Source organism: Hemiscyllium ocellatum, chromosome 14, assembly GCF_020745735.1.
Source record: "Hemiscyllium ocellatum isolate sHemOce1 chromosome 14, sHemOce1.pat.X.cur, whole genome shotgun sequence".
Classification (NCBI taxonomy): Eukaryota; Metazoa; Chordata; class Chondrichthyes; order Orectolobiformes; family Hemiscylliidae; genus Hemiscyllium; species Hemiscyllium ocellatum.
In genome coordinates this window covers 25,345,440-25,417,528 of record NC_083414.1, presented here as the reverse complement: position 1 = coordinate 25,417,528, position 72,089 = coordinate 25,345,440, and the positions used below count along the sequence as shown (strand labels likewise).

General features: G+C 40.4%; 1 protein-coding gene across 1 annotated transcript; it reads right to left on the bottom strand.

The window, feature by feature from the left end:
- Positions 1-18,931: 18,931 nt before the first annotated feature.
- On the bottom strand, positions 18,932-54,589 carry slc6a1b (solute carrier family 6 member 1b). The gene is made up of 15 exons (XM_060835514.1): positions 54,492-54,589; positions 53,074-53,532; positions 52,555-52,686; positions 51,944-52,044; positions 51,236-51,345; positions 50,975-51,107; positions 49,953-50,087; positions 49,751-49,854; positions 47,047-47,171; positions 44,917-45,029; positions 41,581-41,712; positions 38,337-38,439; positions 23,659-23,759; positions 22,485-22,652; positions 18,932-21,048 (listed from the first exon to the last, which is right to left on the bottom strand). Exons 2-15 carry the CDS (start codon positions 53,306-53,308, stop codon positions 20,944-20,946), a joined length of 1,797 nt encoding a protein of 598 aa, XP_060691497.1. The 5' UTR covers positions 53,309-53,532; positions 54,492-54,589; the 3' UTR covers positions 18,932-20,943.
- Positions 54,590-72,089: the final 17,500 nt, after the last annotated feature.

The following is a 72,089-nucleotide window of genomic DNA, read 5'->3' as shown; positions in this document are numbered from 1 at the left end:
AAAGATTACAACACACAATCACAGTATATTGACATTGTGTTGTCGAATTAATTTATTAGGTGATGTGTGTGAAATTCTCGAAATATCTTTCTTCCTAGCAGAGATTTTCAGAATCAGATCAAATTCCAAAGACTGTATGTACCATCCATAAAGCTTATCAATGCAGAAACATTCTTCCCTATTAAGATTTATGAAACTGGATTTGAAACGCCTCTTTTTTACTTCTCAACTCAATATTATTTGTAAATAACTGGTTGTACAAAACCATTCATAAATAAACAAATAAAGAAAAGTCACATTGATTTGTGTGATTACATTGAACTATCTGCTTCATAATAGGTACACTACAATGTACTGGAATAATCACAGGACCATCACATTTAAATCAAAGCTATAATACGCATTTAACTTGAAAGTACCATATAAGGTCATAATTTAGACCCATTAACAACTCAGGTTATGTGCAACATACTACAAGCTAATGTTAACAGCAGTTAATAGGAATTATGTTCATGGTAAAAAGTCTATTTGAGGTAAAGGGGGTAAAGGTTGGAATATAAGAAATACATCTGTAAAATGAGATAAAGTAAATTTGTCATTCATGTGATAAGAATGTAATTATAATCAATAACAATCCACAAAACAAAAAGTATTTCTCCATTAACTAATTAACACAATCAGAGTATGTTTTTTTTTGTACAGGCTTTGCCTTGGATTTTTCATTGGGAGTTTGGCATTAGGCATATTGGAGATTGTCAATTCCAGCATGTCCCAGGATGAGTTTGCTCAGGTGATCAATCACCTTTTAGCTCGTTATGTATGTGTGCAAGTTGATGCATGAGGACAACAGTGAACCATATGGGATAGGGATGAGGGTTTTGAAGAGGTTCCCATCCCTGCTAGGATTTTCTGGGATTGAAGATTCTGAAACTATATTAAGGTCACCTGGACAGGCCTACATTTATTGCAAGCACCAGATGAACTTACAGTGATCACCTCAACCTTGGGATTGTCTCCAACAAGAAAAAGATTGGCATTGAGGTTCAACAGTGCCTTGCTAGAGGTTGTGCTGTAAGCCATTCAAGAAATATCAGAAGAGATCCTCCCCACAGATGGTATAGTTTGATGGAGAATTGGAAATTAGTGAGGATCTGGATGAATTCTTTTAATTTTGCTTCTCTATGAGTTCAAATAGCAACAAAGCTGAAAACGTGTTGCTGGAAAGATGGAGCAGGTCAGGCAGCAGGAGAATTGACGTTTCGGGCATGAGCCCTTCTTCAGGAATGAGGAACGTGTGCCAAGCAGGCTAAGATAAAAGGTAGGGCGGAGGAACTTGGGGGAGGGGCATTGGAAATGCGATAGGTGGAGGGAGGTTAAGGTGAGGGTGATAGGCCAGAGTGGGTGTGGGGGCGGAGAGGTCAGGAAGAGGATTGCAGGTTAGGAAGGTGATGCTCAGTTCGAGGGTTGGGACTGAGACAAGGTGGGGGGAGGGGAAATGAGGAAACTGGAGAAATTTGAGTTCGTCCCTTGTGGTTGGAGGGTTCCTAGGCGGAAGATAAGGCGCTCTTCCTCCAGCCATCGTGTTGCTATGGTCTGGCGATGGAGGAGTCCAAGGACCTCCATGTCCTTGGTGGAGTGGGAGAGGGAGTTGAAGTGTTGAGCCACGGGGTGGTTGGGTTGGTTGGTCCAGGTGTCCCAGAGGTGTTCTCTGAAACGTTCCACAAGTAGGTGGCCTGTCTCCCCAATATAGAGGAGGCCATGTCAGGTGCAGCGGATGCAGTAAATGATGTGTGTGGAGGTGCAGGTGAATTTGTGGCGGATATGGAAGGATCCCTTGGGGCCTTGGAGAGAAGGGGCTGCACCTGCACCTCCACACACATCATTTACTGCATCTGTTGCACCCGATGTGGCCTCCTCTATACTGGGGAGACAGGCCACCTACTTGCGGAACGTTTCAGAGAACACCTCTGGGACACCCGGACCAACCAACCCAACCACCCCGTGGCTCAACACTTCAACTCCCCCTCCCACTCCACCAAGGACATGCAGGTCCTTGGATTCTTCCATCGCCAGACCATAGCAACACGATGGCTGGAGGAAGAGCGCCTCATCTTCCGCCTAAGAACCCTCCAACCACAAGGGATGAACTCAGATTTCTCCAGTTTCCTCATTTCCCCTCCCCCCACCTTGTTTTAGTCCCAACCCTCGAACTCAACATCACCTTCCTAACCTGCAATCTTCTTCCTGACCTCTCCGCCCCCACCCCCACTCCGGCCTATCACCCTCACTTTATCACCCTCACCTTAACCTCCTTCCACCTATCACATTTCCAACGCCCCTCCCCCAAGTTCCTCCTCCCTACCTTTTATCTTAGCCTGCTTGGCACACCCTCCTCATTCCTGAAGAAGGGCTTATGCCTGAAACATCGAGTCTCCTGCTCCTTGGATGCTGCCTGGCCTGCTGCGCTTTTCCAGCAACACATTTTCAGCTCTGATCTCCATCATCTGCAGTCCTCACTTTCTCCTTCCAAATAGCACAAAGGCCAACACAAGTGCAGAAGCTTGGCTATGACATGACTAAATTAATTAGTAATAGTGAAACAGTAACCACCCAAAACTGAAAAATAGCCACTGATCATCAAAAGGTAGCTCTTAAGCAGGTTTCCTATTACTCAAATGTTAAAATTACTATCTTTTTTTCCTCAGACTTGTGGTGATAAATATGTTTGATATTGTCAGGAAGTTCGAATCTCAAAAGAAACCCTAAAAAATACTATGGATGTATGACAGGTAGCCTCCAAAACCTAGTTAGATATTTTCAAAGCTTTCCCTGAAATCATACCATTATTATCCAATATTTTAAGAATATTTTAGCTTTACAGTGGGCAAATTTGAATACATAACTCAGCAACCATAAGGAACTCCAAAAACTGTGAATTATTCAACTTCCTTATGCTTTTTTTCAAATAATAGACGTCCATATTCATCTTCATTCACTGGATTGACAACATCCTCTGGAATATGAAATACCCATGGAGCTACCTCGAACTCTTGTTTGGTGAGAAGGTCATTACCTAGGAGGGAAAAGGAGTAAGTCACCCAAAATTGTTTTTGTTGACAGAAATTTCATACTTGCTTTACTATAAACAGGAAGAGTCTGCATGCAGCACCAATGTCAATGCGAGATTGGGTTCAGTATTTTTTTTCTGGAATTGCAAGGGAACATAAATGTGATTAGCTACTTTGTGAGCTGAGCTGCTGGAACCATGGGAAATAAACAACTGAAAATGGATTATCTAAGCACTAAGGTTGTGCGAAATAATAATTTTTTTTCTAATCTGGGAAATATTAAAATATATTGGCATATTCAATGGTATCATATATTGGTTGGTCATAAAGACTGGATGGAGTCCATAGAAGGCAAATTACAGAATATTTGGAAGAAGTTTGTCATTTTTATGCTTTTATAATTTTTAATTCAAAATATGGTCAACACACGTACAGTTCACTAAATGACAATATATAAATTACTTTTCATGCTGAAGAATGCAAATAACATTGAGAGAAAATCATATCTGTTTCTGAACATGGCAGTTTGGAACCTGATATTGTCATTACTTTAGCAACAGGTCTCATTTCAAATGGCTATTACCTTAAAGTTTGATACGACCACTAAATTACAAGCATTTAGTTGCTAGATATTTCTTGTGTGAAAATGTCAACTTAATCACTACCTTCAAAATTTTCCTCAGCTTAGTGATTGCAAATGTGTGTTTCCTCAACATTGTTAGGAAGCTCAGATGCAGTGAGATATCTGCATGAAATTTTAAAAGGTAATTTTGTATCTATATTTTTGGATCGAAGCTGCCTACTTTCAAATTTCATGCTCATTATCCTAGGAGAATCCATTTCAGAGAAATAGGATGGTGTGTATTTGAGAAGACCTTTCTTTCATTACATCTCAAATTTGAATTCCACTATGATGGTAAACCACATAAGGTTATGTGCTGAAATTCTCCAGTACTGGCAGGCAATGAGCTACACTTTTTGAAAAACAGTGCAAATGGGCAAAGTAAATCAGGAGTCACTGTGGAAAACAAAGAGATCTCCCCCAGCATGTCAGTGTCACAATGTTTATTTTTCAACAGCTCAAATTACATGTATACTTAAAAACAACTGAACAGAATACTCCCTCTGGATACATCACCTTCAAGTTGCTTGTAGATATCTATCTAATGAAAATAAAATCCTATGGATTGTTTCACAAACATTGGATCTGCATTGAGTCATCCAGTTTACAAGTAGTCACAATGCAGTGACACAAACTATTTTCTCACTGGTATGAGTTTTTGTAAAATATATTTTAAATGGGTTATTGTCCATGTTGATTATTTCTACAACATTAAAGATTTTCACTTGTAGTTTTGTGGGGCACATCACAATGTATGATTTTGACTATGATTGCTCAAATAATTAAAAATGAAACATTTGTTTACCATCAATATCAGCAGTGTGGAATGGTTGGATGGCATCGTTTTCATTTGTTTCTGTGATGTTTGATAGTTCATTGAGGCTGATTGATCCATCTTTGTTCACATCATATGTTACAAATTCACTTGGTATCTCTGTGGGATACATATAAAGTATGGACTTGTAAAACAACAGTGTTTTTACTCAAACCACTAGTGTGGACAATTACAGTTGACTGTAAAGAAACTGATACATTTCTTTCTTTAAAGGATGACATTGTGCAATAAGAAACACCACAAGAATGAAAGTTACAGAAAGCGAAACTGAAGTCCATTGGCCCTCTCAAATGGATGTAAAATATCCTCTGGCAGTATGTGAAGAACAAGGGACTTCCCTGCCTAATATCTATTCTTGACCAATGCCACTAAAATTGGATAATCTGGTCATTTAGCTCATGGTCATTTGTGCAAGCTCATGGTGTGAAATACGGCTACTGTGTTCTGCTCTACTTTCAAGGTATTTTGTTGGCTACGAAACCTTGTGGGACACCCTGAAGAGGTGAAAGACTCTTAGTGAATGTAAACTGTTTCTAAATTATGCAGGTAAAATGTGCACAATAACTTAATTCAACAATTCAAGCAATACTTCAATATATGCAAGTATTTGATATGTCCAAAAATATGTTTTGATTATTTCCACATTTATGGCTTCAATTTCTCTTGTACTCTTTCTATAAACTAATCTGAAAGTTGACATTCTCCCAGATGCAGAGAAGTGTATCCATCAAAGAAGGTTACTATGCAGGTACAGCAAGTAATCAGGGAACATAATAGAACATTATGGTTTATTATTAGGGAAACTGAATACAATAGTGGGGAGGTTATGCTTCAGTTATACATGGTATTAGTGAGACTACATTCCAGAGTACAGTGTGCAGTAGCAGGTCACTATATTTATGGAAGGATGTTTATGTATTGTAATTAATTCAAAGTTTACTAGATTCATATTGAAATGGGTAGATTGCCTCAAGAGGAAAAGTTGGACAGGCTAGGCCTGTATCCTCTAGCATTTAGAAGAGTCAGAGGCGACTTAATTAAAAAAATAAGGTATTGTTAAGGGACCTCTAAAAGATCCTGAGGGGACTTGAGTGGGTGGATGTTGAAACGATTTTCCTTTAGTGGAAAAATCTCGAACCAGGGGTCATAGTTTAATAATAATGAGCACCCATTTAAAAAAGAGATGATGAAATTTATTTTCTGTGAGGGTTGACAGCCTTTGGAGTTCCCTTCCTCAAAAGGCAGTATATGGAAAATCTTTAAATATTTTTTAAGGCAGAGGTAGATGAATTCTTGACCACCAAGGAGATGAAAGATTATCGGGTGTTTGCAAGAATGTAGAGTTGAGAGTAAAGTTTGATCAGCCATGATTTTATTGGATGGTGGAGCAGTCTCAAAGGGCTGAATGCCCCCAATTGTTCCTTGTTCATACGTTTGTAGAATTATACAAAGTGAACACTAGACTAGACCTGCAAGAAAGTGTAAATAACTTTCTCCATCCAAACAAATCTCCTCAGATTTCAGATTAAAACATAAGGGTGACACCTGTCTCTGTAAATGTTGATCCATATTTCCTCAGTAAGCTAGTCATGTTCAGATGCAGTTGGCCATAATCAGATTTGATCTTGCACCTAGTTTAGGATGATCCTCCTTTATGGAATGGGTGAGAATTTCAGAAGCTCTACCTTAAATTGGAGATTCCATGTGAGGATAGATTGAATTATCTAACAAAAAAGAATGTTGGTCACAGAATGCTTATAACGACAACTTAAGAAAATGTCTTATTCGTCCTTTCCTATTTTTGTTATTAGTTCTCATTTATTTTTCTACTATTTTCTTCTTTTCTCTCTATTATCTTTATTTATCTATTTCATTTTAATAATAATTATTCTATACATAATACGTTATGTAATTAGAAAAGGATTGTGGAGATGGTCAATCCCTGCTGTATTCAATATGATAACACTCTGACCAGAGTCTACCTATCTGCTCTCAGTTTTTCATCTAAGATTGACCGTTAACAGTCCTCGCTGCATCTCCATACTAACCGTCCGATCAATCAGCATCTTCTTATGTTGTATTAATCAGTATTTGGTTTTCAAATTTGGTTTCTTGCACCTCAGTCCTAATGAGTGTTAGATAAAAATGTCAACTTCATGCCTCATTTTATCAGTATTCTGTACTATCAAACAATTATTCATATAATCACTTTTACACTCACTTTATTGATTCCTGCTTATTTCTAATTACCCATCTCTAACCTTCCTCATTATTGGCTCTATAATTTGTGTTTAAGAATTCTTCTTCCTCACATGATGCTGTTTTCATTTGGGTATTTAAAAAAAATTATTTCCTGTCCTCTAGTTCCTCGGTGTTGTTAATTCTATGTTGGTTTAATTACTGCTCTTGTCTATTTCCTATTGCCAATGTCGTTCAGACACAGAGAATGTTGCTGGCAATGCACTTTACAGCAGCTGTGCAAATAGGAAGCAATGGGCCAGCTGTGGAGATCAATGCCAGAACTGCACTTGGACCTACAATAAACTCAGTAGAATGAAAGGAACTGTGTGAGGCCAAGGCAAAGGTTTCCCTGTATACCAAGTAATGAGTGTCTGGGGACAGAGAATGAAGGAATTATGACTGTATCTCCAATCCACTTTTAAAGTTTTTTTTTCTGTTTCTGTCAAAATTACATGAAAGGATGCTGTTCAACTCACTGAAGTTTTAAATTAACTTTGTATTATCTCCGGTGTTCTTTCATATATTTATATTCACATTTTGTCAGAACACATTTAAGCACTTGCTCAGAAAATATGGGTTCCCATTGCTCCCTTGATCCCTTAAGAAAACACTTGCCACAATATCATCTTTTGGTTCAATTGCAGCTACTTTTTTGTTAGTGGTGCAGAATCTAACCAATACTTGGACTCACAAAATGGAGACACAGGTTTGGTGCAGTGATGGGCTGTTCCCTATAAGGTGCAAGGACTAAAGAAAACAAGTTCAGAGGTCAGCCAGCCCTTCAGTAACATCCCCCCATGACCACTTGTGTGTTAACAGGCTGTTTGTTTTGTTTGTAGAGAATAAATTCTACACTTTGCACTGGTGATTTGGGCTGCTCTCCTGAAGAAGCTTTTCATGCGTGCTCTGGATTTGATTGCATGTTTCTCTGAGCACCTCAAAATTTGGATCAGCAGACATGTCTAATGTTGTATTCCTCTCAATGGGTGCAAAATGTGTTTCATAATTGTCTAATTACAAAGTGGCCCAGATAGTAAGGAAAATTGCAGCATATATTGTGCAGAGTTTTATTGTATCACATTGGGAGGTGGAAGGTTATGAGTTCAAATCTCACCTGCTCTAGTGGTGTACCAATGACATAGCTGTACGTGTTGAAGAAACTGTTTATTTTGTGTGGAAGTTGTAATTAAAATGAGCTGGAGATACCAGGGGAGTTATACATATTATCTGTACATCGCCTGCTGTGTGATTTACTCATATCTTACTCATCTCGAATCAGAGTGACCCTTTCACAGCTTCACAGTCAAGTTAGTTTACAGCTAATTGAAGTTTTATAATTTCCTTGTCCTTAGCTTGAAATGACACTTTACAATGTCTGACCTCCATCGTATCTTTTAAATTTAAAACGAAAACCACTAAAGCTTCCAGATTTGAATTCCACTCCCCCCCATTATTGGCTTCCCTTTCCCAGGATGTGAAAATGAATGCACATTTTACCGACAATCTGAAAGACGCCAGGCTTCTGTGGGGACGGCTTAAGTTCCTCTGGTAGGGGACTGAAGGTTTCTTCCGGCTCGTTAACGGGGAGAGGGCTGCAGGAGGCGAGAGCCGCCCAGAAGACGGAAACCAGCCAGAAAGGACGGAAATTCATTGCGAAATCTGTAAACATCACACAAAAAAAAACGAAAGAGTGGACCCTGAGACGTAACTTTTCTCTTTGGTCGGCCTGGCACATACCGATAGAAGCAGTTCCTGCAATTCATTCCAGAAAGGCAGAGTTTGTTACCCAATGAAAGGGCGAAATGACTTTATTTCTCATCAACACACCGGGGCAGACAAATGAACAAGAGAGGTGAAAGTTAACGCGTTTCGGTTTTCAACTGCATTTAATGTATCTCGAAAGAGACGTTAACCCAAGTACACATTTTTATGAATCTTGCCAAACAATTCTCAAACGGGGACAACACAGAAGGAAGCAATTCGGCCCATCGTGTCTGTGTAGCCTCTCTCAAAGCATGATTAAATGATCCTTTCCCTGCCCCTTTCCCGGTGTCCCTGCATTCTATTCAAAGAATTACTGCCTCTACCACCCATTCTGGGAGGGCAATCCTGGTCGTCAAATATCTTACTTCCCTTTGGCGCCCCTTTGTCCATCAGTATTTTAAAACAACCAAGAATTCCTCTGGGAACCATGCCCTAGAAACACATGTGGTTACCCAGGGATAGAACCAAAAGGGTCGTCAGTTTACCCTTGAATGGCTTTTGCCTGAAACGTCGATTTTCCTGCTCCTCGGATGCTGCCTGACCTGCTGCGCTTTTCCAGCCCCACTCTGATCCAGACTCTGATTTCCAGCATCTGCAGACCTCACCTTTGCCTAGTTTATCCTCTAACCCCTCCCCATCCCCATTCAAAACTGCATCTGAGGGCCCAGTTCAATAATGTTGAATAGCATCTCCAGCGCGGCCAAAGTGCAATCATGCATAGGGCACCTATTAACTGAAGAAACTGTGCTTCTCCCCCAATGCTTGTACAGTATTTACTCCCTAATTGTGAAGGCAGAGTTTACATACACATATATGTGTGTGTGTGTGTTTGTGTGTGTTGGATTAGTGCTAGAATTGCTGCTGACACTATGATCTGATTTAACTTTCCACACGGCGGCTTGTTGCTCCGGCCCACAGATTTAACAGGGAGGTGGTGTGCCTCCCTGGATGTATCCAGAGTTCATGCTGAGGGTCAGGGAGATACACTCCCTCTTTCCCTGCTCATAACATGAGTATCAAAGACATCCCGAGTCGATGGCCAAACGGAGGGATATGCAAATCACAGGGATTATCGTTAAAACGGTCTTTCCAATGAGCCAACAAATACGGAAAGGGGAATTTTCCCCTGTTCTTACCAGTTGTCTCAAACTTTTTTTTTCGCGAGGTACCCAAGTCTTCCAGCTCGCTGCCAACACAGTGTCCGGCGAGAAACGGACTGTTCTAACCGCAGAGGGGGGTTACGCTGAATAAGAAAGCAACTGGAAAGATCCAGATAGGGAGACAATAGTGTGTGCACTCACAGAATGACCCAGAAGCAAAGAAATGCGAGCGGGAATTCCGCCTGGAGTGCAATCTCTGCTCTACCATCAATTCGACAGCATTCTCCGTCAGCCTCCGCTTGAACTGCTTCCAAACCGCGGGAATGGAACCAGTTTAGCTTTTGCTTTTCCTTAATGTGCGGCAGGGAACACAAATATTTCCCTAGTTCAGCTCATCTGGGGGAAAGTTACCAACTTGATGAATTTTGAGCTGCATAATTTTTCATAGCAGGAGGGAAAGAACATTTGTTGGCTGGGGGGGCGGGGGGTAGGGTGGTTAAATAGCTGCCGCCACCAGCGAGCTACATGGTCCTGAGGTCATGTTGGATTTTTTTTATCCCACAGAAGAGCCCCTAGCAGCTGCAGATTTCTGGCCTTGATTCTAATTCCAGCCCCCACCCATCATTCAGTACAGGCTGAACAAAGGCGGGGGGACAGTATTCACTCCAGGGTGAATGCACTCTTCATATGGTTCTGATTTAAAACTAAGTCTTTGTCTCTGTGGAATTAGTTCCTCTCGCAGAACGAGATTTTATGCCAATCATGCAAACAGCTGCTGGTGATAAAATATCTTAAACTTCCAAATAATTGGTAAGGTTATTACAATGCAAAGTTAAGTATATTTTATATTCCATTCCTATGACTTCAACTATTTGAGTATGATCAGTGTTTGCAGCTTTTAAAATATCAATATTTTCACGCACTAAATCCTCAATAGGTCACTTTACACAATACTTAAAAATGCGAATCAACAAATTGTTTCATAATTACGTGACACTTTGTTTTGTCATGAAAACTGGGTATCCTCTAGTCTGATTATACCATAGTCCATTCAGCGAATTGTTTGATTTTCTTGAAAGTGTATGCTCTTTCTGTTTTGTAGACAACACATTTCAACATTGTAGTCAGCCTGAACCAAAGCAACTTGTTACATTGTTGGATATTAGGAAATAAATCTATAGCTCTACTTATAGCATCAATATTTTGAGAGCTGCAGGCAAGTTAAGTGGATATCTTGATCAGAAAGGTACAGTAATTAGACTTCAGCAGTCCTCATAATATAAAATGTTACATTGGTTAGGAAATGACAGGTGAATTTTCACTTTTAAGTAACGTAAAGTTGGGGATTTAATGTTACAAACAACAGTCACGTTCAAATAGTGGAGTGTGACTATGGTGCCAGTAATGGTCCTTCGCATCTTGGCACCAAGGGATTTAAAACATGCAGATGTGCTTCTACTCTTCCCAATAAATTTCTGCCCCTCTGTGTACCCCCTTTCGCAACATCGAAGAGGGAAGTGTTGCGCAATGTATTTGGGTGATGTGGCAGTCAAAGAAGAAGTAAAGAAACAAAAGATTGAATTAGAAGAAGGGTAACTGATTATACTCCCACAATTGTTTCCTGATTAAGGGCTTTTGCCTGAAACGTCAATTTTCCTGCACCTGGGATGCTGCCTGACCTGCTGTGCTTTTCCAGCACCACTCTAATCTTGACTCTAATCTCCAGCATCTGCAGTACCCACTTCTGCCTATATTCCCACAAACTCTAATACTGAAATCCTTATCTGCTCCAAATCCTATTTTGATCACCGTTGATCAATCTGTGGAGTGGTAGAACTTAAACGCAGGTCCTTTAAACACTACCACAGTGCCACCAGACTTGCCCCAAGTCTTGTTTATACTTGTGGTCACCAAACAACTTTGATTCCAAGTTAGACAACACCTTTTTTTGAAAGTTCTCCATCTTTGTTTTCAAATCCCTTTGTCTCCTCCCCCCCACGTCCATCTCTGTAATCTCTTCCAGCCCCACAACGCACAGGTAATTGCACTCATCTAATTTTGGTTTCCTTAGCAACCTTAATTTTAATTGCTCAACAATTGATGATATGCCTTCTGTACTTAAGGTCAGAAGTCACAGGATGTCAGGTTATAGTCCAACAGGTTTGTTTGAAATCACAAGCTTTTTTGAGCGCTGCCCCTTCATCAGCTGAAGTGTGAAGGAGCAGTGCTCTAAAGCTTGTGATTTCAAATAAAGCTGTTGGACTATAATCAGGTGTCATGTGACCTCTGATCTTGTCCACCCGAGGCACTTCCACATCATGGCTAGTATAAACTCTGGAATAATCTATCTAACATCTCCATCTCCCTCTGTCTCTTTCTTCCTTCAAAATAATCCTCAAAACTTACCTTTTAATTTTAGTTTTCTGCTACTAACTTGTTTTATGTGTCTTGGTGCCTAATTTTACCTTATAATGCTCCAGTGAAGCACCACAAAATATTTTATTACAGGAAAGAAGCCATAAATTGTCATGACTGAATAGCTGAAAATGTGTTGCTGGTTAAAGCACAGCAGGTTAGGCAGCATCCAAGGAACATGAAATTCGACGTTTCGGGCCAGAGCCCTTCATCAGGAATGAGATGAAGAGCTCTGGCCCGAAATGTCGAATTTCCTGTTCCTTGGATGCTGCCTAACCTGCTGTGCTTTAACCAGCAACACATTTTCAGCTCTGATCTCCAGCATCTGCAGACCTCACTTTTTACTCTATGACTGAATAGCTGCCAGTTATGCAGCCTATGAATGTGGGTGTGAGACTTACTCCAGTGCTAAGTGTGAGGAAAATTATATGAATGTAAAGTTGGAAGTGTTTGGTACTCATCATATTGGGCTCCTTACTCATGCATGCAGCCAATGAACAGTATGGAAGCATTGATTGCCTGCAACAATCATGGAAATGCGCATGCTGCATAGGGTTGGAATCCTGTTTTCATTGCAATGAACAAGTGAGTGTTAATGACACATCCCAGACCCTCTCCATTTTTGAGGTCTATTCAAGTTAACCTCTATAGCTTTAAGACCCAACTCTTTGGGACTGTATCTGCATTAATTTATTCAATATAATGCCAACTGTATAGTTTCACTAGTAACAAAAGCAGAAAATTGAGAACATTCAGCAGGTCAGGCTACATTTGTGAGGAGAGAAATGGATCTAAAATCTAACCAGAACTGGAATTTAGAGAACAAATAATGCTGGAGATCACAGGGGGTCAGGCAGCATCCATGGAGAAAGAGAAAGCTAACGTTTCAAGTCTAGATGACTTTTCAGAACCAAAGTGAAGTGTGGAGGGGGCAGGTTGGTAGGGGGAGGTTGCTTGGAATGCTGCGGGAGAAAAGATCCTGATAGTTCAGATTAAGTGATCAGAATGTGAAAATGGCAGAACAATGGTGTGCCTAACTGCCAGACTGGAAAAATCAGGCAAGGTTAGAGTGGTGCTGGAAAAGCATAACATCTGAGGAGCAGGAAAATCGATGTTTTGGGCCAAAGCCTTTCATCAGGAATGAGGAAAAACAGACAGTCTCACTGGGTTGGGGGAAGAGAATATAACAAGCAAAACTGAAATAAAATGGCTTCACAATTTGAAGGTGTTGAACTCAATTCTGACCCCAGAAGGTTGTAAGCTGCCTAGTTTGAAGATGAGATGTTGTGCCTCCAGTTTGCGCTGTGATATGCTGGAGCATTGCAGCATACCGAGGACAGACAAGTGTTAAAATGACCGATTACTGGAAGGTCAGGGTCATGATTGCACATGGATTGGAGGTGTTCTACAAAGTGGTCACCCAGTCTGCATTTGGTTTTTCCAATGTAGATTGGTGCAGTGAAAATAATACACAAGGTTGGAGGAGGTACATGTGAAATGCTGCTTCACCTGGAAAGTCTATACAGGCCATTGAATGGTGAACAGGGAGAAGGTGAGGGGATAGGTATTGCACTTTCTGAGTTACATGGGAAGGTGCCATGGGAAGGTGGGGGCAGCTGGTGGAGGTGGTCAGGGAATGGGCTAGTGTGTCCTGTAGGGAACAGTCCCTGCAAAATACAGACGGGGGAGTGAAGGGAAGATGTGTTTGGTGGTGGGGTTCTGCTGGAGTTGTCTGAAATGGTGGAGAATGATCGCTTGAATGCAGAAGCTGTTGGGGTGAAAAGTGAGGGCAATGGGGAACCAATCACAGTAAAGACGGAAGCATGGGTGATTTGTCAGATGTGGTTGAGGGTTCTGTTAACCACAGTGGGTGGGAAACCATGGTTATGGAAGGAGCAAGCCATGTCAGTAGTGCTGTTTTGGAATGTGGCATCATCTGTACAGATGCAATGTAGGCAAAGGAATTGGGAGAATAGGATGGAGTCCTTGCAGGACGTGGGGTGTGACAAACTGCAGGGAAGGTAGCTATGGGAGTCAGTGGCTTTTTCGTGGATGGGAATAGACAGTTTATTCTGTCACAACGAATCACAGCACAAAGTGAGGAGCAACATCTCATCTTTAAACTAGGCAGTTTACAACCTTCTGGGCTCAATGTTGAGTTCAATACCTTCAAATTGTGAACCCATTATTTCCTTTTCTTTTAGCTTTGCTTGTTATTTTCTGCCTTTCTCCCCTTTCTCCACTCCAATGGGACTGTGTTTTTTCCCCCAGTCTGGCAGTCAGACACTCCATTGTTCTGCCATTCTCGCATTCTGATTTGTTACTCTGCTATCAAGATCCTTTCTCATGCAGCCCTACAACCACACCCCTCCACACTTCACGTCATCTCTGATGAAGAGTCATCTGGCCTCAAAACATTAGCTTTCTTTCTCTTCATGGTTGCTGCCTGACTTGCTGCGATTTCAGGCTTTTTTTTTGTTTCCAGTTCAGATTCCAGCATTTGCAATACTTTGCTCCTGGAAATTAGACTTAGTTTATAAGGAAATACAGAGACAAAAAAAAAGGCTTGATGTGGAAGGATGAGAGAACAAAGAGGAATGTTTGTGATAAAGTGGAATGCAGGATTTAATGAAAGGCATAATGCTCTATGGAAAAAGATGCTGATATAATAAATGAAGAAATCAAAAGATGGGTCAAGGGGAGGTGTAAATGGTTACGTTCCCACCTTTTATCCTCTGAAAATCTGATGTAATTGAAAACTCTGCTGCCTGAGTTCCTAACTCTTCAGAATCACTGAATCATTATGGCAGAGAAGGAGGTCATTCAGGCTAGCATGCCTGCTCCAGTTCTGCTACCCAATGCAAATCTCCTTCCTTCTCCCCATTTCCATGAACACCATTTCCACCCAAATTATCATCCAATGCTTTCTTGAATGCCTCAGTTGAACCTGCCTCTCTCACATTTCGAGCCAATACATTCCATGCCCTAACTATTTGCTGAGTGAAGAAAACGTTTTCTTACATCACCCTTGCTTCATTTACACATCATTTTAAAACTATGTCCTCTCATGCTTGTTCCACATCGATCCAGCCCATCCATGTATTTGAAAATCTCTAGCAAATTTCGCCTTAGGTTTCTCTCCAAAGAGGACAGTTCAAACTTCTTCAATCTATCCTCACAACTGAAGTTTCTCATTCCTATAAATCATTCTTGTGAACTGCTTCTGCATTTTTAAGCATGCATTTCCATTTTTCTTATATGGTGGTGCCCACAGCTGTGCACCTCACTTACCTTTCACCTATGTGCTCACTTTCCTGTATTGTCTCCCAGATAGACAATGCCTCTGTTTTAAAATTTGTGTTCTTCATTTCAAATCCATGATCTTCCCCTGCCCAGCTCTGAAACTCTCTCCAGCTTCGCAAATTCGGTTTTTTTTGAACAACCTCAATTTTCCTTACTCCATAATTAGTAGTCCTGCCTACAATTATTTTGGCTCTAATTCTGGAATAATCTTTCCGACTTCTTCATTTCTTCTTTCCTTTAAAATACTCATCAAAACCTAAATGTTTGATTTTGCCTTTCTGCTGTCAGATCACTTTATGTGGTTTGGTTCCTAATTTTGCTTCATTACACTTTTGGAAAATGCCACGGAGCATGTTGTGCATCAAATGGACTGTATGAATAAATATAAATTTTCCAGACAGTATAGATATAAATCATTGTTGTTGATATTGTACAAAAGAGCCATGACTAAATGTTGCTGTCCAAGAAGGGGTAGAATTAGGCTTAGGTGTAGAATTCAGTTTTGTGGCAGGATTTCTAGAAGCTGCTCATTTTCAGCGCAATGTAATTATAGATAGTGATTGGTAATGAACCAGTTTGGACCAACAAGCTCTTTCTGCTGAAAGAGAAGTGAATCAGAGGAAAGTTTATCATTGCTTATGTGAGAAATGATTACCTTTTAAATACAGTAGTATAGAATTGAAGCTTTCTATTAGAATTGAATATTTAGTTGCAGATTGTAGTTGAAAGCATCTGTACTATAAAACAAATAACATTAAGGTGCTTGAATATAAGGTGCTTGAATAACCAGGTTGAAAGTCAATGCAGTTCTGAGGAATTGATGTCTTCTTTGTGGCTTTCTCAGGTGAATGTGAAATACCTCACAGTACTACTTCAAGGAATAATAGGGAAATTATCTCCAGTGTTCTGACCAACAGTTGTCCCCTAATCAACTCACAACCAGAATATTTGGACATTATTATGATACTGCACATGGGAACTTGCTATTTGGGATTGCCACGATTCCTACTTTTCAATTATGAACACACTTTAAAAATATTAATTAGGTAGACACACTTTCAGATGCCTGGCAGTGGTGTAGATGTTGTAAAAATGCCTATATCTTTTCTTTAAAATATTTTGGATTATACTGTGGTATGAAAAATACTATGCTTTGTAAGAAATGGCCAAGTATGTGATACTAGTTCCAGAAGGCAATATCATAGTTTGGCAATAGTATACCAAGGAATCAGATTACAGACTGTCCCTGATTTACAAATGCTCGTACTTATGAACGAGATCCTATATTGATATTAAGTTTGAAGATCCAAATTCAGGTTTTCTTGTGAATGGTTATTTTATGTCATAATGTCTTCCAACTTGGATACAAATTGACTTCCAAATATACTCAAGAATGGAATCCATTCATAGCCTGGGGACTGCCTGTATCAATTTAACTCCTCAGTTTTATTCTTTCTTTCAACTCAGTGGCGATGACAGTAGTAGGAGCAATGATATTTTTAGTCAAAATAATAAAAAGCATGGACTCAACAGTGATAGTATAAACTTATTATTATTTATATAGTTTCAGTATAAGAGAGGACATTTCATATATGTGTCATGATTGTTCAAGTTGGTTGTGCACTAATCTATTTGGATAGGGAAAGAAGTTAGATCATTTGGATCCAACTTAGTGTTATATTATAGAAACCTCTGATGGACATCAATATACAGTGAAGTCAGTGCCTGTATATGCAAGACATACTGAGCATTGCAGTAGCTGCTTCTGCAAACAGTCGGCTTGGGTCACTGAATTTCAATAAGCTGCTTATCATCTATGGGTATGGTGTGATTGACTGACTTCAGACAACATTGAGACAAAACTATTTAACTGTAATAAATTGATTTGCTTTCAATTTTCTAGTGTTATAGATCTTGGATTTTGCTCTCCCTTATTTTGCCCATTCTTAATATGTGACTCTATGTAGTGTGTAGCAACAGATTAATCAACAAGGATCTTGTTATCAATCGTTATAAACCTGAGCTTTTTCAACAGGCATTAATTAGTCAAAATTAGGAGCAGATATGTTTCCTCCAGTTTGGTCTGAGTTCAGTAACTCTCATTGGATCACTGCTTCTATCAGAGCTACTACCACTGAATTGAGTGAATTTAATACAATTGAAGGACTAATCATAGATCTTTCTACACTGTATGGCTCAGCATGACACTTGGTGATACAGTGTTCCTTGATAACAAAATCATTTAGATAGGAATAAATCATTAAATGTGACTTTCAAGAAGGACTTTATCTTAATTTATGACACCAAAATAGATAATATAGTGGGCAATGAAAAAGATTATCACAGACTACAATGGGACATTGATTACATAGACCAATGGGCCAAGGAGGTGGACTTTAATTGAGGTAAATGTGAGGTGTTGCATTTGGTAAGGAAAACTATTGACTTCTACATTCAATGGTATGTCCGTGGGAAGAGCCCCAGGGGTTAAGGTGCATTGTTTCTTTAAAATGGAGTCACAGGTTGATAGGGTGGTGAAGAAGGCTTTTGGTACCATTGCCCTTCATTGTTCAGAACATTGAGTATGGGATTTGCGACATCATGTTATGGCTGTACAGGGTATTGATGAGGCCACTTTTAGAATACTGCGTACAATTCTGAATGCCCTTCCAGAGGAAGGATATTGTTAAACTTGAGAGTGTGTAGAAAATATTTACAAGGATGTTGCCAAGACTGGCAAGATGGAGTTTTGGGAGAGGCTGAATATATAAGATGCTTTTTTCCCCAAAGGATCAGAAGCTGAGGGGTGACCTTACAGTGGTTTATAAAATCATGAGGGACATGGGTAGAGTGAATAGCCAAGGTCTTTTTCCAAGGATGGAGGAGTCCAAAACTACAGGGAATTGGTGTAAGATAAGAGGGGAAAGATTTAAAAAGGACCTGAGGGGTAATGTATTCATGCAGAGGGTGATGTATGTATGGAAGACATTGCCAGAGGAAGTGATGCAGTCTGGTACAATTATAACTTTTCAGAAGGCATCTGGATGGTTATATGATTTGGTAGGATTTAGAGGGATATGAGTCAAATGCTGACAAATGGGACTAGGTCAGATTAGGATGTCTGATTGAGATGGACGAGTTGAACCATAGGGACTGTTTCCATGCTCTATGACACTGTCACTCTATTTGCAAAGATTGTGCGTCTGGTGATAATTTATTGAAAATTTAACTTAAGCTTCTCACCTTGAGTTGGTCAAAATTCTTCAGGTGAGAGGTTTCTGATGTTTTTTCTGGTTGTGACAAATAAATGAAAGTGCCAACTACAGCACAGATATGGTTTGAAGATTTGGAGATGTTGGACTGGGGTGTACAAAGTTAAAAATCACACAACACCAGGTTATAGTCTAGTGTGCTGCCAATTAAACCTGTTGGACTATAACCTGGTGTTGTGTGAAGACATTGACTACAGAAAATATTTTGCTTCATGTAAGGAAGCTAATCAGGTTTTTTAACATACATTTACTTCCATATAATTACAGTGTAAGATAAAGTTTTTATTTGCTTTCCAAAAATTGACAACATATGTATGACAATCATGCGCTGGTATCAATAACGCCATTTAGAACTTAACTACACCATTTAATATATACGTTGAAAACTGTACATTTGATCAATTTAACATTTATAAATCTACAAAACAATACTCTTTTTACTAGACTCATTATATATTGAATATATTTTATACAAATTAAATACATAGCTGACGTTTAAAGAGTAACACTTTAATAATTTGTTTGTGTTAAGAGTTATTGCAGTGTTAAGGTCTATGATGGAAGAATTATTATTTCTTTGACAAAACTACATTAAATAAGATGCAGACATTTACACTTAATTTTTACACACTTGCTATACAATAACATTTTGACAGATATAGTTGTAATAATTTCTTTAAAAGCAACCAGTGATTAATCAATGCGCATGTACTTTCTATGCTTTTACTTAGAATACATTGTACAATATACTAAATTTTCTTCCGTGGTTCTGTTTCCCTGTCACATTTGCGTAGCTGCCATAGACACAAGCTGATGTCTGTCTCAAAGTAGAAAATTGTTGAAGCACTGCCTTGATCGACTGCTACATGATATTATGAAATCAATAGTCATTGACCACTCCCTGCATTATAAAGTACACTGTTAATGCCCGCTTCTGGATCTTCAAATGTAGCAATTTCAAAACATTTGCTGCGACTACTTACTCAATACTAGCTGAAATGAAAGATAATGCTGAAATTAATACAAAGTTTATACAAATATTTAAATATATTCAAATGCTTACCTAATTGAGATATAATAGCTGCTTTTGACCATGGGTGTTTGAAAGGAAAGAAAATGAGGATTTGGTGTACTTGGGTAATTCATTAGTCAAAGCTGAGTTACAATATTAATGCCTTGGTTTTAGCACCAAGTGCTAATTTGGTTAGAGATAGTTTAGCTTGGGAAAATGAATAAATGACACAAAACTAATGTTTTCCAACATCAAATGAACAAAAATTTGGAGAAGCCAGGACAGTGATATAATGTGATACTGCATACTGCATTTCCCCCTCTATCATTCCCTCTACATGTGCAGCAACATCTTGTCCTTCTCCCAGACTACTTACATCTACCTTTACATTCCCCATTTCGACCGACCTATCCTATAAAACTTTGATACTTATGCCCATCTGTATTATCTGTGCTGTCAATTGTTATTGCAATAAATTAATGTTCTTTCTACGCATTCTTCAGCAAGAGACAGTAAATGAACATAATTAAAGGCTGGGACTACCTTGGACACTAATTTAAATTATAAAATGCTATTAACAGTATAGAGAAGAATTTATTTCCATTCCTTCTAGTATCAATATTTTGCTTTCTCTCACTGGAGAATAAAAGTGAATCCTCACATTGGCATCTGACAGTGTTACTTAGGTGGACCAGTAGGTGAAGACGAAAACATGGGGAAAGGGCTGAAAAAAGTGGATGTAAAGTGGACAGGGAATTCTGACAGTTGGTAGCATCCACTATCAAGAGTGTAAATGTTACAGGAAGAAAATCAAGTACTATTCTGGAAAATATGACAGGACCATTAAAGAGTAGATAAGAAAATTCTATAATTTTATTGCAAAACCATAATTCTGATTAATGGCCTTAATGCTATAAACTTGACAGACTGAATATGTTGACGTGTATAAAATAATCACGTCTATGTGGTCATAAAATCAAAGGGTCCTACAGCCCAGAAGGAAGCCATTAGGCCCACCATGTCTGTGCCAGCTCTTTGAAAAGAAAACTATAGCTTAAAAAAATGCTAACAGTCTGCCTCTATTGATGGTTCTCTGCCAAAATTACTTTGTTATCAAAACCTGATCTGAAACATTTTTTGTTAAGCATTTTACTGATGTCCATCAACAAAGGTTTATAGCCTGTATAACTATTGATCGTATTTGTGATAGGAGGTAGGTGCACAATAATGTAACTACAGTCCTTGGTCTCGATCAACCGGTGAAAGATTCATTTTCTGGGCAGTGTTAGTATCTTATATTTAATAAATAATCTACATATAGGCTTCATCGCTTGGAGTGTTGCCATGCTCTGGCTGGTCTGGTCCATTCTCCCGGCGTTTTGTGTCCTCAGTTGGTTGAGTCATAAGTCGAAGACGCTATGAATCAAAAAGATAAAAGTAAAACCTATTTAAAGGCTTGGTTTTGTGGACAATAATGGCTTTTCTTCAAATATTAAACACTAATCTCACGTCAAGAATAAGAGTTCTTTTGGAAAAGTCCTAGCTAACAAAAATGCAAAGCTACTGTTTGTTCTGAGCAAACAATATCAATCTTATAATTAAATGATAAGAAACATTTGAATGGGGTGTCTTCAATGTGACGAAACTCTCAACCTGTTTAACCGAAAATAAAATAAAAAACATATTTTCTAGTTGACATTTGCACTTCATCCAAGTGAAAAATGAAATGCTTAATTCACTTCAATAAACTTGATATTCTGAAGTGGTCTTAATGATCATATAAAGGCAATTGAACCCAGCGAAATGCCGTCCTGTTGAGATAACTTCAAATTCAACTTTTCCTGTCCTGGGATACCTCCTGTTTCACTTTAGCTCAGATTGAAGGATCAACTGATAGGCAAGTGAAAATGCAAGAAATACAGCAGAATTTACACCCTGTTTGCACCAACCCTTATATTTACATCAGCAAGTTATGTACAGTAAATGAATGGAGATCTAAAAGGCCAAATCTCTAAGATTGTGAAAGTGAATGACTGACTATCCTGAAAATTTCCGTACCAAGTAGGAGACTTGCTTATCATTAAAGATGTGCAACTACATTTTTTAAAAAAACTTTGATATTTTCTTCTTTCACTAAAGAGGAGGATATGGTCAATGTAGGTTACTTGGAGATTTCACAGGATTTAATGTTTAACAGATCTCTCTGGATCAAGGTTCACACAGGAATAAGGAAGCCAGCTTTATGTTTAAGTTTTATCAACAAAACAACTGCTGGAAAGATAAAATTCATAGATGTTTGCATAGGATTTATAACCCAATGGGTTTGGGTGGCACAGTGGCACAGTGGTTAGTACTGGTGCCTCATAGTGCTAGAGATCCTGGTTCAATTCCCGCCTCGGGCAACTGACTATGTGGAATTTGCACATTCTCCCCATGTCTGCATGGGTTTCCTCTGGGTGGTCTGGTTTCCTCCCACTGTCCAAAAAGATTACGTGAATTGGCCATGTTAAATTGTCCGCAGTGTTAGGTGAAGGGGTAAATGTAGGAGAATGTGTCTGGGTGGGTTGCGGGTAGGTGTGGACTTGTTGAGCCAAAGGGTCTGTTTCCACACTGTAACTAATCTAATCTAATTCTCAAAAAAAATAGTCCTATTCTGATCAGGCATTATTGTGTCTTTCTATCTCCTGTGATGCTTTGTGTTTTCAGCATTTCCTGTTTATTTCAGAATTTCAGCATTTGCAGTATTTTAATTTTGTACTTTTCAATTTGGATGCTGGAATCCTGGTTACTTTTCAGGAGTTATGTTCACAATAAAATGTATCAAATGTGGCATATTAACTGTTTTCACATACCTGTTTTAAAGAGCCCTTTGAAGTGAGGAACAAGTAACCCATATAGCCAGGAATCAACATCATGGATGATAACGCCATAAACCAGCCCACACCTTGGCCCCACTTGGGAAAAACATAACTTCCCATCGTAAGTGGTGTCATTTCAATAGCACTGAAGAGAAATACACCCTGGGAATCAAAGAATTCTAGGATTCATATAGCATCTTATTTTATCATGGAAAAACATTACAAAGCACGCAATGCATTTATTTGAATCATAGTTACTGCTATTAAATGGACACAGTTCAACAAAATCCTGAAGTAAAAATAGAGAGCATTTTCTAAATTACAACAGTGATAACATTTCTAAGGTCATTCACAGGGCATTAATGCTTTGATATATCTGAATAGTGCTATGTAAATGATAATGCACCTAACAGTAGTGTTGGGTAAATATGGAGCTGGGTGCGTTACTCTTCAGAGGGTCGAAGTGGACTTGTTAGGGCGAAGAGCCTATTTCAGTACTGTAGGGAATCTAATCTAATCTAAACTCCCACAATCACCAATGTGATAATGACCAGATAAGCTGCTTCTTGTGATTTGCACCAAGGGACAATTCACCTGCTCTCCTTGCCATGAAATCTTTAAATCCATGTGAACATGCAGGTGGGATCACGCTACCACACTGGAATATAAACGTGGGTTCAAACCCTGGACCCAACAAATTCCTTCAGATGACCATGACTGTGTATCTGCTCCTTTTAGCTGACCAGCCCCAGGTGCTGTATGCAGCCTGTGTGCCTTCATGAAAACCATACCATCCCCCTGAATAAGTGCTTGATGAGCTCATTAGTAATGTTAATTGGCCTAAATATTGGATTGGCTATGATCTCAGGCTTGCCTCCTGAATCTTGGTGAAACTGACTGATGCCAGGATATGCGTCAGGAAACCTGTATGTCACTCAATGCCCTTCTCTGTTCTTGCCCCAGCAGAATCTAACCCATTCCATTGTGTACACTGCTGTCAAACTATTCCAGCAACTGAGGCTGTCCTGAAGACATTCGCAATTTGTGGCCACTGACCTTATGACTGACTTGTGAAGTAAGTTTTGTGATGATTGTAATGGAACACATGAGCAGTTTGTATTTACTAAAAATGAATAATTTTACATTAAGATAGCAAGCTTTGCCTTACCCCCACGATAATTGGAGTGAAAAATGACCAGCAGAGTTTCCACCACAGACAGGGTTTGTGGCCAACCATCTCCCCGATGTTGTCAAAGAATCTGTTCACGCCTGAAGAAAAAAATGTTAGATATTCAGATAGTAAATAAGCAAATACAGTGATATGAAGCACATTCATGTCCTTGTAGAAACAAGCACACTCAACACTAGTTAATTTGAATGTAATAATTCAATAAGTAAATCTGTTAACTTATTGAATAAATAAAATGTTACTGCCCTCTGTGTAAAGGGTAGAATCAGTATGTGAATTAAAACACTGAAAATGTTATAACAGGTATTCTGCACCTGAATACGATATTGCTAGCATTTGTTTTCTCCAACAGTGCAGATTAATTAAGATGTGATCTGAAAACTAAGTAGGCACTCATATGCATGTTTCATAGCACACAATTTATTGCTGGGTATTTTTTAAAGCAGTGTGGACAAATCAATATAGCATAATGACATTCTGAGAACAGATGGGATTTGTAAACTGTGTAGTTTAAACAAACATATTTTGTAGAGACTGTTTATCAAACTGGATGTCAGAGGTATATCCTTCACAAGTAGAAATAGGTTAATCTTTCATAGTTAACGATTTCTGAACAAGGTGCACTTGAAATGCATGTTTATGGTTAACTTGTGAATGAAACAAACTACTTTTCAGTAACTAATAATGGACCATTTGATAATTATGGTACATTTTTAGGATTAATTATCCATTATTCTTTTCAAAGTTGCCCAAATTTATCACTCAGTTATTAATTTCAAAATTCTAGATTGACATGCTCAGCAGTTCCACTCTCTCACGTCATCAGTAAGTATCTATCTGCTGTAATTGATTATTGCTGGCTTCCTTTATATTGCCTTCCAATCTAACTGCTTCTCTCATACAAAGACAAAACATGGACTTTTGACTTATTTCACTGGTGAAAAGATAGCATGAGCATGGGTTATTTGTAACCTCCCACTGGGTCTGAATGGAATCTCAGTCTAAGTAAATCTTTTCCAGCAAATCGTGAAACAAATAGGCTGAGGTGGAAATTAGTTTGTCAGATATTCTGGTCCTGGTGACAAATTGTATATCAATATCATACCATACCTTTCCATTGCTTTTCATTCCAAATAAACATAGGAAAAGCCAAGAAAATTCCAAAGATTGACTAGAGTATTTAAAAACCAATTAGTTTCTAAGAATTTGTTCTTAGATATCCATTGAGAGTCATAGAGATGTACAGCACAGTAACTTCAGTCCAACTCATCCATGCTGACCAGATATCCTAATCTAATCTAGTCCCATTTGACAGCACTTGGCCCATATCCCTGTAAACCCTTCCAATTCATAAAACCATCCAGATGCCTTTTAAATGTTGTAATTGTAACAGCCTCCATGACTTCCTGTGGTAGCTCATTCCTTACATGCATCACCCTCTGCTTAAAGGAGCCACGAACCTGCATTCCAAGGTTTACACGGTTCTCCCCGTGTCTGCGTGGGTTTCCTCGGGGTGCTCTGGTTTCCTCCCAAAGTCCAAAGATGTGCAGGTCAGGTGACTTGGCCATGTTAAATTGCCCTTGGTTTGGAGCATTGGTCAGAGGGAAAAACAGGTCAGGATGGGTCAGTGTGAAATGGGTTTACAGAAAGAACCAAAATGGAACTGACATCTAAAACATGGAAGTTTGAAGAAACTATATAAAATAGACAACAGCATTTCAGCTGCCAATTGGACAGAAAGGCCTGTTTCCACACTGTAGGGAATCTAATCTAAAACAATTCTGTCCAATTGGCAGCTGAAATGCTGTTGTCTATTTTATATAGTTTCTTCAAACTTCCATGATTCAGATGTCAGTTCCATTTTGGTTCTTTCTGTAAACCCATTTCTCTTTTGATTTTCAGTGGAAAATAGTCCCTCACCTTTCCCTTAACAATACAAGCAATGAAAAGAAAATTGCTTAAGTTTTCCTATTAAAATAACTGAATATGTTATGCCATTAATAATGTGCAACTTGCTTTTCAACAATAAATTCTGATGAGACGTCATTGACCAGAAACACTGATTGTGTTTCTCTCTCCATAGATGCTGCAGGAAAGATTGAATATTACTGGCACGTTCTATTTCAATTTTGAAGATTGATTATCCTGATGGTTTGAATCATGCCTTGTTCTCAGAGGGAGCTGAATAATAAAAGGTGTGAAATTAGATTAGAGTCCATACAGTGTGGAAACAGGCCCATCAGCCCAACCAGTCCACACTGACCTTCCAAAGAGTAACCCACCCAGACCCATTTCCCTCTGACTAATGCACCTAACACTATAGGCAATTTAGCATGGCCAATTCACCTGACGTGCATATCTTTGGACTGTGGGAGAAAACTGGAGGAAACCCACGTAAACACGGGGAGAATGTGCGAGCTCCACACAGACAGTTGCCCGAGGCTAGAATCGAACCTGGGACTCTGTTGCTGTGAGGCAACAGTGCTAGCCACTGTGCCACCCCCAGTTAAAGTCCTGTCTAAAGTCCTGTTTAAAGTCTGCCGTGGTAAAAAGATTGTGATAAGGCTAAGTGTCCGCTGGAGTTTCCACTTCTTTTGTCATGGTTCTTACACCAAAATTAAAAGCCACCCTCTCCACAATATGTAAGCATAGCAGACAAAGCAATAAGAGCTGATTAACATTGAAATGTTCTTTGTCGCGAACAAATATCCTCAAATAAAGCATACAACTTGCCCTAAAAGATGGAATGCTTGCCTCAATTCACTTTTTGCATTTATGGCTACTACAGCTGCATAATAAAGATGGATATCACTAATAGATTTCCTCATTGACAATATAAGATAGCTGATAGCATCATACTCACAAAAGCTGTATTAATTTGATGACAGCTGCAGATAATTTAATGGAAGCATTATATATTGGTGCCATTTCTATGACTATAATCCTAGAACTGCAATTATACTGAAGCTGCCATTATTAGACTATTAGCTGCACAGTATGATGCTCTGTTAGTATCAGTTGAATCTGAATTACATTGTTTCTGGTCATATTAAGGTCAGATGCCATGCTGTGCTGCATTTTTCCTTGAACTTCTGTTCATTAAGCAATTTATTTCAATGGCCTTGAAACTATGTCACAGAATACCAGGGTACATTTTGTCTTGAATGTTTTTTCTCCATTCTTTTTGCAGTAACAACTTGTTAAGTGTAAGCATATTAATTTCTCTGCTGCTGTAAGAACACAGAAGTAGACCTTTACACCCTAGAAGTCTGCTTTCTAATACAAATAGACAATGCCTATTTTGTACCTCAACTTCATTTACCTGCCTTTGTTTCACTTCCCTGACTCTCTTTAATCAATAAATATCAAGCAAATTTAATACTGAACATCTTCATTGACTCAGCATCCATTGCTTTTTGTGAGCACCAGGTTTGTCCAACCCTTTATTGGATAAAGTGTTTCCTGATTTCATTCCTGCACCCCCAGTACCTAGAAGAGGGATTCGTGGCAATGAATGTACCCATAAAATGTTGTAAGGCCAGCCACCAACATTATAAGAATTAGTAATTAACGTAAGACTGAGCTGACTGATACTGAAGCTTAGCAACAACTCAAAGCAGCATGAGTGAACATTTACCCTCCAACTTTATCATCATTTGTCAAGTAGCTTTTCCTCATATTTGTGCTATAGTAGCAAACTACCATGAACCCAGAGTCAGAACCTGACTATCACTCTGCTGTCAGGCTACAATGTTTTTCCTGATTTACGTTAAATAAGTAAAGCAGTTCAAACTGGAAAGTGCACCTGAGACAAGCTTTGGAAATTGTCTCAGAGCTTGCTCCCATATGTTTACAGATGAGGTAGAGGTCTGATCCCTGGGCTGTTCTGACACTAGTATTGTTGCATACTTGGATCCCAATTGTATCAGTGTAAGTGATACTGCATCATGGGAAATGCTCAAAGCTGAGAATGTCTGACATACATTCAAAAAGTTCAAAGCTGACCTTATAGAGGTTTACAAAATCATGAGGGGCATTGATAGGATAAATAGACAAAGTCTTTTCCCTTGGTCGGGGAGTCCAGAACTAGAGGGCATAGGTTTAGGGTGAGAGGGGAACAATATAAAAAAGAACCAAGGGGCAACATTTTCACACAGAGGGTGGTACGTGTATGGTATGAGCTGCCAAATGAAGTGGTGGAGGCTGGTACAATTGCAACATTTAAAAGACATCTGGATGGGTATATGAATAGGAAGGGTTTGGAGGGATATGGACCAGGTGCTGGCAGGTGGGACTAGATTGAGTTGGGATATCTGGCTGGCATGGACAGGGTGGACCGAAGGGTCTTTTTCTACGCTATACATATCTACGACTCTACGACACTATCAGAATTTAAATAGTTACAAATGAAAAACATGTTTAGTTTTAGATCTGTACAGAAAACTATGCAAAATGAATGTAGATATTATCCATTGTAGATAGTTCTGTATTCTCTGGAGTTTAGAAGAAAGAAAAGTGATCTAATTGTCACAAGATTATAAAGGAGTTTAACAGGGTAGACACTCCATGTCATAGCGTCATAGAGATGCAAATGGACCCTTCGGTCCAACTCGTCCATACCTACATCCTAAATTAATCTAGTCCCATTTGTAAGTGTTTGGCCCATAACCTTCCAAACTCTTCCTATTCAAGTACCCATCCAGATATTTTTAAATGTCGTAATTGTACCAGCCTCATTCCATACATGCATCACCCTCTGCATGAAAAGATTGCCTCTAAGGTGCCTTTTAAATCTTTCCCCTCTCACTTTAAACTTATGCCCTCTAGTTTTGAACTCCCCTAACCTGGGAAAAAGTCTATTTACCCTATCCATGCCTTTCACGATTTTATAAACCTCTAGAAGGTCACCCCTCAGCCTCCAAAGGTCAAGGAGAACAGCCCCTGCCTAATCAGCCTCGCCGTATTGCTCAAACTCTCTAACCCTGGCAACATCCTTGTAAATCTTTTTTGCACCATTTCAAGTTTAACAACATCTTTCCTATGGCATGGAGAACAGAATTAAACAAAGTATTCCGAAGTGGCAACATGACCTTCCAACCCCTATACTCAATGCACTGACCAATTAAGGCAAGCGTACCAAATGCCTTCTTCATTACCCTGCCTAGCTGAAACTCCACCTTCATGGAGCTATAAATTTGCACCCCAAGGTCTCTTTGCTTAGTAACACTCCCCTGGGTCCTATCACAATTCCAGTCATAATTTGCCTTACCAAAATGTAACACCCCACACTTATCTAAACTAAACTCCACCTGCCACTCCTCGCCCATCAGCCCATTTGATCAAGGTCCCATTGTGCTCTGAGATAATTTTCCTCACTGACGGCTACACCATCAATTTTGGTGTCATCTGCAAACTTACTAATGATTCTTCCTATGTTCACATCCAACCTGTTTATACAAATAACAAAAAGCAGTACTCCAGCAAAGATCCTTGCAGCACACCACTGGTCACAGGTCTCCAGTCCGAAAAAGCAACCCTGCACCGCCATTCTTTGTCTCCTACCTTCAAGCCAATTTTGTATCTAAATGACTAGTTCTCTCTGGATTCCATGTCAGCTTAACTTGATAATTGGTCTACCATGTGGAACCTTGTTGAACGCCTTGCTGAAGTTCATATTGACCACATCCACTGCTTTGCCTTCATCAGCCCTCTTTGTCACTTCCTCAAAGCACCCAATCAAGTTAATGAGACATGACTTCTCATGCACAAAGCCATGATGACTATCCCAACCTCTCCTTACCTTTCCAAATACATGTAAATCCTATCCCTCAAAATCCCCTTCAACAACTTACCCATGAATGACGTCAGATTCTCTGGTCTGTAGTTTCCTGTCTTCTCCTTACCACCTTTCTTAATTAATGGCACCACATTGGCCACTCTCCAGTCTTCCAGCATCTTACCCAAGTCTATCTGTGATACAAGTATCGCAGTAAGGGGTCCAGCTTTCTCTTTTTGATCAGTCACAGGCCATGGTCTCTCGTGAGTCCATGGGTATGTTTGACTTCTTTGGGGATCATTTGAAGACATCCATAAAGTGTTTCCATCGCTTACTGCGAACCTTCTGCCATGGCTGAATTCCAAATAGAGCAATTGCTTTGAGAGTTGATATCCAGTATACACTTAACATGTCCTGCCTGACAGAACTACTTTTGAGTGAGAAGACATTAATGTTCGACAAGTTGGTTTGGGAAAGGATGACATTGTTGGACCATCTTTCCTGCTACTATATTTAAAGAATTTTTGCGAAGGCTGCACTGATGGTACTTCTCCTGTACTATAAGATGCCTACTGTAGATTGTTCATGTCTACGAAGAATTAAGTTGCCTTAGGTCCACTATTGCCTAGCAATCTATGAGCATAGTCATTCAGGAATTGCAGAGTTGACTCAAAAGTAGAAATGGAGTCTAAGACCCATCCTGAATGGTGAACATGCTTGATGAACTATATAATTTTCTCCTGCCCCTATCCCTTGTGTTCTTGTTTATTTGTTGTCCTGAACTATAGTGAAGCTTTCAGAGTCATATTGTAGATATGTTGGTATTTGTTTAGAATTTCTTTGAATCCTCATTTAATAATGCAGACCTGCCTCCTTGAAGAGTATGATTCACTCTGTCATCTTCTGGAAGATTACACAGAGGTGTGTCATATAGTCATAGAGGTTTACAGCTTAGTTCCAACTTGTCCATACTACCCAGTTTTCACAATTAATCTAGTCCCATTTGTCTGTTCTTGGTCCATGTCCCTCCATACCTATCCCAACCATGTACCTGTCCAAATGTTTCTTAAATGACAAAATTACACATGTCTCCATCAATCTGAGACTTAAGTTAGTACTTCCAACACTTGGCAGACTTTATGTATCTAACAATTCTTTCATCAACCAACTTTCTCATCCATTCATTGGGAGAGTTGTCCCAACTTGCTGAGGTGAGATCAGCATATCAGAAATTGTTGTAAATCTGAGGATATTATCAAATATGATTCAAGTTGTGAGGTTGAAGAACAATTAGCATTTGTTGTAAAATCCTTTGGGATACACTTTAGGGTCAGATTGTTTCTTTCTGCTGCATGTTGGTGTTAATAGAATGCAGGGCTGAGATTCAATTCCATTGAGAAAAGGGCACATATGAATGAAAAGGCATTTTATTGGGCCAAAAGTTTGAAAGCGAATCGGTCAACATTTAATTTCACATTTATCTTCTTGGTCATGCACCTACATCTTTGGAAAGAGTGGAACCGATGAATAAAAGATGAAAGATATGGGAGATCTTTCCAGCCGTTGAGCAGCATGGATCTGGCAGCAGAATTGTACTCCAGCACATTCTTCAATCCCATGGGCCCAATATTTTTCCACTCAACCACTACCATCAAGCCAGGGATCAACCCTGGTTCAATGGAGAGTACAGGAGGGCATGCCACGAGTAGCACCAGGCATGTCTAAAAATGAGGTATCAACTTGCTGAAGCCACCAAACTGGGCTACTTGCATGCCAAGCAGTACAAGCAGCAAATGGTAGACAGAGCTAAGCAATCCCACAACCAACGGTTCAGATCTAAACTCTACAGTCCTATTACAATCAGTAGTGAATGGTGATGGACAATTAAATAACTCAGTGGAGGAGAAGGTTCCCCATCTTCAACACACTATTGTGAAAAAGATAAGGCTGCAATATTCACAGCAATCTTCAACCAGAAGTGCCATGTGTTCCATCTCAGCCTCCTCCAGTGGCCCTCCAGCATCAAAGATATGTCTTGAATGATTTTGATTCATTTTATATGATATCAAGAAATAGTTGGAGGCACTAGATACTGCAAAGGTAATGGGCCCTGAAATCATTTGGCAATAGTACTGAAGACTTATGCTTTGCTGCTCCACTAGCCAAGCTCTTCCAATACATTTACAACACTGGCATCTACCCAGCAATGTGGAAAATTGCCTATTTATGTCTTGTACACAAGAAAAGCAGGACAAATTTAACCCAGCCAGTTACCACCCCATCAGTCTACTCTTGATCATCAGGAGAGTGATTGAAGATGTCATCAACAATGCTATCAAGCAGCATCTGTTCAGCAATAAACCCTTCAGTGATGCTCAGTTTGGGTTCTGCCAGGACCACTCAGCTCCTAACTTCATTACAGCCTTGGTTCAAACATGGCCAAAAGACCTGAATTCCAGAGGTGAGATGTGAGTAACAGCCTTTGACACCAAGGCCACATTTGACTGAGTGTAGCATCACGGAGCCCTAGCAAAACTGAAGTCAATGGGTATCAGGAGGAAAACTCTCCTCTGGTTGGAGTCATATCTGGCACATAGGAAGATGGTTGTGGTCAGTAATTTCAGCTCCAGAACATCTCTGCAGGAGTTCCTCAGTATAGTGTCCTAGAACCTTCAGCTTCTTCATCAATAACCTTCCCTCCATCATAAGGTCAGTAGTGGGAATGTTCATTGATGATTGCTCAGTGTTCAGCAGTAATCGTGACTTCTCAAATACTGAAGGAGTCCATGTTCATATGCAACAAGATCTGGAAAATATCTAGACTTAGGCTGACAAGTGGCAGGTATTATTAATGCCACACAAATGCCAGTCAATGACTATCGCCAATATGCGACAATCTAACCACCACCCCTTACCCTCACTGAATCCCCCACTATCAATGTCTTTGGAGTTACCATTGACCAAATACTCAACTGGATTTGCCACATAAATTTAGTGGCTACAAGAGCATGTCAGCGACTAGGAATATTGTGACTTAACTCCCCAGAGCCTATCCATCATCTACAAGGAACTAGTAAGGAATAGTCCCCAGCTGCCTAGATGGAGGCAGCTCCAATAATACTCAAGAACCTTCACACCATCCAGGACAAAGTATCCCATCTGATTTACACACATTCACAAACTTAGATTAGATTAGATTACCTACAGTGGGGAAACAGGCCATTTGGCCCAACAAGTCCCTCACTGACCCTCGGAAGAGTACCCCACCCAGACCCATTCCCCTACATTTACCCCTTCACCTAACACCATGGGCGATTTAGCATGGCCAATTCACCTGACCTGCGCATCTTTGGATTGTGAGAGAAAACCTGAGCACCCGAAGGAAACCCACACAGACACAGGGAGAATGTGCAAACTCCACACAGACAGGCACCTGAGGTGACAACTGAACTCAGGTCCCTGGCACTGTGAGGCAACAGTGCTAACCACTAAGCCACTCTACCACTCCAACTTCTACTCCTTCCATCATTAACGCTCAGTAACAACAGTGTTTACTTTCTCCAAGATGCTTTACAGAAATTCACAGCAGATTTTTAGACATTCCAACCCACGAACACTTCCATAAAGTAAGACGGGACAGCAGATAAATGGGAACACCACCACTTGCAAAGTCCCCTCCAAGCCACTCACTATCCTGACTTGAAACTATATTGCCGTTCCTTCACTGTGGCTGGGTCAAAATCAATGAATTCCTCCCTAATGAACTGTGGGTCAACCCACAGCAGGTGGACTGCAGTGGTTCAAGAAAGCAGCTCACCACCACTTCTCAAGGGCAGCTAGGGATGGGCAATAAATGCTAGGCAAAAGTGAGGATTGCAGATGCTGGAGATCAGAGTCTAGACTAGAGTGGTGCTGGAAAAGCACAGCAGGTCAGGCAGCATCCGAGGAGCAGGAAAATTGATGTTTCGGGCAAAAGCTCTTCATCAGGAATAAATGCTGACCAGCCAGCAACACATGTACGCCATAGGTAAATTTAAAAAAAAACATTTGGGGGGAATGTGGCAAGAATGAAAGATTAGATCCCTGATGTTGAGAAAATAATGTCTGATCTGCCCAATCAGGTTCCAATGGTTTGGTCTAATCTCACTGGTAATTACTGAGGACCCTAATTCATTGCATTTGCATTTCAATATTAGTTAATTTTGCCTTGTTTATTTGCAGTACAAGATTCTCGCATGAATCTAGATGATGCTAATCCCTGACTTAAAATTCTGAACGCTACCTGGAGCCTGGACTGGGGAGAAAGAAAGGACCTGGCGGTGGTGGGGGGGGGGGGGGGTGGGGGGGGGTGGTGGGGGTAGACTAGACAGGGGTAGGGGAATGCTTAAGCCCACAAGTCACAACAGGCATAGTTTGATCTCTGTCCCACATGCTTGATCTCTCTCTCTGTCAATGTCTTCCCCGTACCGAATCTTTAGAGGTGAAAACAATTAAAATCTTATATTTAAAAAATTACAACTAAAGTTCTAACCAAAAAGGTTGAAGACATGTCTCTGAAGGCAAAGACGTGCATGCAGACACTTTTCAACAAATCACAGTCTTCAGCACATGTGCAAGCACCTCCCTTGAGCATACTGCTCCATGACGTTAGCAAATGCAGCCTCATTACAATCAAAGTCCATGGATCTGTGTTTTACCATTTTAGAGATTGGATAATCCTGCAAGTTTTGACCAGTCCAGGGTTTACAGGTAAGGTTACCTTACAGGTAAGGTTGCCAGGGAGCTGTAAATAAAACAGTCAGAGCTCTGGACAATCCTCAGTTGGCGCTGTCCTCACTGGTCAGTTTGAGGGTTGGGTTATGGTCTGTCCTGGGGATTTGGATAGTAGACATCAAGGGGGATTATCAAAAGGCATACTGTGCTGGGGAAAATGGGTAACTCAAGTTTGGAGATTGGAGCAATTATGCTGGGATGCAGAAAATGTAATGACTATGAAGGGAAGAGCTCCAAGATGGGATCTGTCAGAGTATGGAATATATGGGGTACAGCATGAGGGAAGATTTTCATAAGTTACTGTCGCTGTGGCATCAATGAGGGAGTAATAGATTGCAGTATTGAGCTCGGGAATATGGGGATATTGATAATTAAATAAAATGGCTGGCTGGGAACAGGGGATGTCCCACAGCAGATGAGGATGGAAGAGATAGCAATACATAAGGTTAGGTGAAAGGTTAGGCAGAGCCTGGAACTTATTCTCATGAGTGCAACCTGAACACCATTTCAACTTCAACCAAATCTGAATGACGGAATAAGGATGAAAAATGGCTGCCAGCACACTCACAGTTGGGGGAGGGTTGTTTGTTTTGTTAGATGGTGTGTTCCTTTGAATGATGATCAGCTCTTCAAAGGTTATTGCATTAACCATGCTTCCATAAACCTAATTAGAAATCTGCCATTAAAATTGCTTTGCATGTGGGGCTCTTTCATTGACAACCTTGCTGTAATTTCCTTCACATGACCTAAGTTCAGTGCAGATGCAGGCAGAGCATACCCTGGGGCACCATTACAGAACACTGTCATCTGCTGGAGCAGCATTTATGCTTTGAAGGTTTGGGAGATCATCTCATCCCAGATCTGCACCAGGTATCCTGGCAGCTGCCATGATGCCAATATTCTTGATATCATTCAAATCCCTGACATGTGAAGGGCTAAATGCCATTTAAGGCTGTCCACAGGGATTCAAGGATTACCTTCTCCAAACATATCTGATGATGCTTTTATGGAATCCGTTGGCCAAGATCCCAGTGCAGCCCCATTTTTCATTAGGCCCATCATGGATACAGATACTCAAGGAGACTCTGATGCTTGGATTAATCTGGAGGGACCTAAAATTCACTTGAATGAGCTTAGCATGCTGTGCTCTGAACAATTAGGGCAGGCAATCAGAAGATACAAGGAGCTGGCAGTGCTGCAGTGGTCTTCCAAGTTATAAGATCAGGACGTTATTTGTGAAGGACATTACTTTCATATGATACAGCAATGCAGCATCAGGTGCATCAAGCTAAACTTAATTAATACCCACTTCCAAAAGATCTGATTTGGGTGAAGGCATTTGTTACATGTGGATTTTTTTGTTGCAAAGGCATCAAACTCTATTTATGCACAAAAGCAAATTAAACTTCTCTGTTTGTTCTTTCTTCATCTTCCCTATCGTGCAATAAAAGTTACCTTTATTGACTTTTTGAATGCATTACAGCATTGGCCGCTTTCACATTCGAGAATGACAATATTATCTGTTCTGATGGGAGGTATGAAGGGTCTGCTTTACTCTGAATTACCTGGTCTTACAGCTAAAGTTACAGTTGATCAGACCATGCTGCTTTAATGTGAATATATATTCACAGACACAAGATTCCATTTACAGTGCAATGCTAGCTATGTGCAGTCAGAAAGTTTTGTTTTTCCTTAAACTCCCCACTACATCCAGGGGCAGTTGGCTGAAAGGTATCTGCTCTGTACTGGAGCCTGTTGGACTGGAAGACTTGGCCATATGACCCCAGTGGTGTTTTAGCTACAGGGCACAGAAGTGCTGAGAGTGTTCTGCTCAGATGCAGGCTCACTCTCCTCAGCTGTAAAATTCACAGGGTTGGGGAATTCCATTTGGAGGTAAACGAGTTGGTACGTTTGTATTGTCTTTCAAGGTGCTTCTCATGGTGAGGGTAGGGGAAGTGCAGGGAGCTCTGTGTGGCCACTGCTCTGTCTGAGTACCTGCTGACACCATGCTGACTCTTTGAGAGGAAGAGCTACCTGCAACAAGGTTGAGGTCCCTTGTCCCCCTGTTGGCTTACTGCCGATGCTTAGCACCAATGACTGAAGCGATTAAGTGCAGGTCTGTTTGCATTTCCAGCAGCCACTGGGCATTCTGCTGGGCCTGGTTTTCCTATGCAGCTGCCAACATCTCTGTGGAGACAGACAAGTGCATGCACGCTCGAGCCAGCATTGTTCTGATAATGTCAATGAACTCCTCTAAACTTTGATCCAGTTTACCAAGTCTCTCTTTCAAACATTTCTGCTGATCCTGTTACTGTCTATGCATTTTATGAAGCTATTAATGACTGGGGTAATCTTCTGCTTATGGCTGATAAGGTGCCTGGTCTCCGGCAGCCCTCTGAGTGCCAGAAGTCTGGGGCATTTCTTCCTCATATGCCTGCAGAGATACATTGGTGTGCCATTCACCAGATTATGAATACATGAATTGAAAGCAGAGATGTAAAATCAGTAAAACAGCCTTGGGTCAGGCTTTTAAGATAAGCCAAGATATGGAACAATACTACATCATAGTTTGACCAAACTATAAAATGTTGATTGACTGAGGAATGTTACCATTTATAATGGTAGCAAGATAGCAGATAAAAAGCACAAGACTAATGAAGTTAAATTGCCAGGCCAACAATTGTACAGTTCATTGTATTCTGTAGTCTGTCAATCCAAGTTAAACCTGTTGGTCTGAGATTTTTGATTAGTTACAAAATGTTCTTTCTTAAAAACTCAGGATTTTACCATTAGTTTTGATCTGGGTTCAGAGGATTGTGGATAATGCAAATTGTCCATATTCTTAAACAGGGAAAATCTTGAAAATACTCTTGCAGGACAATAGGCTATAATATCAATGAGTTCAGCTTTCAGTGAAAATTCAGATTGCCAGGAGTCAGTCAGTAATCAATGTTTTGTTTTACATAACCTTTAAAATATCTGACATGTTGATTTTTTTTTCTCGTTGTCTGACATTGATAGTCTGTATTGGCATCAAGTTCATAGAGGTTATTTATGGCATCAATAGCAATGTATTGATCTGTTGATTTGTTTTAATAGATTGCAGTCAAACAACAGTTCTATTTCTAAGCCAAAAAGCATCATTGCCATGTTCCTGAAGAGAAGTCTGTTATACAGTGTTTAGAAGTTTTATTCCTATCCAAATGAAAATCCTCATGTTGACAATTTTTTTCCATTTTGTACCCTTTAACAAACCTATTTATGCAAATTATGAATGAACTTATTGAGACATGGCTCATGTATGCTAAAATGGACAAGACCAACTGTCAACTGTTAGTTAGACCAGAGATATGCAAAATTGTAGCTTTCCTGTCAATTTTTGAATTCCATTCCAAATTGATGTAATGATTGCTAATTTGGATCTCAAGTGAACGAGCAAGCATTTGTGTTAATAATTTAGGTGTAGATTACTTTTCATACTGAGCATATAAGCAAGTATGTTTGAAAAAGATGAGTAAAATGTTTCAGAAAACAGATTTAATTGAATTTGTCTGCTAAAGGTTTGAAATTATTATAATCTAAGGGATTCCATAACTCTTCAAACAAATACAATTTATTTGGAACACAATTTCTACATTGTTTCACCTAAGTAATAGAACTGTTGTAAAATTATGCAAAAATAGTACACTTTGGGAATTAAAGTCTAGGATTTTCTGACTAAATTTAATTAAATTGTACATATTCCATGTAATTCTTGCAAAACAAAGTCAGGAACCTGAATATTTAATATGTGGTTGGATGTTACTATTGATTTTGCATTGAAACAAACCCAATTACCTAGCTCAATTTTGATTCCCAAATTGTTTTAATAATCTTTTTCAGAGTATATTTGAGCAAGATCTTCAATAATGTGACCCAATATCAAGCTAACTGGTATCAAACTTTTTCCCCATTTTGCCCTATAAAGCTGCGATGTCTGGTGAAACAAATGATTATGAATTCACGATCACTAAAGGAAAAAATGCTGGTATCTTTCAGCTCAGCTCCAATACTTTCAGCACAAATGGCTCACAGTATGAAAGCATATTTAAAAAATCATAATTCTTACCATAGCACCAGGAAATTGAGATGGTTTCAAAGAAAACAAGAAAGAGCAAAGACATTCCACTAGCAGAGTAGTAGTCAAAAAGCTTAAAGACATACAGGCCACCCTAGAGGGAAAAAAAATACATTGTTTATATAACTTTAATGTTTAAGTCCTTATGATACTTCAGCATCTCTTTGTTTTGCACAGATGTTGTGGATTATATCTGGCATCCTAATTATATCATTTTATTGATCTTAGATATAAATAGTGGATTAAATTTCCTAGCAATAGGTGTTTCATGGATAATTCTGATTAAAATAAACCTGTAACATATGCAAAATTTTACAACACACAAATAACATTGCCACATTGTATTTTGTACAATATATCTGATACATTTTAAAGATGCTTTGGCAAAGTTTAGATATTTATCTCTGTGGTTGCATACATATTCTGCAGATGCCTCCCCAGTATTTAAGCATAGACACATGATTAACTCTATATGCTAACAATGATTAATAGTCGCCAGTAATCTGATTGTTTATCTGTACAGTTTTCTGTGGGACAAGCCCAAAGGAATTGTACTTCCACTAAATATTATTTTCAAACATTTTAATTTCTAAGTTAAGCAATTATGTACAGTCTTAATAATAAGTTACTCATTGAAAATGCTGTATAATAAATTTGCCAAGTCAGTTGTGATTAATTATGCATACTTCTACAAATAGTTGCCATATAGTAATATGACAATTCTATACTAAATATGTATTATATTATAATCAAAGTAACTCAATTCAAACATCAATACTAGCCTGTTTGTCCTAAATGTAAGAAATCAAACATACTATTTTCTTGATGAAATTTAGTTTAGGCATTCAAAAGTCAATTTTCTAATTGTTCTTTGCAACAATTAGAATCATAAATCAGTGTTTGGAAACAGTTAAATTGGAGTTAGAAAGAGAACACACTAGGTACATTACAATGAGCAAAAATGAGGAAATGGATTGTCCTGTCATAAGTTCTGATCTATGTGATGAATCTCAGGTTATATTACAAATTGGAGTACCATGGATGATTAGGGCAATTATGTAAAGTTTTAAAGTAAAGGTGCAAATAGTAATGTTGTTCAAGAAGAGCAACTTGAATGAGAACATTTCAAAATTAAAAGAGGATCAAAGTGAATAAAGCCACGAAAAGACAAGCAGAGCACTTGATTTTATATCCAGAGGCACATAATCCAAAAGCAAACAAGTCATGTTAAGTTAGCGTTTATTGATGAGACCCATTTGGAGTACTGGGTAGAATTTTAGCCACCATTATAGGAAGGACTTAAAAGATATTGAAGAAATTCAAGGTTATTTTATTAGGGGTGCTTGTTAAAGGTATGAATAAATCTTAAGAATTTGGGGCTTTTTACAAAACTGAGAAGGTTGAGGGACCTGAGCAGGATGTTCAAAAATGTTAAGAACTATAATACAGTAAATCTTAATAACTGTTTCCATTGATCAGTGCATGGAAACAATGTGGGATAGATCATTTATGTTCTGTACATTCTAAAATGAAGCCTAAAGTATTTATTCACTGTTGGTTTCAAAATCTGGCTTATGCTTTTGAATGCTTTTTGTACAGATTTTTTTTAATGTGAGGTGTTGCTTAAAGCTTTCACTACACTACCTTTGGTTCTGAAATCTGAACACCATATCAAATTTTTACATATTATAACTAAATAATGTCTCTACATTGTCCAAGTCTGAATGCTAGCCTCAGAAGAAGAAATGCTATTCCACAAATACAGTGTGACTACATCTGTATAAATGGTATTGTTAATCACTGAATAGCTAAACACAGCCAATTTATGTGGTCTCAACTTATACCCATTAAGGACTGGATTGAGAAAACATAAACACATTTTGTTTGGCATCCTCTGGGGAAGGAAACTCTCATTGCTCATTCTGAACCAGGTAAAAGACAGTCTAATAATTCTCAAAACAATCCAGTTGCACAATTAAAATTAACCTAAATCTAAATTAACAAAAGTAACATTTATTAATCTTGACAATTAATTAATCTTTTATTAATATCACAATATTTAAATAAATGGCAATGACCATCTTATGATGTTTTTAATTTATATTATTACTGGGTAATTTCATAGGTTGTGTCTCAGCTCTTCACTTTATAGTAGTTAGAAATTTTTGAGACCCCTCATCTTGTACATTTACCGACAGAAGAATTGCAGCAAGTCTCCCTGCTGTTTTGCAGGTCAATGGAACAGAACTCTAAGAATGTTATGCTATTTGATTAATTCATCAAGTGAAACTATTACTGTAGAAAGAGTAAAGTAGTATAGATTTGGCAAAACAATTAGATCTACTTTCAGGATTTGTATATTCCTATATTGTTTAAATTTGAAATGATCCATGCAAGACTTGCGGCAATATTGTTCATTGGAAATAAGATGATATACTATTTTATAATGATATCAGGTAAAGTATTGCTACACTTAACCAGAACTGCCTATTTAAAGTTGAACTATAGTCACTAAGAGACATTAATTCAGTTAGAGATTAATTCTTATTTGTGAGGGAGGTGTGAAGATTGCCCTGATATTCATGGGTTGCTGGTAGCATGCTAGATTGTTTTAATGGGGTTTTAAGTTCCACTAATTATACTGCATCATTGCAATATAAAGGATACAATTATGTATACTCTATTTCTCCATCAAATTTTCTGGTGGAGTCTTGCGTATTTAATAGGAATCCAACTTTAAAGTAAAATTGACAAGAGTGGGCACTCATTGTCAAGTCAAAGGTATTCACAGAATATTAGTTTTAACCAACCCATGATACACTTCCATGACAGGTGGGATTTGAACCCAGACTTTTGACCTAGATATAGGAGCACTATCACTACAACATAAGAACCCCTTGGCTTCTACTAAGATTTTACCATCACCATATGGAGTACAGCAATAAACAAGGACACATAACCCAGTTACATTTTGAAGCTGCTATCCTATTTTCATTGAATGGTTGAAATTAAAATTCACTTTGTGATATAGAATAGATCAGAAATCTGTGAAAATATAAATTTCATACAAGAATGTTGCAAACTTGCTTTTTTTCAATTTCAGCTGAGCCACCATCGTAGTTGAAATCCACAGCAGCAAACACCATTACACTACTTGCTGTTCTTTCAGATGAAAATGATCTATACATAAAAATTTCATGTTTAAAGCCATTTCATTGAAATTATTGTAATTTACCTGGGTAATGTTGGAGAGTCCTATCAAATATGAAATAATACAGACCACCGCAATGAAAATCTCTCTTCTTCCACGTAACAATTTGGGAAACTCATCCACCAAAGCAGTTATAAAGCCTTCCACGGTGCAAAACTGAAAATGAATGAGTATTAGTGCTTCTTAATTAATTAATTTTGCTGTTGGACAGATTAAGGCCTTGTTTGGAATCAGCAGTAGCCTAGGTATAAATACAATATGTATTAACAAATATAAAATTAAAGACACCAACTTGGGTGTTCCTCTATTATTAAGTCATTAATCATCACAGCTTCCTGACAACATTCTTTTGGAAATTAGTTAGTAACCTAAAGGGAGTGCATTCTAGAAAGGGCAGATTTCTGTCTAGATAGGATATAAACAAAACTTTCTGGGGGTAATATTTCCTTAGTCTCAACCCAACGTCTCCCTTTTGTTTCCCAAATGTTTCATTTTCATTTTTATTTACAATTTTTTTTGCTTCCATTGAGTTGCAGTGTGTTCTCCAAATAGGTTTGTGACCTTTAAATTTATTCTACCTTTAAAGTACATTTTCTTCTTGTTTAATTTTTGCCATCTTCTACACATCTTCATGACTACCCATGGTGACTCAGTGGTTAGCACTGCTGCCTGATAGCACCAGGAACCCAGGTTTGATTCCACCCTTAGGTGACCATCTGTGTGGAGTTTGCACTATCTCCCCATGTTTGCATGGATTTCCTTCAGGTGCTTCTTTTCACAATCTAAAAATGTGCAGGTTAGGTGGATTGACTATGCTAAATTGCCCATAGTGTCCAGGGATATGTAGGTTAGATGGATTAGCCATGGGGAATACAGGATTACAGGGGTAGGATGCTCTTCAAAGGGTCGGTGTGGACATGATGGGCTGATTTCCCGGCTTCCACACCATAGGGATTCTATGATTTTACCTCTAACAACACCCTCCAAGCAAAACTGGGCAAATCTGCAGGTCGGCCACACAGTAGTTATACAACAAGTGTGGAGAAAAGTACTGAAAAATAGGCTTATGTACTATAGGAAAATGAATACCCTACTGTTATTTTCTGTCACTGTCTGAATTTATAACTGGAAATGTTATCTGGGAATGATATTTGAGCTTTGATGATGAAAGGCGATTAACACAAACTCGAGATGGATTTGCTCCTCAGGTCCCTGGAAAAGAATCTCATCTTCACTCAACTTCTTCTGCTAGCACACCTGACTTTGGCAACTCATTGCATGAAAAGTGGCATATGTAAATTTCCATCTAGCTCCTCCATTATGCACTGGGCAATCTGGTATACCAACCTACAGCTGAAAAATCCAAGTACAAGGTTCAGCGAGAACAATATCGAACTGTCTTGTTAGAACAATGTGAAAAGGAAAAAAAAACTCAGCTTGAATTTTTTTTAATGTTTATTGTTCATTTATAAATAAATTCATTGATATGAAAATATAGAGACAAAACAGTTTTATTGTCTGCTTTGTAGCTGAATGTCTTGTGTGCTTTTCTACATGAATACTGGCAAATGTTAAAAAACTGCCTGTCTTAATCACTCTTGCTATTAAATGTTGACCACACTGCTGCATTTGCCATCTGCAAAGCCTGTCTCTTCTTACTTCAAATGGAACCTTCCCAACCAGTGTACCGAGCATGAATTTATTTAGACTATTTTTGCAGCGCAGTTTTCAGTGGAAACTTGAATTGAGAACGGAACAATTCTTCACATTGGCATATTTAGACAGACCAGCTTGGACCAATGTTGACACACAAAACATGGATTTTGCTAAGAAATGCAATTTTTATTACAGCTGTTCATTCTAGAGATTGTAGCAAGAGCACGCCAGGGGCTAATCAGTAGTGTTACCCTTAGCAACAGGAGGCTGTTCAGTGCTGATGTGTGGCTGAAGCAAAGCTAGGACATGTCTGTACCTGTCAGACCCAATCAGTAAAGGCATTCTTGGTGTTTATCCCCCTAAATCATACAGAATATTTCAAGCAAATGGTAGAATATGCATCTCTGACTCAACCAAGCAGCTCTACATTTTAATCCTGTTATAATATTAAATACCTGTATAATCAACTTGATTTTCATTGTGTGTAAAGTGAAGTGCTTCTTTTACTGTAAATCTAACAATTCAAATTTGTTCAAGTAGCATCCTTTTAAATGTTTAACTGCTTGAACAAATGTTAAATGTTATTAGCAACAGCAGTTCAGAACATCATAGAACATAGAACATTACAGCGCAGTATAGGCCCTTTGGCCCTGGATGTTGCGCTGACCTGTGAAACCAATCTGAAACCCATCTAACCTACACTATTCCATTTTCATCCATATGTTTATCCAATGACCATTCCATTTAAATGTCCTTAAGGTTGGTGAGTCTACTTCTGTTGCAGGCAGGGTGTCCCTCTACATTGTCTTATATCAATTACCCTCAATTTAAAGCTATGTCCCCTCATGCTAGGCATCACTATTCGAGGAAAATAGCTCTCACTGTCACCTCTATCTAACCCTCTGATTATCTTATGTCTCAATTACATCATCTCTCAACCTTCTTCTCTCTAACAAAAACACCCTCAAGTCCCTCAGCATTTCCTTCTCTCCATATCAGGCAATACCCTTGTAAATTTCCTCTGAATGCATTAAAAAGCTTCCACATCCTTCCTATAACGTGGTGACCACAACTGTACTCCAATACTGCAAGTGCAACCACACCAGAATTTTGTACAGCTGTAACATTACTTCATGGCTCCAAAACTCAATCCCACCACCAATGAAAGCTAACACACCATATGCCTTCTTAATAACCTTATCAACCTAGGTGGCAACTTTCAGGGATCTATGCACATGGACGCTGAGATCTCACTGCTCATCCACACTACCAAGAATCTTACCTTTAGCCTAGTACCCTTTATTCCTGTTGCTCCTTCCAAAGTGAATCACTTCACACTTTTTCACATTAAACTCCATTTGCCATCTCTCCGCCCAGCTCTGCAGCATATCTATGTCTCTCTGTAACCTATAAACATCCTATAGAATGATCCACAACTCCACTGACCTTACTGTCATTTGCAAATTTGTTAACCCATCCTTCCAAACCCTCATCCACATTAATTGTGGACATGTATAAAGATTGTTGTTGAGCCAGTTCTATATATTCTTGTCAAAAATGTTAATGAACTGTAACTTTTTTTTAAAGAAAAAGAGCCTGAAGTTTCCTGATTCAAAACTCTATTCAAAAATGAGCAATCAATAATTCTTATCACTGACCCAACAGATACAACAATTCTTAAAAAAGGCTAAAACTGAAACATACCTGGCTGTCAATTCCAAGCATCAGTAACATTGAAAAGAAAAGAATAGACCACAGTGGAGATATGGGTAATTGTGTCACTGCTTCAGGGTATGCTAAAAATGCCAGACCAGGACCTTTGAAAATAAAAGAACATGAAATAAAATCTGCCTTACTTTCAACAGCAAACATATCTACATGATAAATATGTTCTAATATAATTTCTGTAAGCTAATATTCACTGTGGGCACACATTATCAAAATGAATGCAACGTTTTAGAAAGAACTAAATGAAAGAAATTGACTGCTCACAGGCTATGCATAGATTCATGATCAAGAATCAACCTGTTAAAGTTCATAGGAGAAGGTGAGAACTGCAGATGCTGGAGAGTCAAAGTTGAAAAGTGTGACGCTGGAAAAGCACAGTAGGTCAGGCAGCATCCGAGGAGCAGGAGAATCAACGTTTTGGGCATAAACCCTTCATCAAGAATGTGGAGGGGGAAGGAGGCTGAGAATAAATAGAGGAATGGGGCTGGGAAGGAGGTAGCTAGGAAGGTAATAGGTGGATGCAGGTGAGGGGTAATAGGTCAACGGGGAGGGTGTCCCCCTGGAGTGGTGAGAAGGGAGATGGACAAATAGGACAGGTCAAAATTGGAGGGCTGCATCTGGGATGGGGGAGGGGAGATTGGAAACTGGTGAAGTCAGTTAAAGTTCATGCCAAGAAGAAGAAAGTATTTTTAAACTGCAGAAAAAAAAACTATAAAGCTTTACATCCCATATTATTCTCCAATGGCTTCTTGGCTATTTTCTGTCTGATGTAATATATTTCAAATGATTGTTAGCGAATTCACAGGAAACCATGTACGATTACTGATTGGATATTGCACCTCATTGAAGACTCCTTGAAGAAAACCATGACTCTGCACTTTGATTGGTTGCCATTACATCTGAATTCCAAACATTAAGTTACATGTACTAAACACACATTCACCCTGACAGATTTAATACATATTGGTGATCTAGCTGAAATAATAGCAATAACTGAAAAACTATTCGTTTCAGATTTGCAGCCGGAGATCTCTAAATCCTTCCAGGCGCATAGGAATAAAACATAATCTCTGAAAATTTCAATTGCACCTTTTGTTTTTTTCGCTTGATCTTCTTGCTTGGTCATTAAGGGAGTGTTGTCCTTCATCCAACTTATTTTAAAAATCTGCCAAGTGGTATCTTTAGGTTTAGTCTCATTTACATGACAGCATGAATGCTGCTTGTTGGTCCTCTGAGGTACCTGTCAGTGTTGAATCTCCGCATACTGTTTGACATGAAGAATTGTGCAGGAATAACGCATTTGGAATTTGGACTGCGCTGTGTTAGATTGGTGTTGCGTTTCGGTATAGCGACTTCATTCACTGCGACACCATGGCCTCGATTTTTAAAAGTTGGACCTAACATCGGGAGTGGCGATAAAGGTTGTACAAGTTAGGTTTTGCCTTCTGAATATCACTGGAGACTTCCAAGTCTTTGAGCCCACACTTGGATAAGGATTAGTGTCCCGGATTACCAGTGCGGTATACTCCGTGCTGATGAAGGTTGAGGAGTACGTGTTCTGAGACGCAGGCAGTTAGATCACCTCCAACTTCTCCAGATTGACTAAAAGGCCAAATCACTTCACCAATATTTTGTGAAAATGGCCTCCAACAAACTGTCTTCTGCGTGAGCAATATTAGCTCGGAAACTCTATCCTCTCCCGTGGCCCAATGACGATGAAACTCTTTCAGAGTGGATTTGATCCCTTTTGGACTAGTTCACATTTGTTCAGAATGAGCTGCATAAACCGAGACTTGTCCTATTCTTGAGTATTTATAAGATGAGGGATGGAAGAATGTTGAATACAGGCGGGCAAAACTATCCCAACATCAGAAGCATATCATTTTATCAGCGGAGTACAAAACCCAGGTCATCCGAAACCGCCTAACGAGGGCGAGTAATAGGCAAATAAATCATAGCGTCTTGTCTACAAAGACAAATATTCAGGGATTGACGCCGAGGACATTACCCGCGTCTTTATTGCTCCAAGAAAGTCAAAGTGTGTCTAAATGTATGCACTGGAGGTTGGGTTAACCTGTGAAACAGCGTAAAGACGCTGTAACATACCTGAAGCAGCCACGTCCGCGATAGACTTCTTTGTCACATGTGCCATAAAGCCCACGATGGAGAAAATAACAAACCCAGCAAACATACTGGTGGTGGAATTTATGCAGCAGACCACAATCGCGTCTCTGAAATAAGGGAAAGAGAAAACGAAACATTGATTTTGTCCCTAAAGGTTGTAACGACTAGAAACCACTCATGGACATGAATGGAGCGATGCCATGCCATAGTGGAAGCTGAGCTCCCGCTTGGGACTCGCCAAACTGATATGTCAGATCAGATGAAGCCATCTCATACAGCAGGAGACTATATCACAACTGGGTTAGAAAGGGCCTTAGCATCTAGGGTCCCTGTGTGTATCCAAATAGTTGGTCATGACATTAATATAGGCTGGGAAGCGAGTCAGCTGGAGTGACACGGTGGCTCAGAGGTTAGCACTACTGCCTCACTGCGCCAGGGACCCGGGTCTGTGTGGGTTTCCTCCGGGTTCTCCAGTTTCCTCCCACGGTCCAAACATGTGCAAGTTAGGTGAATTAGCCATGCTAAATTGCCCACTGCGTTTAGGGACATGTAGGTAAGGGAAATATAGGGTAGGGGGAATGGGTCTGGTGGATTACTTTTCGGAGGGTCGGTGTGGACCTGTTGGGCCGAAGGGTCTGTTTCCACACTGTGGGGACTCAATGAAAGCTGCCTCCTGTGCAGTAGTTAGCTCTTGGTATTCTCTTAATTGTGAGGTAGTTAGAAATAAAAATTATTGTATAATTTCAAATTTCAAGTTGTTTTCTAACGGGTCTCCATCCCATTCAGTTAAATAGATTGGGGAGAGTAAGGCCCAGTTACATACCGCTCCCAATAATGCAGAAGCCAAACCCACCTCCAAGTGACTGAGGTCAGTTTGAAGTAAACATTAGTACGAGTTACCGGCGCAAAAAAATACTACACCGTTGTAAACCAGCGAAGGATATGCATTGAGCACTGATGTTAAAAGATTTAAATTTCTGAAAGCATCTGCTCAGCATAACAAACTAGCAGTGATTAAGTGAGGCAGTCCTGTATTAGTGGGGCAAACAAAACATCGGGACTTAACTTCCACTGAATTTAACTTTGCTGGACTAAATTCCACCTCAGAGGCCATCCAGGATATTTACCAGGATGTTTCCTGAGCTGCAGAGTTTTCACTGGGAGAAGAGATTGGACTGTATAGGAGCTTTTTCGTTGGAAGCGGGAGCTGAAGGAAGATCAAACTGAATTGTGTAAAATCATGAGCGGCTTAGAGTCATAGAGACGTACAGCACGGAAACAGACCCTTTGGTCCAACTCGCCCATGCCGACCAGATATCCTACGTAAATCTAGTCTCATTTGCCAGCATTTGGCCCATATCCCTATTCATATACCCATCCAGATGCCTTTTAAATGTTCCAATGGTCCCCACCCCCACCACTCCCTCTGGCAGCTCATTCCATACCTACCTTCTGCAAAAAGTGTTGCTCCTTAGGTCCCTTTTAAACCTTTCCCCTCTCACTTAAACCTGTGCCCTCTCGTTTTGGACTCCCCTACCCTGGGGAAAAGATGTTGGCTATTTGTCCTATCCATGCCTGTTGTGATTTTGTAAGGCCACCCCTCAGCCTTCCATCCTCCAGAAAAATCAGCCCCAGCCTATTCAGCCACTGCCCAAACTCAAGTCCTCTAACCCTGGCCGCATCCTTCTATTTTGTTTTTCTGAACCCTTTCAAGTTTTACATCATCTTTCCTATAGCAGGGAGACCAGAACTGAACACAAGATTCCAAACGTGGCCTCACCAACGTCCTGTACCTGTACAGCCGCAGCATGACCTCCCAACTCATATACTCAATGCATTGACCAATAAAGGCAAGCAGATCAAATGCTTTCTGCTCTACCCTGTCTACCTGCGAGTCCACTTTCAGGGAACTATGAACATGCACTCCAAGGTCTCTTTCAGCTAAGGGGCAGTACTAGTCCCTTAGGTTCAGAACTGCAGAAATAAGAGATCATTGATTTAGATAAAAGGGAAGAGGTTGAGAGAGGAACGTTATCACCCTTTCAAATGAGGATAAGCAGAAAGCCTCATAACTATAAAAAAATGTGCAAATGCCCTAACCATTAAGTGTAGGGGAATGGACGGGCGCAGGAAGGTGAGGGAGACTGAATAGTGGTTTTGGTATTGGCACGCACACAATGGGTGGATGATTTCCTTCAGTGCTGGAACTTTCTACCCCTCTGCGCTGTACAACATTGAAGCAATCTGGGCAACAATTTATGGGCTCATTCCCCAAGGAAGATGTGGCTCAGCAGATACTGTGGTAAAATGTAGGGTCATGGGGAGAGGCACCCCTCCTGCGGAAGGTTCTGGTGAGGTGGGGAGGAGCAAGTGCAAACAGTAACATTCATCCAAATATCACATGTTTACAAGAGCAAAATAAAAGTCGTGCGATTAGAGCTGGAGGGGCAGGAGAAGCTCTTTGATCGCGAACAGGCAATTAGTATTTTTAAAAGGAAAGCAAGTATTTCAGGAAAATGGGGAAAGTAAAACGTGACAAGTTCTCATGGGAGGCTGTTGCTGGCACACTGGGCCGAATGGTCTCCTTCTTTGTGGCGTGACTCTGGGTCCACACCGGTTTACTGTATGAAAAACGATGCCTGGACATGTGCAATCTGTAACGATAAGAGGATTGGGGCAGCATTACCTGTAAACATTGTTGTGGAAGGTGTTGTAGCTTCCAAGAGCCACCAAAGAACCAAGACCCAGGCCATAGGAGAAAAATATCTGTGTGGCTGCATCCAACCATACCTGAGAGAGAGAGGTTTTTCAGGCAGTAAGTGAGAACTATAGCACTTTCACTTCTCTCTTAACAAGAACCACGAGCATAAAGATGGGCGTTGACGTACCTCTGAGTCTGAAAGGCGGCTGAAATCGGGGGTTATATAAAACAGGATTCCTTCTCTTGCTCCAGGCAGCGTCACTCCGCGGAAAAACAAAATAAGCAGCATAACATAGGGATATATCGCTGAAAAATAAACTACCTGTAGAAAGACACCAGTCTTCAGGATTATGTAAACGTTTATGTTTCTTTTAACACACTTCATCTACATCAGGATTTGTTTCACACATCCTTCTATAACTATATTGTAAAGGTTTAGTCCTAAGATTCGTGCAAAATATGTCACAGAAGCGCAAACACTGGCTGTCAGGTGTATCCCTGTGTTTGTCTGATACGTGTACAATTGCTTCAAATGTTGTCGTGAAGTCTTTATTACTTATTTCCCTGTTCATTTAAGCAGGACTGTTTCTGCGATGCCATTGGGAGAGCAGCTCTTAGATTTAGGAGGAAGAGAAAAAATTGGAGTTATGCATAAGACATGCATATTGCATCCATTAAAACTAACGGTGGCGATGAGTGTGGATGGGGGATCGAGGATGCTTGGATTGTTTGGGGGTTCGAAAGCCTTTCACTGCCACTTTTGGATACACCTGAAATTTGGTTTATTCCCGCCTCATAGAGAATGGCTACCTTTGATAAAGTCCATGGAACTTTCAGAGCAATGAGGAGACCACTGTTGTCTGTCGACGTAGTTTTAAAAATATCAACACTGGCTCGATGGGCCGCATAGCCGCCTTGGACACCCAATGTGTGTGGTACAGTGGTACTGTCCCTACCTCTGGGTCAGGAGTCCCACTTGCTCCTGGGAAGTGTGATAACGCGTTCGAGCGGGTTGATTGACAATATCTGTATCTGGCCGCTCTCTGCATGCTCCAAATGGTCAGCCAAAGGCGTGGAGGAAGCATTTAGGGCAAATGATTTGGTGTCTCAGCTGAGGAGCTAACGCCATCTGGCCGCAGTTGGTTTAATGCCGCAGGGCTCCCTAACGACGCTGGAGAAGCAATTTCTTTCAGTAAGGGATCACTTTACCTTTCCTGTCCAGCTGACGCCTTTCCAAATGCAAAAATACACCAGGACCCAAGCGATGGCCAGAGTTATTGCAAGAGGAGGTCTGATTTGTCCAGGCTGGTCCAGTCCTTCTGTTAACTGGTGCATGTTTCGTCTGTGAATATAGTTATGCGTTTCTCAATAGCATGTTTTATTCCTGACCGACTATTTCTGTAACAGTTAACCTTAAATCGCAATATTAAGACCAAAAACAAAATCCAAACACGTAAAAGGCTATCTTACTCCCAGAATTCCACAATGGGGCTGGTGAGATTAGTGGTATTGGTCATGCTGTAGTTTGAGAAACAGCTCTCTGTGTTCCAGGCGTTCCCACAGCTTTGCCAAGGCAGTTCCTGGTTAGAATAAAACACAGTGCAAATAGATTACCTACAGTGCAGGGAAAAGGCCCTTCGGCCCAACAATTCCACACCGACCCCCCGAAGAGTAACCTTATTTCCCTCTGACTAATGCACCTAACACTATGGGCGACTTAGCATGGCCAATTCACCTGACCTGCGCATGGACCGTGTACCAACTCCACTCAGGCAGTCGCCCGAGGCTGGAATCGAACGTGGGACCCTGGTGGTATGAGGCAGCAGTGCTGACCATCAGGCTGGTTTCTCAACAACGAGCCACTTGAATCTGGCATGGTGACTAACGATTCTTTGTTGTTTGTAACCTTTACTTTCTGGTTCATTGCAATCCACCTTCCCCCACTCCCTTAGCTATCAGTGGCTGTATTTTATCCTTTAGCACTGTCATATGGGGCAGTGATAGTGTCACTAACGCTGACCCTAAAGGCTCCAGGTTCATAGACCCACCGACATATTTCATACCATATTCGGACAGGTTGATTTTAAACTGAATTCGCGGTGTTTGATTGCCGAGGGACTATAAGGACAAGATAACAACCAAGAGAACTGAACTCGCCAATAAACAGAAAGGACTTACTGATGTGAATGAATTGTACAAGTAATATATGGCCCAAGCAATGATGACGACGTAGTAGATGTTGAGCCAAAAAGAGAGGACTGCAGCGGCCAGACCAACACCTGAAAGCACAAGAGATATGGCGAAATCCGACATGTTAAACAGAGCACATCTCAGCCAACAGGTTGGACCATAGTGTGGAGAAGACTGTTAAGAAAGGCGGCCGGGCCGGGGCAGGACAAGGGCTAACAGTATGAAGTACCTGTTCACCGTGTTATTATTATCATCGGGAATAGCTTCTGGGAAATCCTAAGTGATTGTGGCTGACTTTTTTTTCTTCAACTTGGAAACACAGTTAAACTATAGTGGCCTAAACGATTGGAATGTGTCACTGGGAAATTATCATTGGCTTTATAAAATAAATAAACCCAACAGAGTGGTTGGAAGCGATGACAAAAGCATTACTACCGCCGCTCTACTAAGAGAAATGATTTCAACTGAGTTTGCAATTCTGCTACCTGGATCGAACACTGAGCTCGGAAACAGCGACAGCGTGTATCTCTCAAAGGCAGCGCTGTGTTCTGTTGCTTTACACACTGACCAAGTGCTCACCCCGCCATTGCAGACCGTACCTTTGAACATTGGCGCTAGTCTCCAGATGCCCAGTCCACCGACAGACGTGTATTGGCCCAACGAGCATTCCAGGAGGAAGATTGGCATCCCCGCAAAGATCAGGGTCAGGAAGTAAGGGATGAGAAAGGCTCCTTTGGAGGACAGTGAACGGGATTTTAGATACCGTTAGAAAATAGGCGACCTCTCAAATAAAGATATGGCTAGATCTAGATACTTCAGACAAAAAAAAAGTTACACGGAAAGGAAACGGGTTGGTCATGCCAATGAGTACATAAATTGCCCCGTTACTATATGTTAAACTCTTTTTTTTCGATCTAAAACGGTTGTATTGGATTATGTTTTATATATATACTTGAAATTGACTATTCAAATTCTACGTATTAAAAATAATGCGGATCTAACAATATTCTATGGGTCATAAAGCTTTTGAGACAGTTGATATTTGAGGCAAAATTAACTTTCTTCCCTATAATTCAAATCCAGGAGCGATGAAGTATCGGTTTATTGAGAAGGCGTACCTCCGCCGTTTTTCCCACAAAGATAAGGGAACCTCCATACGTTTCCCAGACCGATGGCATATCCAATGCAGGAGAGCAGGAAGTCAAATCTTCCTCCCCATTTCTCCCTCTCCGGGATTGTTCTGGTCTTCTGCACCTTCACCACCAGCGTTTTCGGCTTGTCGTTCGAGGTGGGCGCCTCGTGGAGCTCGGTGGAAACCTGCCCGTCCGGCGTCTTCGAGCCGTCGGTCGTCATCCCTTTCAACTTGGGCGCCGAGCGTCGGGGAGTCGGTCGGAAATTTTCAGCACCGGACCACGTGGAAAGCAGCTTCGCGGTTCTGTCTGACCAGCTCCGGGAGAGAAAACAAATCAACTCCAATCCGAGAGGAGCTTGGAGGCAGCGGGAGAGAGAGAGAGAGAGAGACGGGCACGGACTCGGTGGAAACGAGCGGCCAGACTGAGCCAGAACCAAGAAGGGGGCTGCAACGAGATAAGGAAACGCAAGGTCACGATAGAAACAGCCACGGGCACGTGTTTTTCCACTCTGGGTTTTGCTGGAAGTGGAGCATATCACGTCATGTTAAGAGTGTCTCTGAAATGGATACCACAGCACAATCCCACCTCTAGCTTAATGGCACCTCACTTCAACACCGTTCCCCACCCAGGGCTGGCTACTGAAGATAACGTGGAACTGATACCACCCCATCGCTCCCCACCCAGGGCTGGCTACTGAAGATAACGTGAAACCGACACCATCCCGTGAAAGCATCGCCTCCACACGCCCACAAGCCTGTCCCTCACTGCCAGCTACACATTCCCCAGTGCTCCTTCGCTCCGAGCCCTGTGTAAACCCCTCGCAATCGACCTGTCGCTTCCTTCATCCTTGTGTTCGTCTCCTGGACATTGTCACAAAGTGATCGCGGTCACATTTACGCAGAGGCCAGGTACAGCTGCATGGACTTGGGGACCCTCGAACTCTGACATTTCACCTGTCAATTTCTGCCTATTCCTGATATGGGTCAAAAAATATCCCCTTGTCGCTTTGAATTGATCCATGGAAAAGATCGCCAGCAAACCACCATCACCCCCCCCTCTCCCCACCCCCCAAACCCATCCCAGCCGCCGCTGAATTTTCTGGAGATGAAATCGCCTCGACCCTTCTAACGCCTTAGAAATTCCCACAGAGTCCGGCGCATTCTGACACATTCAAAGTTTTCTTACGGAATCCATCGGTATCACGACACAGCAGCACAATCTGGCACGGATCTTTTTTTCAAACAAGTGCGATTTTTGTTGTATTTCAAGTTAGCTCAACTCAATTCAATTTAGCTTAATTGTCATATCGGTTACTCTCCCCCTCCCCAATCCCCTCACCGCCAACCCCCTCTTTCTCTTATTCACATCGATAAATATCTGGGGATGGGATAAGGTTCACTTACTGTTGCACAGCTCGGGCTGAGCCCGTGTTTACTGCTCCAAGTTGCTTGTCCCTTACTCCTGTCGAGGACCAAGTCTTTGTCGTTGCCGTTGGCTTTTTCTCCCCCCCCCCCCTCCCAGTTTTGCGAGCCCCCTCCCCACCTCCGAGCTCAGAGCATTCTCTGCCCAACAGTGTGTTGCTGCGAGTGTGCGCTGCTGCGAGTGTTCCGCTTCAGCTTCGCCGAGCGGAGGGAAGCGGAGGGGCAGGGAGCAAGGAGGGATGAGGCTCCCGCGCAACTCTCTCTGCTCCCTCCAGCGACAACGTAGCGTGCGGCGCCCAGCCTGCTGCCACTCTCATCTACAAAGCGTCAATGTCATCTCAAAGTCACATCCACTGAGAGAGCAGTGGGCTTCGCTTCACTGGCCCCTTCTCCCCACGCCCCCCCCTCCCAACCCACCCCCTTTTCTCTCCAGCCTTTACGCATTTTGCATGTTTTTATTGGTACTTGCTGACTATTTCAAAACATGCTATCACTGTGCAGAGGCCAAACACATGATGGGCTGATCGGAGCGCCAAGTGGGAAGTATTAGCATTTTTAATAGGGCGGCACTTTATTTTGAAGATTGAATTCTGAACGCTTCCCCACATGCTCCTTCGGTAACACCCGCAGGATTTTCCTCCTAATAGCTGAAATATTGGAATGCATGTTCTCGACAGCATCTCTGCTATTCAAAACACACCACTGGGATGAAATGTTAAACGTGTTTGCTTAACTCGTTGAGTTACATGAGCGAAAATGGACAACTAAACGCGAAAATGATAATATTTGTTCCGATTCACGTCCAATGTTGCGAACTCAAAACGGTATGAACGAGAGGAAATGGTTAGTGCGTGAGACTGGGCCCCATCTGAATGAAGAGATTATAGATTACCTACAGTGTGGAAACAGGCCCTTCAGCTCAAACCGAGCCTCCGAAGAGTAACCTGTCCAGACCCATTTCCCTAACACTATGGGCAATTTAGCATGGCCAGTTCACCTGAGCTCCACATCCTTGTGATTGTGGGAGGAAACCAGTACAGTTGCTGAGTTTGGAGTTGAACCTGAGACCCTGGTGTTGTAAGACAGTAATGCTAACCACTGCGCTGCCTCACAAAGTCATTTACTGTTTTCTCAGGGTAAGGAAAAAATTCGGTCAATACAAGAAACCAAAACACACATCAATAACAAAGATGACGACCTGATACACAAAATATATAACGTCAAGTTTTGTGTGAAAAGCCGTACGAATTCATTTCACCCACAATCCACAATTTCAGGGGAGGATTTGGAACCTTGGGGTAGGAGTAGATAAGAAGATGTAAGAGATAAACTGAAAGTAGTCTTTCCAATCTTCTTAACTTTACACGTCAGAGGAGAAAAGGCCCTGTCTACCCAAAGTGTGGAACACATGCCTTTGCTTTCGACTTCCAGTAAACGGAGGAACCGCTCACGAGAGGAAAGGGAATGGATTCATCCAAAATGCTCACAAAATTGTCCCTTTAACCCAACCTTAATCATAACTACTTTAATTAAACTGGACACAATGGCTTCATCCAAATTGCTCGCAAAATTGTTCCTACAACCCAACTTTAATCATAACTACTTTAATTAAACTGGACACATGAAGGGTGATCAGTCGATTCGCCTAAATCCAGGAGCACACAAGGAAAAGGCATATACCTATCTAATCAAACCCATTGATGTCCTCAAGCATGCGTCACACAGAATATCGTATACACTTTTACTTAGTAATATTCCAGCTTAATGTAATTCAGGGGAATGATATGTGATTGACTCGTTTGAAATAAAGTCTTCCTCTCTCTCCCTATCATACATATCAGTTAAGGTTCATAATGAAGATGACCGAGCTCTGGATAGAGATTGGAAAATGGGAACAAATGGCTTTAAATATTACGGGAGATGCATGCTTCCATTCTAATTGACATTTGTAATCTAAAGAAGTTTTAAGTTATCAACTCTCCCCTATTTCTTTCTCCACGTTGTAATTTTCAGTAAACAAGTACACGTCAATGAAACGACGTGGTCTTCTCAGAATAGATGTCGTGTCTTTAACTGGGAGGGGTTATAAGCTCCAGCCAGTAACCGCACTCACTGTAATGCTGGCGTTGTATGTGAGATACTTCACCATGTTGTTTGGATGTAATGAAACCGGCAGCGAGCCGGTAGCACCTCTTTACTGCGAGGTGACCCAGACCCTAATTCTTCGGATGCTGACTCCTGTCCCAGAGTTAGAAATAGACGTTGCGATGATTAAAACGTATATCAAAAGTTAGATTTTATCAAATGCACTAAACAACAAACCACCTCATTCGGCAAGACGTCCAGACAATTTCTGTGTTTCTCAAATTTAATTCTGTTTTAAAATAACGGTTAGCCACGCGATTTTGAACTTAGAGCTAGATTCTTCGGCCAATCTTTCCGCCAATGTCAGACAGCGAGTAATTTGCAGGAGTTCAGATTTCACTGATAGTCTGCTGCTGGGATAGCGGTTTGACGAGACCTTTTCCGTCGTTATACTCAGCTGTGACAATGCTATCAACACAATTTAGAACATTACTTTTCCTTTATCGGGGAGGAACCTTTGCATCCTCTGTAACTTGATATTAAAATTGATTTCACTGGTTAACCAGATGCGATACGGCATACAGACATCAGCGACCTGTCGTGAACACACTAAGAGAACTAATGTCTCAGGTCGATGACCTTTCCTCAGTTCTGAGGGTCAGGCCCACTGAGTCTTGGCAGCATTCGCTATATTTTATTTCCATTTTCAGGCATATGTAGGATCTTGTTTTGTAGCTCAGTGTGGTGACGGTAATAGTGTGCCTTGGTGTGCAAGACCCTTATGGTATTGTCAAATACCAGTTTTCTTTTAACCGAGGTGTTCATGAGCAATTCAAATCTTAGGCATCTCATGCAGAATGCTTGAGAGGTTCTATAATTTGAAGGGTTAGCTCAAATGTGTGAACAGATCATTAAATGCAGTAAGGTAAACGTAATTGACCCTTAGGTGGTGATTGCCCTATAGGGTCATTGATCCGATCTCTCATTAGAGAGGGAGGGAGTACTAGTGACGTTTAAACTGAGGGTCAGTACACCTCAGGCCGGGGGAGAGGTTGAGAATGAGAGCTTCTCATGGTAACCTATGTCCACCCTAGTCCAATACCGGCAAACTAGCCAGCCTTCCAACTGAGTTAACCGACCTCCACTACATGACTTACCGCAGATATAACAAACTTTCCAGTCCAATTGTATAGAATTAAAACACACCAACTCCTCGCACTTACTGGACTGTAATTATGGTTGTACAGAGCTTTAAAAGTGGATTTTTATTTTTTCTTATGAAGAAATATTGAGATAGAGGTGACATGTGGTCTACTGAAAGCCAATAAAATAAACAGTTTTTGTAGCCTTAGTTTTTTTTTCAAGTTAAAATAATAGAAGCAACCTGAATGGGTGGTGCCAAGCTCCTACAGAACCAGGATTTTTAGTTTTAGCTTGCTTCACTTGCTGGGATCTTGAGGCTGGATGTGGAAACTCTTATTCCTCTCTCTGTTACAGCTAAAACTGGGACTCTCTGCTGCTAGAATTATATGTGAGAGAATCTATTTTACTGAATTTGCCTTTGTCGGGATGTGTTTGTGGGATGTTACTATATTGGAATAATTGCTTAGTAGTAGTTAATATATATTTTATTTCATTAAGAATGTCAATAGAGTTACAGTTAAGTCAATTCTTTTATTTTCGTTTTGGCTGTATTTTAACGGTAGTGCAAAAATAAGGTGTATTTTGTTTAAAGTCAAGTAGTTTGGCCAATCAAATTGGATCTGGAACAGCAAGCCTTACACTTACCTTTGAAATAAAAACAAGTTGGGATGTCGGCTATCTTATTAATAAATGTTGAGGGGGTTTGGTCTGGTCTATAACAATAACACAAATGCCTGAAGTCTCTCAATAGAACAGGACTCCCAGTCACCCTCACATAGAACTACAGAACTGTTACTGCCCAGAAAGAGACCATTCAGCCCATCCTCTCTGCACCAGCCCTTCAAACAAGCAACAACATAGTGTCAATCTCATGCTCCCCCCATACCCTTGCCCACTATTTCTATCCAAATAATCATCGAACGCCCATCTTGAATGCTTTCACTGAACCTTCTTCCGCTGCATTTCCAAGCAGATCACCGCATACCCCAGCTATTGATAAAAGTTCCATTAGAGTTTAAGAGTTAAGTGTAGGATTAATGTTAAGGCAAGCGTTCTGTTTCATTTTGTGAATTTTGGAGGAATAAGAAGAATCCACGCGGTTTACATGATAGTGCTTTGTCCAGCATCTGATGACTAGTAATTGTGTATTTCGCTCATCTTAAACTTGTCCCTGCTGTGAGATTTTTTTTCACCTACCCTCATTCAAAATCCACGGTGGAAAGAAAGCATTATTTTCGTTAAAAAGTGTAACATTACTTCGTTGAAATGTTTCCCCCTCCAAATGAATTGACATTCAATTCATTAGAAAACCAACCCGTTTTCCTAATTAGTATTTGTGATGATTATCTCTGATTTATTTTGTGGTGCAGGCAGACGGTATTTGATATTGGTCCAAAGTAGCCTGCTGGGATTTGACTGAATACATGACGGAAAACCTTTTAAACAACGTCGAACATCAGTTTCGGAGTGATAATCTCTGGCAGTCATTTTGTTTTGTCTACTCATTGAGAACGTATTCACCTTAGTGGGAAATTGGTGATAAGATAAAGCTTCTAACGTGAATTTCATGGCAGAATTTTTCCAGATCTTAAGTTATGATTGGGTGTGGACAGACTGAATCCGGTTGGCCAATTTCTGATATGTTAAATGTCATTTCACATGATTCAGGTCCTAATGTATTCCCAGTGATTACCCTGACAATATTGTCAGCAGGTACCTCTCCGAACTGAGGACTGTGCCTTAGTGCAGAAGGTTGATTAAAGAGTGAATTAAGAGTGGCTTCGAAAAAGATAAACCCCAAATTGGCAATATATTCGAGGAGTGATTCCGAATGGGCACATACCGAACTAATTCACACACAACATTGAGCATTGTGCCGCTGGAATTGTGCAATGAACCTGTCACATCAACATTGTCATATTACCACTCAGAGACAGAACTCCGAATCAGACTGAGCGTTTATGTAACATTCCGTGTTCAAACCCAGAAGGGCGGTCCAAGCTCAGGCTGAAGATTGCAGACATACACCTGAGCTGAATTTGAAATATTGGCACAGGGGAGGAGAAGCCAAGGGAGAGAAGTGGCAGACATGTATAAGTCTTGCTGTAGCAAATTAGAAAGAATGCAGGTAGAGGAAATTTCACTTCTCTGCAAAGAAGTTATCTAATTGCAATTAGTCCCATTGCAATCAGAGGCTCTCCGTATGCTTGGATTTTGTCTGTCTTTTTATTGCACAGAATATATTTGTCCTGAAATGCAAACATAGCTTAAATGATAAATGATGCTAATCAAGACAAAATCCATGTATCATTCGATAAATCCAAGCAAGTGAGGATAATAAGAACATAAGAACTAGGGGCAGGAGGGGGCAGTTCAGCCCCTCCAGCCCGCTTCACTATTCCAAAAGTTCAAGGCTAATCTCATCTTGGCCTCAACTCCATTTTCCTGCCTGCTCTCCATAACTTTTCAACCCATTCCTCATTAAAACTCTGTATATTTCCACCTTTGAGGGAATTTCTCCTCATCTCTATTTTAAATCGGCAACTCCTCATTCTAAAATTGTGACCTCTCATTCTAGATTGCTCCACATGCGGAAATCTCCTTTCTAAATCTGTTTTGCTAAATGGCCTTTTATATTCCTTTATTAGAGTTCACCTTATTCTTCTAATTTCCAAGCAATACTGGCTTATATTGGCTCAAATCTCTCTTCATAAGACAAACCCCGAATCTCTCAGTTGATCGAGGATGCAATGTCCCAGGCCACTGGCACTTGGAGGGCTATAAGAGACCAGGCACCTGCTCAATCCCTGGAAGGTTAGGGCTTTGTGGTATTAGCAATCGGAGATTTCATTCATAGAGAGGAACAGCAGCCTGTAATTGGTATGTGGGATGTAATCGGCTTTATTGCTTAAAGGCTGTAGCAGTGCAATTTTCTATCTTTCTCCCTGGATAGGTTGGCAGTTGTCATAGAGAGCCAGGACCAGCCACTCTTAGGATCAGCTGGAGAGACGTATGCGCCTGCTCTCATGGCAACGGGAGATGGAGAATCTGCAAAGCACTCCAGGTGCCCCTTCCTCACAAGAAGACAGGGTGGTGCTAGGATGCAAGCAGCCCTATCAGAAATCCCCATTCAGGACACTCCTCTGGTGGCTGGACCCTCCAACCTTGGAAGTTCACCCAGAGGAGGGCCATTAGCTCCTGACAGAAAACCCTCTGCATGTCTGAGTCACCCAGACACAAAATCCCCTACAGTCACCTTACCAACCTTCCAGGACCAACACACTCCACTGCCAAGCAGATTCCTTCCATCCCAACTGCAGATTGGATGTGGTTGCACTTTTGAAAAAAAAAAGGTGCCTTTTTGCCTGTCTAATACACCTGCAGTTTCCTGAACTTCTTTGTTTGTAACCTCCAGTTCTTGGTCATTTAATTTACCATTCACATTCTGATGGCCTCAGGTTATTAGATGGTTATTTCCTGGTCTTTCTCCATCATTGATAAGGAAGTTTAAAGGCCTGCCTAATTTAAATGTCTCCATCAGAGAGTCTGTCATTTGGATGGGAGATTGCATACTTTTTACATGTGAGTAAAAGCATTGACATTGGGATGATTTGCACATGGGAACATGGTCAAAATTTTCAGTTACCCACAACAAGAAATGTAACAGCAACATTTCTCAAGATACTTAGTTGAAATTGAGATGTTTTACTTAATTAACCCAGGGACTATGGAAATAATTTCATATAGTTTAACCTGACAGTTTCATTTCTCTGTATTTATCTCCTTCAGGGGATTAAATTCATTGAGGACATTCTTTGATGGCGTAGAATCTATCTGATCTGTTGGTACGAGAGGTCTCGGTGCGGTGAATGACCTTTTCACGTTCATTACTTTCTGATGGTATGCATAAAATAGCTCAGTTGTCTATTGATTAATACAATCTGAGCGTGGTAATTAGGCTTGTTTAACTATTTACTATACACTTTGATGCAGGTTAATGCTAGTATTGATTTGCTCAACGAAGTGAACATTCTGGACAACATGATCATTGTTTATTAACCTGTAGTATGAGGTTTATCAGAATCAAAAACATGATCGCTGATTAAATTGGGCACTGAGTAGAATAATTCCATCATGCATCCATATGTAATTGTCTAACTGATTGTACTCACATTAAAAAGAAACAGCTAATTTTAATAAATATGCACTTCTGACCTTCTCCTTGTTGATGATTATCATATCTTACTGCTACAGCCACTTTGACATAAAAATAGGTCACACTAGTCATAGCTGGTGCACTCTCCGTCTCTCTCTTCATTGTTTCTGATCAGCTGATTCTTCTCATCTCTGTTGGCAACAACGGACCCTACCTAACAAGTCAGCCTCAGCTGAGAAAATATTAATACATTTCAGGAAGCAGTTTTCTCCCAGGTCCTCTCCTGCACTATTCAGTGTGGACCTTTTTGCGTTGTTCCAAAAATGTTTCCCTGTATTATGTCAAGCTTCAACTGTCAATCTTTGCCTCCTGAATCTGGCTTTGTAATGTCTCCATCAGGGCTTTGCTCTGTCTTTACTGCCAATTTCCCATGGATTTTGTGGAGTGTTTCATTGCAGCAGAGAATTCAAATGAGATTGCACATCATTAACATGTTGCTTGGCATGCTAAATGCATTAATAGTGTGAGTGTTGTGATTGGTCAGAGCAAAGGTGAGTTGAGAGCTTGTGGCTGGATCATAGAGGAAAACACAGCTTTCTTGGAAAAATGCAAATACGCAACTCCTTTCATCTGTGTTCGTGCTATGACCGAAATTTATGTCAGGCTGGGTAATAGTTCAGCTTACTCTATGGTTTCGCAAAAGCTATTATGCACTCTTTAATTTTGTCAAAAGTAACTTTTTTTTAAAAACAAAAGACACAAAAGGTACTAAATCTAAAGGTTTGAATTCTGAAAGTTGATAAATGAAAGAACTAAAATGAATTCATTGCCATTGACCAGTTTACTTCTGCCTTCCCGTAAAAGCAACTGTGGAGGCAAGTAAATGAATTTAAAACAAATTTAACAGAGAGGAAAAAAAGCACTGTGGTAGTTCAGCTTTGCTCTTTTTCTCCCTGGCATGAAGCAGGCACTGTAAGCATTCAAAGCGATTACTGTTTAGTTCTCAGCATTATTGTCGCTGTAAACACAATCTGTCAAACTGAAGATGCCTGTAGCTATATATGAACATTGAAATGAAAACATTGCAATTATATAAGTCTATATGGCATGTTTCAGATAGATTTCAAATCAATGACTAGTCAGTGATTTATTTGATTGCCATCACCTAATCTAATCAAGCAGAGCCAGCATGGCTTTATGAAAGGAAAATTGTGCCTGACTAATTGGGTTTTTTGAAGAAGTCTTAGCTGGAGTGGATAGAGGGGAGCTAGTAGATGCATTATATTTGGACTTCAAGACGGTGTTCAACAAAATTAACAAAAAGGAGAAAGTGAGGACTGCAGATGTTTGAGATCAGAGTCGAAAAGTGTGGCACTGGAAAAAACACAGCCGGTCAGGCAGCATCTGAGGAGCAGGAGAGTCAATGTTTCAGCCACAAGCCCTTGATGAACAAAAGGTTAAGTCATAAGATAAAAGCCCATGGTGTTCGAGGTAGTAAATTGGCATGGATAGAGAAACTAAGGGGCCAGAAACAGCAAATGGGGATAAATGGTTCATTTTTAGGTTGGCCACCTGCAACAATTAGGGCTTCACAGAAATCAGTGCTGGGACTACAATTATTTACAACTTTTTTTTATTCATTTGTAGGACGTAGGTGTACCAGCTGGCCAGCATTTATCGCTTGTCCCTAGTTGTCCTTGGAAAGTTACTGGTGAGCTATCTTCTTGAGCCACTGCAGTCTATTTGCTGTGGGTTGACCCACAATGTGCTTAGGGAAAGAATTCCAGGATTTTGACCAATGGCAGTGAAGGAATGGCAATCTATTTCCATGTCAGGATGGTGAGTGGCTTGGAGGGGAACTTGCAGATAGTTCCCATATATACTGCCCTTGTCCTTTTACATGGAAGTGATCGTGGGATTGAAAGGTATTGATGAAGGATCTTTGGTGAATTTCTGTAGAGCATTTTGTAGATAGTAAACCTTGCTGCTACTGAGCATCAGTGGTGGAGGGAGTAGATGGTCGTGAATGCAGTGCCAGTCAAGAGGGTTGTTTTGTTCTAGGTGGTGTGAAGCTTCTTGAGTGTTGCTGTACCCATCCAGGTAAGTGAGGAGTATTCCATCACACTCCTGACATGTGCCTTGTAGATGATGGTCAGGCTTTGGGGAGTCAGGAAGTAAGTTACTCACCACAGTATTCTTAGCCTTGGACCTGCCCTTATAGCCACTGTGTTTATGTGACAAGTCCAGTGAGTTTCTGAAAGGTATTGCATCAGATATTTGCAATCAACTTCATCTCATATTCCATTGACTTGGAATTGCAGTGAATAGAGAAGAAGTGATGCTGAGCACAAAGGAAGTTGCTCGTAATGATCTAACGATCACTTTGGCATAATTTTCCCCTTTCTGGATGGTGGTTTAAATATTACTAGCTATAAAATAAGTCAATCTCATCCTGATGAACACATAGTTGTGGGCTATGGTGGCAGGGTGATTAGCCAGGGATTGAGATAAAGGGTCACAGCTCTATATAATTTAAAATGTTACATACCAACTTTACAGAATCCTATGACATGGAGGGCAAGGGCCATCATTCAAAAAGTCAGACTCAAAGATTCCCTTGCTAGATTAGTTGATGGCTGTGTATAAAGGCAGTTGGATAATTGCACTAGGGAACTGTCCTCAATTAAACCAGCTCAGTTGATTAATGAAGACAGATGTTGACCTGCCATGGTGGTGTGGCGTGGAGTTCTACTTCTCTAAAAGACACCTTGCACAGGTCCTTCTACAGTTGGGAGACTTCTCCACAGTCTTTTGCAATGAACTAGTGGTAACAGGGGTATGATTGCGATAGCCAAAGGTTTCCAGTCACAACCTATCACAGAGCTGGCTGTTCCAAATTAACTGTTCCACTTGTAATAAAGGTAGAAGTATGATTTGGTGTTTGTAGTTGTGTCTGAGTAGCCTTCTTCAGGATTAGCTTTGTTCATTCCACCAGGGGTATAGGCTAGGAAGGGTACCTTGAAACCAACCTGACTCACTCAGGATCACCCATTCAGGCTGAAAGACACACACACACACACACACACACACACACACACACACACACACACACACACACACACACAAAACCAAGAAAGGATCTTGGAATATCAGGTCATTAATGGATGGACGCTAGAGCACAACTGCTCCTCTTGCAGGATGTGGGAGGTCAGGGTCACTACCAACATCTTTGCTGACTTGACCTGTAAGAACTGCACCCAGCTGCAGCTCCTCACAGACCACTTTAGGCAGCTGGAGCTGGACGAACTCCAGATCATTTGGGAGTTTGAGGGGAGGAGTTATAGGAAGGTTGCTGGGTGACCGTCAAGAGAGGGAAAGGGAATAGGCAGCCAGTGCAGGGATCCCCTGTGGCCCTTCTCCTCAATAACCAATATACTGTTTTGGATACTGTCAGCAGGGGGAGTCTACCAGTGGAAAGCCATAGAGGCAAGGCCTCTGGCATTGAGTCTGGCCCTGTGGCTCAGAAGGGAAGAGGGCAGAAGAAGAGAGCACTAGTAATAGGAGATTCTTTGGGTGGAGCAACAGACAGGATATTCTGTGGATGAGAACGAGAATCCAAATGGTATGTTGTCTCCCAGGTGCCAAGAAAAAAGTGAGGACTGCAGATGCTGGAGATCAGAGCTGAAACTGTGTTGCTGGAAAAGCGCAGCAGGTCAGGCAGCATCCAAGCCCTTTCCTGAAGAAGGGCTCATGCCCGAAACGTCGACTCTCCTGTTCCTTGGATGCTGCCTGACCTGCTGTGCTTTTCCAGCAACACATTTTCAGCTCCCGGGTGCCAACCTGTACAAAAGGAATGGGTTACACCTGAACTTGAGGGGGACCAATATCCTCGCAGACAGATTTGCCAGAGCTATTGGGGAAACTTTAAATTAGATTGGAAGGGGGTTGGGAACCAGAGCATCAGGTCAGAAGATACAGCAGTTGATGTAAAGGACAATGCAAAGAGCAGAAACTGTGATGAAGGGTAGGCTAAAGTGGCAAGAGAATGGGAGTTCAGGCAGAAGGCAGCAATGCAGAGGCCAGAGGAAAAATCAGAAAAGAAAAAAGTAAAATTGGGTAACAGAATCATATGCAAAAGAAAAGGTGATTGCTACATTTTAAAGGGACAATAAGTATAAGGGCACTTTATCTGAATGAACGTAGTATTTGAAACAAAGATGATGAACTTGTTGTGCAAATCAGTACAAAGAGGTATGATGTAGCTGCCATTATAGAAACATGGTTGCTGGGTGGTGATGAGATTAATTAGGATGAGAATAGAGTAATAGTGAGAGATAATATTGGATCTAAGGAGCAAAATGTTGAGTGCATTTGGATGGAGATCAGGAATAGTAAGGGGAAGAAGTCGCTGGTGGAAGTAATTTATAGGCCACCCATTATAATGCTACAGTCACACAGCAATCAATCAAGAAATATCTGATCCCTGAGCAGATAAAAGCCTAATCTGTCAAAACATTCCTCAAAACCACACCCACCCATTCCCAATATCACTCTGGCCAACCTTCTGAATTGTTTCCAATAATTTTACTTTCTTCCTTAAATGAGGAAACCAAACTGTACACAGGTGTCCTGTGTGAAGCATAACCTCCCTATATCTTTATTCACTTCCCCTTATGATAAGCAATGATATTTTATTGATTTTGCTAATTTCTTTTACCTGTATACTGTATGATTTCTTCCAACTGTATAATGTTTTCAATTCATGCACATGGAAAACTAGATCTCTCTGTATCTCAGTGCTCTGCAATCTCATAACTTAGACAATATGCTTAGTTAAAAGTCTTTCTGCAAAAATGGGAAGTTTCATATTTTCCCACACAATAATCCATTTTCAAGATCTTTGTCCACTAATTTAACCTTTCCAAATGGCTTTGTAAACTCCTTATGTCCTTTTCATGATTAACCTCCCACCTACCTTTGCATTGTCACAAATTTGACAAACTTCACTCAAATCAGCAACTAAAATTGTAAAATGTGAAGGTTCCATCATTAATCCTTGTGACACACCATTTTTTACACCTTGCAAACCAGAGGAAGAAAAAATATTTCTACTCTATTTCCTGTTAGCCAGTATATCTTCTATCTGTGTCAAATATTTCCTTTTACACTGTGAAACGTTATTTTCTGGAATAACCTTTGATGTGGCACCTTTGATGTTTCTAATGCTTTCCAGAAATCTAAGTACAGTATATACCTCTTTTTCCACAGTTCATGTCACTTCTTCAAATAAGTTTGCTGTATATGATTTCCCTTTCACAAAAGCATGTTAACTTTGTCTGATTACCTTAAACTTCTAAGTCTCCTGCTATTATGCTGTCAAATATCTTCCCTACAAAAGGTATAAAACTACCTGACCATTAGTTTCCTGCTTCTGTCTCATCCCATTTTGAACAAAGGAGTTACATTCTCTACATGCCAATCTAACGGAATCTTCCTCAGATCAAGAGAACTTTGGAAAATTAAAACCAATGTACTTACTATCTCACTTCCTATTTCTTTGAAACTCTTCAGATGATTTGTTAGTCAGCAGCTTCAACATCATCTTCAACAGTCCTCTTCAAACAGTACCATCTCCCTGGTGATTGAAATTTTCTTCAGTTAATTCATTCCTTCCATTTCTTGATTTACAGCTATTTCTCACATGAGTGAAGACTAGCATAAAATACCTGTTAGACTCATCTCCCATCACCTTATTTTCTATTATCAATCCCTCAGACCCACTTTCTATTAGCCCAATTTCACTTTGTTAAAACATGTATAGAAACTCTTAAAGTTTTTATATTTTGACCTAATTTATTCTCTTACTCTAATATTTCCCTTCTTTTTAATCATTAAATAACATTTACTTTGCTTCATATTTTGTCTGATCTATGGACCTGTCACATATATTTGCATAAATACATGCTCTTCTTTAAATTTGAGATACAGACTTTATTTTCCTTAGTTGACCACTACTGGGGTTTGTCCTCCTCTTAGAATTGTTCTTTCTCATTGGAATATAGCCCTTTTTGTGCACTTTGAAATATCCCTATAAGTGTTGGCCAGTGCACCTCCATTGACCTATCCCTTCTCCTAATTTGCCAGTTTACTTCAGCTGGCTCCGCTTGCTTACCCTCTCAATTTCCCTCATTCAACTGAAGACATTAGCATTGGATCCATTCCCTTCTCTCTCAAACTGGGTGGACTGGAGCTGGTATTGTGTAATGAGACTGGATGAATTAATGACTTTATAATGAAGGTGCCTGTAAGTAACAAAAACAATGACAAAAATTCAAACTGTCATTGTTTTTGTTACTTACAGGCACCTTCATTATTAAGTCATTAATTCATCCAGTCTCATTACACAATACCAACTCCAGTATATCCTGCTGTCCGGTTGGCTCCAGAATGAACTGTTATAAGAAGCTATCCTGAAAATGCTCTAAATTCCTTATTTGGACTGTTTCACCCATCTCATTTTTATCTGTATATTGATTAAGAATACCCATAATTATTACCTTACCATTCTGACGTAATCTCATTATGTCTTTCTTTATAATCCATCCTATGATGGCAATGTTGTGAGGTCTTGTACGCTATTCCCACAGTGACCTCTTACTGTTATTATTTATTATCTTTATCCAAACTGCTTTGACATTTTGATTTCCTGACCTTAGGTGATTCCCCTCTATCAAGCTAATATCATTATTCATTAACAGATCCACCCTCCACTTTTTCCTAGCTTCTTGTCTTTCCTAAATGTCATATTTCCTTCAATGTTCAGGTCCCAATCTATGTCATCCTGCTGCCATCTCTCTGTAATGGCTACCAGATCATGCTAATTGATTTCTATTTGTGCTTTCAATTCATTTGTTCAATAATTAAACCTTCAGTTCTGACCTTATTAATTTTGTAACCACTAATCTTACCTTTTCATTCATTCTTAGATTTATAATCTCCCATCCTGTTGAAGTCTGTTTATCATTTTACATCTCAATACTTTTCTCTCTTTGCTTGCCTCTACTCTTTGATTTACCAGATTTTCTCAACTTTGATCCCTTGCCCTCAGTATTTATTTTAAAATCCTCTCTACTTCCCTATTTAATCAGCACAGAGACCACCAGCACCAGTGTGGTTCAGGTATAAACTGTCTCAATCATACAGTGCCTACTTACGCAATACAGCCCCATGAACCACTTTTCCCACACCAGCCTTTGACTCAAACATTCATTTTTCTAATCTTATCTTTCCTGTGCCAGTTTGCATGTGGCTCAGGGAATAATCCAGAGATTATTACCTTTGAGGATCTGCTTCTTAGTTTGAGGCCTAGCTCCTCATGGTGATTATGCAGAACCTCTCTCCTTGCGTATATCACTGGTACCCACATGACCAAACAAATGGATCTACCCTCTCCCACTGTAAGATTTTCTCCATCCCTGAGCAGATGTCCTGAATCCTGGTACCAGCTGGATCACAGCCTCCTAGATTCTTGCTCCATGGTGCAGAGGACAGTGCCAATTCCCCTTCATTATACTATTCTTCACTGCTACTATCTCTCTCTTTGTTCTTACCACTTGAAGACTTCTAGTACTGTATTGCCATGGTTGGTTATCTCACTGACACTTGAACACTCACTCTCATCCAAAAAAAAACCCCAGAAAGTTTTTTTTGTTAGACAATTGAAAAGGCCGTGGCTCCTGTGCTCCTGCCCTTTGGATTCACTTGCCTGCCTAATTTGCACACAGGCTCTCCTTTATTTGGCTGCTGATCAAATCAGAAGACCCTTTCATAAAGACTAGATACAAAATATCCAGGCGACTGTACCCCTCCCTGAGGATTTGCAGTATGTGTAGTTCAGCTCCTACCTCTTAAGTTCTGAACTAAAGGAATCTGAACGGTAGCCATTTAATGCAGATCTGTTTGCTTTGGAGCACACTTGCATCTAGGAGCTCCCACATGTTGCAGTCTTGCCACATCAACTGTTCTTCCATATCTAATGGGTGTCAATTAACTAGTTAAATATTTATTTCATTTTTTCCATCTTTATTATACATCTTTACCCCAACATAATGCTCGTAAAATTTTAAACCTTATTAACAGAGTAGACTATAACTATTTGTAAGGAGATTTCAGTTATCTGTAAGAATAATAGGGTGGTTCAGAATTAGAATTAGAATCACGACAGTGTGGAAACAGGCCATTCGGCTCAACAGGTCCACACTGACTCTCCGAAGAGTAACCCACCAGATCCATTTCTCTTCCCTATTATCCTATATTTACCCCTGATTAATGCACCTAACCTACACATCCCTGAACACTATGGGCAACTTAGCATGGCCAATTCACGTAACCTGCACATCTTTGGATTGTGGGAGGAAACCGGAGCACCCGGAGGAAACCAACGCAGATACAGGGAGAATGTGCAAACACCATATGGACAGGCACCTGAAGTTGGAATCAATTTGTTGGGAACAGTGTAGCAACAGCTTTACTTTCACTTTAAAAGAGTAGGGGAAAAGCTTTACTATTCATCTAATCCTAAACTATGCCTATTCTGGGGGTGTTGGATGGGGACAGCGTCAAGGAAGCTTTATTTTCAGTTCAGTTATGGTAGGAGATTTTAACTTTCCAAACGTAAACTTGGACTGCCATAGTTTTAAGGGTTTAAATGGAGAGGAATTTGTTAACTGTTCAAAGTTTGGGAGAAGATTTGTACCTCGGCTGCTCGTTGTTGTGGTTCTGTTCGCCGAGCAGGGAGTTTGTGTTGCAAACGTTTCGTCCCCTTTCTAGGTGACATCCTCAGTGCTTGGGAGCCTCCTGTGAAGCGCTTCTGTGATGTTTCCTCTGGCATAAATGCCGGAGGAAACATCACAGAAGCGCTTCACAGGAGGCTCCCAAGCACTGAGGATGTCACCTAGAAAGGGGATGAAACGTTTGCAACACAAACTCCCAGCTCGGCGAACAGAACCACAACATTCGTTAACTGTGTACAAGAAAATGTCCTGATTCAGTATGTGGATGTAACGACTAGAGAATGTGCAAAACATGACCTAGTCTTGGGAAATGAGGCAGGGCAGGTGACTGAGATGTCAGTGGGGGAGCACTTTGGGGCCAGCGAGAGTCATAGATATGTACAGCATGGAAACAGACCCTTCGGTCCAACCCATCCATGCCGACCAGTTATCCCAACCCAATCTAGTCCCACCTGCCAAACCCTTCCTATTCATATACCCACCCAAATGCCTTTTAAATGTTGCAATTGTACCAGCCTCCACCACATCATCTAGTAGCTCATTCCATACACTTAACACCCTCTGTGTGAAAAAGCTGCTCCTTAGGTCTCTTTAATATCTTTCCCTTCTCACCCTAAACCTATGCCCTCTAGTTCTGGACTCCCTGACCCCACAGAAAAGACTTTGTCTATTTATCCTATCCATGCCCATCATAATTTTGTAAACCTCTATAAGGTCACCCTTTAGCATCCAACGCTCCAGGGAAAAAACCCCAGCCTATTCAACCTCTCCTATAGCTCAAATCCTCCAACCCTGGCAACATCCTTATAAATCTTTTCTGAACCCTTTCAAGTTTCACAACATCTTTCCGATAGGAAGGAGACCAGAATTGCACACAATATTCCAACAATGGCCTGACCAATATCCTGTACAGCTGCAACATGATCACCCAACTCCTGTACTCAATACTCTGACCAATTAAGGAAAGCATAACAATGCCTTCTTCACTATCCTATCTACCTGCGACTTCGCTTTCAAGGAGCTATGAACCTGCACTCTAAGGTCTCTTTGTTCAGCAACACTCCCCCAGGACCTTACCTTTAAGTGTGTAAGTCCTGCTAAGATTTGCTTTCCCAAAATGCATTTATCTGAATTAAACTCCATCTGCCACTTCTCATCCCATTGGCCCATCTGGTCAAGATCCTGTTGTAATTTGAGGTAACCTTCTTTGCTATCCACTACACCTCCAATTTTGGTGTCATCTGCAAACGTACTGACTGTATCTCTTATGTTTACATCCAAATCATTTATGTAAATGACAAAAAGTAGAGGACCCAGCACCGATCCTTGTGGGACTCCACTGGTCACAGGCCTCCAGTCTGAAAAACAACCCTTCACCACCATCCTTGTCTTCTACCTTTGAGC

Bases quoted from the DNA above. Each gene is read 5' to 3' on its own strand.
- slc6a1b (XM_060835514.1), bottom strand. From the start codon at position 53,308: ATGACGACCGACGGCTCGAAGACGCCGGACGGGCAGGTTTCCACCGAG. The intron at 52,045-52,554 runs GTACGGTCTGCA...TTGTGCTTTCAG, and splicing joins ACTAGCGCCAATGTTCAAAG to GTGTTGGTCTGGCCGCTGCA. The intron at 21,049-22,484 runs GTATGTGAAAAC...TTTGATTCATAG, and splicing joins CAAAGGGCTCTTTAAAACAG to CGTCTTCGACTTATGACTCA.